The sequence below is a fragment of the Sebastes umbrosus genome, chromosome 22 (assembly GCF_015220745.1).
Source record: "Sebastes umbrosus isolate fSebUmb1 chromosome 22, fSebUmb1.pri, whole genome shotgun sequence".
In the NCBI taxonomy this organism is placed as follows: domain Eukaryota; kingdom Metazoa; phylum Chordata; class Actinopteri; order Perciformes; family Sebastidae; genus Sebastes; species Sebastes umbrosus.
Genome location: NC_051290.1, coordinates 16,445,712 through 16,506,659, shown reverse-complemented (window position 1 = coordinate 16,506,659; position 60,948 = coordinate 16,445,712). Strand labels below are relative to the sequence as shown.

Here is a 60,948-nt window from a genome sequence, read left to right as displayed (position 1 = left end):
GAATGCACCAGGAAACAAAAAAGAAGAGGAAGTATAGACAAAAGAAAGGAGTATTACCACTATACTGAGCCAACAAACTGTTGCCAACAAAGTATAAAAACAATAAAAATGTGATACATGTGATTGATGCGCTTTTTGTATCGTGTCACTGTTAAATCAAAAGTCTCCATCCCACCATCAACAGTTGGATGGCAGTAGTGGATGTTTTTTTTCTATTCAAAGAAACATTTAAAGGGACTGTTTGTAAGAATCAGAAATTGCTTGTTAACATCGACACCTGTGGCCGTTAAGTCAACGAAAGTCAGCGTCCTGTTGCTCGGGCTCCCACTTGTGCTCGCTCTAAATAGACATGAACGAGCCTCGCTCAAAACAGTGAGGCACCACACGTCAGCTAAAACCACAAAATCACTCTATATTTCAGCTGCTTGGCAGTAATGTTAGCTGACCAGACATAGATCTCTCCATGAATCACTGCTGATCCTAGTGTTGGCTTTTCCTGCCTCAGTCTCCAACTGGATTACTATGAGGTGTACACATACTGTATTATATATCAAATCCTCTCCCTTTGGATGTTTTGTATCCTTTGAGATATAAAGACTAAACATACTGCTATAGTGAATACTGTCATTTGCAGATTGGATACTGTGTGCTACTTAAAAAATAATAATTCTAGTCATTAGTAACTGCAGTGCAAAATGTTTTGACATGCTGTTTCTGTGAGTAAGTGTCTGTATTGTTTGAATTTCTAGAATCAAAGGAAAAGCAGGATGGGTGTCGGACGGATCATATCAATTTTCCTGATTATAATAGGTAAGCTGGTAAGTGATGTTAAACCAATTGGCTTTGAAAGTTCTTGATAGAAAATAACGGAAAAGGTGGAGGGCAAAACACAACATGAAGTGCTCCACAGGCAGACTCAGGAAATCCTTTATCCCTCGAGGAGGGGGTTGGGGGGGGGACAAAGGAGGACGGTATGCAGGACAGATAATAATAAACTATACTCACTTTTAACAGTCTCTTCTGCACTATATTCAATTTTTTAATAGTCGTGTATCACAGCTGTTACTCTGCACTATATTCAGTATCAACAGTTTTCTTCTTCAACTTGTATTTTTATATCTGGTATATTTTTTTGTTCTTTGTACTTGCAATACTAACTTTTTTCTTGTCTGCACCTCATAATATATTTCTTATAAAGACACATCAGAGTCAAGTATCATCTTCAGATAACAATTAGTTAATGAAGGCAAAATGAAGGCAAAAAGTAACCTGTGTTTTGTTAATCCTTTCGTTTGTTACATTTTAGCTACAGCAACAACACCAACAACATCAACAACAACAATAGCAACTGCGGCTCCCACAACTGCAGCCCCAACAACTGCCGCTCCCACCACTGCCGCTCCCACAACTGCAGCTCCCACCACTGGCGCTCCCACCACTGGCGCTCCCACCACTGCAGCCGCAACAACTGCGGCCCCCACAACTGCAGCCCCAACAACTGCAGCCCCCACAACTGCAGCCCCAACAACTGCGGCACCAACAACTGCAGCTCCCACAACTGCCCCTCCCACCACTGCCGCTCCCACAACTGCAGCCCCAACAACTGCCGCTCCCACCACTGCCACTCCCACAACTGCAGCTCCCACCACTGCAGCCCCAACAACTGCGGCCCCAACAACTGCAGCCCCAACAACTGCAGCACCCACAACTGCAGCCCCAACAACTGCGGCACCGACAACTGCAGCTCCCACAACTGCCGCTCCCACCACTGCCGCTCCCACAACTACAGCTCCCTCCACTGCAGCCCCAACAACTGCAGCCCCAACAACTGCGGCACCAACAACTGCAGCTCCCACAACTACCCCTCCCACCACTGCCGCTCCCACAACTGCAGCCCCAATAACTGCCGCTCCCACCACTGCCATTCCCACAACTGCAGCTCCCACCCCTGCAGCCCCAACAACTGCGGCCCCCACAACTGCAGCCCCAACAACTGCAGACCCCACAACTGCAGCCCCAACAACTGCGGCACCAACAACTGGAGCTCCCACAACTGCCGCTCCCACCACTGCCACTCCCACAACTGCAGCTCCCACAACTGCAGCCCAAACAACTGCGGCCCCAACAACTGCAGCCCCAACAACTGCCGCTCCCACTACTGCCATTCCCACAACTGCAGCTATCACAACTGCAGCCCTAACAACTGCAGCCCCAATAAATGCAGCTCCCACAACTGCAGCCCCAACAACTGCCGCTCCCACCACTGCCGCTCCCACAACTGCAGCTCCCACCACTGCAGCCCCAACAACTGCGGCCCCCACAACTGCAGCCCCCACAACTGCAGCCCCCACAACTGCAGCCCCAACAACTGCGGCACCGACAACTGCAGCTCCCACAACTCCCGCTCCCACCACTGCCGCTCCCACAACTACAGCTCCCTCCACTGCAGCCCCAACAACTGCAGCCCCAACAACTGCGGCACCAACAACTGCAGCTCCCACTACTACCTCTCCCACCACTGCCGCTCCCACAACTGCAGCCCCAATAACTGCCGCTCCCACCACTGCCATTCCCACAACTGCAGCTCCCACCACTGCAGCCCCAACAACTGCGGCCCCCACAACTGCAGCCCCAACAACTGCAGACCCCACAACTGCAGCCCCAACAACTGCGGCACCAACAACTGGAGCTCCCACAACTGCCGCTCCCACCACTGCCACTCCCACAACTGCAGCTCCCACAACTGCAGCCCAAACAACTGCGGCCCCAACAACTGCAGCCCCAACAACTGCCGCTCCCACTACTGCCATTCCCACAACTGCAGCTATCACAACTGCAGCCCTAACAACTGCAGCCCCAATAAATGCAGCTCCCACAACTGCAGCCCCAACAACTGCCGCTCCCACCACTGCCGCTCCCACAACTGCAGCTCCCACCACTGCAGCCTCAACAACTGTGGCCCCCACAACTGCAGCCCCAACAACTGCAGCCCCAATAACTGCAGCTATCACAACTGCAGCCCCAACAACTGCGGCCCCAACAACTGCAGCTCCCATAACTGCAGCCCCAACAACTGCCGCTCCCACCACTGCCGCTCCCACAACTGCAGCTCCCACCACTGCAGCCCCAACAACTGTGGCCCCCACAACTGCAGCCCCAACAACTGCAGCTCCCACAACTGAAGCCCCAACAACTGCAGCCCTCACAAATGCGGCCCCCACAACTGCAGCTCTAACAACTGCACCCCCAACAACTGCAGCCCCCACAACTGCAGCCCCAACAACTGCAGCTCCCACAACTGCAGCCCCCAACAACTGCGATCCCCACAACTGCAGCCCCAACGACTGTAGCTCCCACAACTGCAGCCCCAACAACTGTAGCTCCCACAACTGCAGCCCCAACAACTGGAGCTCCAACAACTGCAGCCCCCACAAATGCAGCTCCCACAACTGCAGCCCCAACAACTGCAGCCCCAACAACTGCGGCCCCAACAACTGCGGCTCCCACAACTGCGGCTCCCACAACTGCAGCCCCCACAACTGCAGCTCCCACCACTGCAGCCCCAACAACTGCAGCTCCCACAACTGCAGCCCCCACAACTGCAGCTCCCACAACTGCAGCCCCGACAACTGCAGCCCCAACAACTGCCGCTCCCACAATTGTAGCTCCCACCACTGCAGCCCCAACAACTGTGGCCCCCACAACTGCAGCCCCAACAACAGCAACTCCAACAACTGCGGCTCCAACAACTGCAGCCCCAACAACTGCCTCTCCCACAACTGCTAATCCCACCACTGCAGCCCCCACAACTGCAGCCCCCACAACTGCAGCTCCCACAACTGCAGCCCCAACAACTGTGGCCCCCACAACTGCAGCCCCAACAACTGCTGCTCCCACAACTGCAGCTCCCACAACTGCAGCCCCAACAACTGCCGCTCCCATAACTGCAGCTCCCACCACTGCAGCCCCAACAACTGCAGCTCCCACAACTGCAGCCCCCACAACTGCAGCTCCCACAACTGCAGCCCCGACAACTGCAGCTCCCACAACTGCAGCCCCAACAACTGCGATCCCCACAACTGCAGCCCCAACAACTGTAGCTCCCACAACTGCAGCCCCAACAACTGCAGCCCCCACAACTGCAGCCCCAACAACTGCAGCCCCAACAACTGCAGCTCCAACAACTGCCTCTCCCACCACTGCAGCCCCAATAACTGCCGTTACCACCACTGCCGCTCCCACAACTGCAGCTCCCACAACTGCAGCCCCAACAACTGTGGCCCCCACAACTGCAGCCCCCACAACTGCCGCTCCCACAACTGCAGCTCCCACAACTGCAGCCCCAACAACTGCCGCTCCCACAACTGCAGCTCCCACCACTGCAGCCCCAACAACTGCAGCTCCCACAACTGCAGCCCCAACAACTGCAGCTCCCACAACTGCAGCCCCGACAACTGCAGCTCCCACAACTGCAGCCCCAACAACTGCGATCCCCACAACTGCAGCCCCAACAACTGCCGCTCCCACAACTGTAGCTCCCACCACTGCAGCCCCAACAACTGCAACTCCAACAACTGCGGCTCCCACAACTGCAGCCCCAACAACTGCCTCTCCCACAACTGCTAATCCCACCACTGCAGCCCCCACAACTGCAGCCCCCACAACTGCAGCTCCCACAACTGCAGCCCCAACAACTGTGGCCCCCACAACTGCAGCCCCAACAACTGCCGCTCCCACAACTGCAGCTCCCACAACTGCAGCCCCAACAACTGCCGCTCCCACAACTGCAGCTCCCACCACGGCAGCCCCAACAACTGCAGCTCCCACAACTGCAGCCCCCACAACTGCAGCTCCCACAACTGCAGCCCCGACAACTGCAGCCCCAACAACTGCGATCCCCACAACTGCAGCCCCAACAACTGCCGCTCCCACAACTGTAGCTCCCACCACTGCAGCCCCAACGACTGTGGCCCCCACAACTGCAGCCCCAACAACTGCAACTCCAACAACTGCTGCTCCCACAACTGCAGCCCCAACAACTGCCTCTCCCACAACTGCTAATCCCACCACTGCAGCCCCCACAACTGCAGCTCCCACAACTGCAGCCCCAACAACTGCCGCTCCCACAACTGCAGCTACCACCACTGTAGCCCCAACAACTGCGGCCCCCACAACTGCAGCCCCAACAACTGCAGCTCCCACAACTGCAGCCCCAACAACTGCGATCCCCACAACTGCAGCCCCAACAACTGTAGCTCCCACAACTGCAGCCCCAACAACTGTAGCTCCCACAACTGCAGCCCCAACAACTGCAGCCCCCACAAATGCAGCTCCCACAACTGCAGCCCCAACAACTGCGGCCCCAACAACTGCGGCCCCCACAACTGCGGCTCCCACAACTGCGGCTCCCACAACTGCAGCCCCCACAACTGCAGCTCCAACAACTGCAGCCCCCACAACTGCAGCCCCAACAACTGCGGCCCCAATAACTGCAGCTCCCACAACTGCAGCTCCCACAACGGCAGCCCCAACAACTGCGGCCCCAACAACTGCGGCCCCCACAACTGCAGCCCCAACAACTGCAGCCCCAACAACTGAAGCCTCCACAACTGCAGCTCTAACAACTACAGCCCCCACAACTGCAGCTCCAACAACTGCACCCCCAACAACTGCAGCTCCCACAACTGCAGCCCCAACAACTGCAGCCCCAACAACTGCAGCCCCAACAACTGCGGCCCCCACAACTGCGGCTCCCACAACTGCGGATGCCACAACTGCAGCCCCCACAACTGCAGCTCCAACAACTGCAGCCCCCACAACTGAAGCCCCAACAACTGCAGCCCCAACAACTGCGGCCCCCACAACTGCAGCTCCAACAACTGCACCCCCAACAACTGCAGCCCCCACAACTGCAGCCCCAACAACTGCCGCTCCCACCACTGCCACTCCCACAACTGCGGCCCCCACAACTGCAGCCCCAACAACTGCAGACCCCACAACTGCAGCCCCAACAACTGCGGCACCAACAACTGGAGCTCCCACAACTGCCGCTCCCACCACTGCCGCTCCCACAACTGCAGCCCCAACAACTGCCGCTCCCACCACTGCCATTCCCACAACTGCAGCTCCCACCACTGCAGCCCCAACAACTGCGGCCCCCACAACTGCAGCCCCAACAACTGCAGCCCCCACAACTGCAGCCCCAACCACTGCGGCACCGACAACTGCAGCTCCCACAACTCCCGCTCCCACCACTGCCGCTCCCACAACTACAGCTCCCTCCACTGCAGCCCCAACAACTGCAGCCCCAACAACTGCGGCACCAACAACTGCAGCTCCCACAACTACCCCTCCCACCACTGCCGCTCCCACAACTGCAGCCCCAATAACTGCCGCTCCCACCACTGCCATTCCCACAACCGCAGCTCCCACCCCTGCAGCCCCAACAACTGCGGCCCCCACAACTGCAGCCCCAACAACTGCAGACCCCACAACTGCAGCCCCAACAACTGCGGCACCAACAACTGGAGCTCCCACAACTGCCGCTCCCACCACTGCCACTCCCACAACTGCAGCTCCCACAACTGCAGCCCAAACAACTGCGGCCCCAACAACTGCAGCCCCAACAACTGCCGCTCCCACTACTGCCATTCCCACAACTGCAGCTATCACAACTGCAGCCCTAACAACTGCAGCCCCAATAAATGCAGCTCCCACAACTGCAGCCCCAACAACTGCCGCTCCCACCACTGCCGCTCCCACAACTGCAGCTCCCACCACTGCAGCCCCAACAACTGCGGCCCCCACAACTGCAGCCCCAACAACTGCAGCCCCCACAACTGCAGCCCCAACAACTGCGGCACCGACAACTGCAGCTCCCACAACTCCCGCTCCCACCACTGCCGCTCCCACAACTACAGCTCCCTCCACTGCAGCCCCAACAACTGCAGCCTCAACAACTGCGGCACCAACAACTGCAGCTCCCACAACTACCCCTCCCACCACTGCCGCTCCCACAACTGCAGCCCCAATAACTGCCGCTCCCACCACTGCCATTCCCACAACTGCAGCTCCCACCCCTGCAGCCCCAACAACTGCGGCCCCCACAACTGCAGCCCCAACAACTGCAGACCCCACAACTGCAGCCCCAACAACTGCGGCACCAACAACTGGAGCTCCCACAACTGCCGCTCCCACCACTGCCACTCCCACAACTGCAGCTCCCACAACTGCAGCCCAAACAACTGCGGCCCCAACAACTGCAGCCCCAACAACTGCCGCTCCCACTACTGCCATTCCCACAACTGCAGCTATCACAACTGCAGCCCTAACAACTGCAGCCCCAATAAATGCAGCTCCCACAACTGCAGCCCCAACAACTGCCGCTCCCACCACTGCCGCTCCCACAACTGCAGCTCCCACCACTGCAGCCTCAACAACTGTGGCCCCCACAACTGCAGCCCCAACAACTGCAGCCCCAATAACTGCAGCTATCACAACTGCAGCCCCAACAACTGCGGCCCCAACAACTGCAGCTCCCATAACTGCAGCCCCAACAACTGCCGCTCCCACCACTGCCGCTCCCACAACTGCAGCTCCCACCACTGCAGCCCCAACAACTGTGGCCCCCACAACTGCAGCCCCAACAACTGCAGCTCCCACCACTGCCGCTCCCACAGCTGCAGCTCCCACCACTGCAGCCCCAACAACTGTGGCCCCCACAACTGCAGCCCCCACAACTGCGGCCCCAACAACTGCGGCCCCAACAACTGCGGCTCCCACAACTGCGGCTCCCACAACTGCAGCCCCCACAACTGCAGCTCCAACAACTGCAGCCCCCACAACTGAAGCCCCAACAACTGCAGCCCTCACAAATGCGGCCCCCACAACTGCAGCTCTAACAACTGCACCCCCAACAACTGCAGCCCCCACAACTGCAGCCCCAACAACTGCAGCTCCCACAACTGCAGCCCCAACAACTGCGATCCCCACAACTGCAGCCCCAACGACTGTAGCTCCCACAACTGCAGCCCCAACAACTGTAGCTCCCACAACTGCAGCCCCAACAACTGGAGCTCCAACAACTGCAGCCCCCACAAATGCAGCTCCCACAACTGCAGCCCCAACAACTGCAGCCCCAACAACTGCGGCCCCAACAACTGCGGCTCCCACAACTGCGGCTCCCACAACTGCAGCCCCCACAACTGCAGCTCCCACCACTGCAGCCCCAACAACTGCAGCTCCCACAACTGCAGCCCCCACAACTGCAGCTCCCACAACTGCAGCCCCTACAACTGCAGCCCCAACAACTGCCGCTCCCACAATTGTAGCTCCCACCACTGCAGCCCCAACAACTGTGGCCCCCACAACTGCAGCCCCAACAACAGCAACTCCAACAACTGCGGCTCCAACAACTGCAGCCCCAACAACTGCCTCTCCCACAACTGCTAATCCCACCACTGCAGCCCCCACAACTGCAGCCCCCACAACTGCAGCTCCCACAACTGCAGCCCCAACAACTGTGGCCCCCACAACTGCAGCCCCAACAACTGCCGCTCCCACAACTGCAGCTCCCACAACTGCAGCCCCAACAACTGCCGCTCCCATAACTGCAGCTCCCACCACTGCAGCCCCAACAACTGCAGCTCCCACAACTGCAGCCCCCACAACTGCAGCTCCCACAACTGCAGCCCCGACAACTGCAGCTCCCACAACTGCAGCCCCAACAACTGCGATCCCCACAACTGCAGCCCCAACAACTGTAGCTCCCACAACTGCAGCCCCAACAACTGCAGCCCCCACAACTGCAGCCCCAACAACTGCAGCCCCAACAACTGCAGCTCCAACAACTGCCTCTCCCACCACTGCAGCCCCAATAACTGCCGTTACCACCACTGCCGCTCCCACAACTGCAGCTCCCACAACTGCAGCCCCAACAACTGTGGCCCCCACAACTGCAGCCCCAACAACTGCCGCTCCCACAACTGCAGCTCCCACAACTGCAGCCCCAACAACTGCCGCTCCCACAACTGCAGCTCCCACCACTGCAGCCCCAACAACTGCAGCTCCCACAACTGCAGCCCCCACAACTGCAGCTCCCACAACTGCAGCCCCCACAACTGCAGCTCCCACAACTGCAGCCCCAACAACTGCGATCCCCACAACTGCAGCCCCAACAACTGCTGCTCCCACAACTGTAGCTCCCACCACTGCAGCCCCAACAACTGCAACTCCAACAACTGCGGCTCCCACAACTGCAGCCCCAACAACTGCCTCTCCCACAACTGCTAATCCCACCACTGCAGCCCCCACAACTGCAGCCCCCACAACTGCAGCTCCCACAACTGCAGCCCCAACAACTGTGGCCCCCACAACTGCAGCCCCAACAACTGCCGCTCCCACAACTGCAGCTCCCACAACTGCAGCCCCAACAACTGCGGCTCCCACAACTGCAGCTCCCACCACTGCAGCCCCAACAACTGCAGCTCCCACAACTGCAGCCCCCACAACTGCAGCTCCCACAACTGCAGCCCCGACAACTGCAGCCCCAACAACTGCGATCCCCACAACTGCAGCCCCAACAACTGCCGCTCCCACAACTGTAGCTCCCACCACTGCAGCCCCAACGACTGTGGCCCCCACAACTGCAGCCCCAACAACTGCAACTCCAACAACTGCTGCTCCCACAACTGCAGCCCCAACAACTGCCTCTCCCACAACTGCTAATCCCACCACTGCAGCCCCCACAACTGCAGCTCCCACAACTGCAGCCCCAACAACTGCCGCTCCCACAACTGCAGCTACCACCACTGTAGCCCCAACAACTGCGGCCCCCACAACTGCAGCCCCAACAACTGCAGCTCCCACAACTGCAGCCCCAACAACTGCGATCCCCACAACTGCAGCCCCAACAACTGTAGCTCCCACAACTGCAGCCCCAACAACTGTAGCTCCCACAACTGCAGCCCCAACAACTGCAGCCCCCACAACTGCAGCTCCCACAACTGCAGCCCCAACAACTGCGGCCCCAACAACTGCGGCCCCAACAACTGCGGCTCCCACAACTGCGGCTCCCACAACTGCAGCCCCCACAACTGCAGCTCCAACAACTGCAGCCCCCACAACTGCAGCCCCAACAACTGCGGCCCCAATAACTGCAGCTCCCACAACTGCAGCTCCCACAACGGCAGCCCCAACAACTGCGGCCCCAACAACTGCGGCCCCCACAACTGCAGCCCCAACAACTGAAGCCTCCACAACTGCAGCTCTAACAACTACAGCCCCCACAACTGCAGCTCCAACAACTGCACCCCCAACAACTGCAGCTCCCACAACTGCAGCCCCAACAACTGCAGCCCCAACAACTGCAGCCCCAACAACTGCGGCCCCCACAACTGCGGCTCCCACAACTGCGGATGCCACAACTGCAGCCCCCACAACTGCAGCTCCAACAACTGCAGCCCCCACAACTGAAGCCCCAACAACTGCAGCCCCAACAACTGCGGCCCCCACAACTGCAGCTCCAACAACTGCACCCCCAACAACTGCAGCCCCCACAACTGCAGCCCCAACAACTGCCGCTCCCACCACTGCTGCTCCCACAACTGCAGCTCCCACCACTGCAGCCCCAACAACTGCAGCCCCCACAACTGCAGCTCCCACAACTGCAGCCCCAACAACTGCAGCTCCCACAACTGCAGCCCCAACAACTGCCGCTCCCACCACTGCCGCTCCCACAACTGCCGCTCCCACAACTGCAGCTCCCACCACTGCAGCCCCAACAACTGTGGCCCCCACAACTGCAGCCCCAACAACTGCCGCTCCCACAACTGCAGCTCCCACCACTGCAGCCCCAACAACTGCGGCCCCCACAACTGCAGCCCCAACAACTGCAGCTCCAACAACTGCGGCTCCCACAACTGCAGCCCCAACAACTGCCTCTCCCACAACTGCTAATCCCACCACTGCAGCCCCCACAACTGCAGCCCCAACAAACGTAGCTCCCACCACTGCCCCTCCCACAACTGCAGCTCCCACCACTGCAGCCCCAACAACTGTGGCCCCCACAACTGCAGCCCCAACAACTGCAGCCCCAACAACTGCAGCCCCAACAACTGCAGCTCCCACAACTGCAGCCCCAACAACTGCAGCCCCCACAACTGCAGCTCCCACAACTGCAGCCCCAACAACTGCGGCCCCCACCACTGCGATCCCAACAAATGGTGCGTCAACTACAACTGAAGGTTCAACAACAACTACTGTCACTACTACTACTGCAGCTCCCCCACCAGTTGTGGTTCTCCGAGCAACCTTGGTACAACCATTTGTAGAAGAACTCGCTGATAAAAACAGTAGAGAATTCAAGACTCTTGAAGCACAAGTTGTAGCAGTGGTTAGTACTCATTCTCATTATTTTTCTGTGTACAGAGTGAGTTTGCATTTTCTCATATCATTTGGAGAATACTGTATCTTTATTTCATTTATATATATATTTTTTTTGCTTCATTCCCACAGTATGATGTCATCTACAGGACCCAATTTGGTTTTCTTTTCATCCGCACTTTTGTTATAGAGTTCAGGTAATATTTAAAATTTTGAGAGTCCAACTGACTTTGTTTTACTTTCTGGGTTCTGGACATCAATATTATAATTTTGAAACCTAATAAGGACAAAATAATATTAATAATTATACATATGCATAAGTTGTCATGGTTAATATAATTTGATCAAGATGTGTGCTTTTATGATGCAGACGAGCTGTGGCCAGAACACGAATAGAAAATACTCTAGCAGAGGTCGGGATTGAGTTCAATCAAACGGCTTCACCTGAAGAAATCCCACAGGCCAATGTTGTTGCAGAAACCTTAGTCAACGCTGTGTCTAACCCCAACAATACCTTTAACCTCACAATTGATACCAACACCATTGAAGCAATTCGTAAGTAAACACTAGCCCTACATTTCACTCCAGTGGTTGCTAGAGCAGGAAAATATACCCAGTGTTATTTGTAATTGATCTATCACGGTCTGTGAGTGCGTGTGTATTCATTTTTATTTTTGGTGAACCACAGTAAACTACTAAACTACTGCATGAATTCTGATATACTCCAGAATTTCATCTGAAAATAACCATCCTAATTTCATGTTCTACTCCAATTAAGGATGGGGTTTAAATCATCCTCTTTCACTGCCATTTCCATGACTGACCTTACTATCAAAATTTATCATGGATTTCTTTCCTGGTCCATTTTAGACAAATTGCTGGGTCGACAAAGAGCATACACAATCACAATTACCATGAAGTCCACTGTGACAAACATTAGCATGTCTACTTAAGCTGTGACTTGCCATATATAGACTTATGTTGTGATGTGTATGTTTGTTCAAAAGAAGGTCCTTTGACTACCATAATTATTTTTCCCATATTTCTTCATATTGTTCCATATCTGTTTTTTACAGAAAGAAACGTCACAACTGTAGCACCCTCTTTAAATACTACAACTACTACAATCTCACCTGCTGCAAATACAACTACCAGTGCTGCAACTACAGCTACAACTGCTGCAACTACAGCTACCAGTGCTGCAAATACAGCTACCAGTGCTGCAACTACAGCTACCAGTGCTGCAAATACAACTACAACTGCTGCAACTACAACTACAACCACAACAACTACTACAACCACCACATCAGTAACGACAACTGCTGAGGCAGTCACAACAAGGCGATTGATTTTCAGATCTGCTGGAGAGACATTTACAAGTGACTTGCAGAATCCATCATCTGCAGCGTTTATAAGTCGAGCCTCAATAATAAAGTCGACGGTAAGTCACTATCTTAGAGTGAAGCCTAACAAAATCTATGCATTTTAATTAATTGGAAACATTTGACTTAATATCTATAATTTCACAGTATTTCTGCAATATGCCATCTTATCTTTTCATATGTGCATTCATCATTCTTCTTTGTAAACACTTTTTTATGATTTTCACCTAAAATACTCACATATTAAATTTCCCAACAGAGTTTGGTGGAGCTAGATTGTATAAATAAAATCCCTCAAAGTATTTTTTGTATTTTGTCTAATAGACGCTAGATTGTTTCTCGTTTCACAGTGAATGGAAACTGGAGGATGGCATTTCATTCCTGGTGTTGAGTTTTCAAAGAAAAAAATGATGTAACTCATCCTTCCATATACAGTAAATAGGACACGGATAAATTATTTTGCAGTCACTGAAGAAATTGGAATAGTGTCATTAGTTATTGTAAATTAAATACCACAATGAAAAAGACAATGCACAAGTGAAGAAGCACAAGCCAATAAAATAAATGTACTACAAATGATTTGCTTGTATTTCTGCAGCTTGAACCTTTCTACCAAGAAGCATTTACTTCATTCCGCACATTGACGGTGATTTCTTTCAGGTAATTTGATAATGTTATAATGATAGAATCTTAAAGGGACTATTTGTAACTTTCAGAAATGCTTCTTAACAGCAACACCTGTGGCCGTGAAATCAACGAAAGTCAGCGTCGGGCTCGCGCTTGCTCGCTCTCAATATACCTGAACGAGCATCACTCAAAACAGTGAGGCGACACAAGTCAGCTAAAACCACAATATCACTCTATATTTCAGCTGCTTGGCAGTAATGTTAGCTGACCAGACGAAGGTCTCTCCATGAACATGATTTAGATCTGATCCTAGTGTTGGCTTTTCCTGCCTAAGTGCAGGCTGAAGCAGCGGGGCTCTGCAGCGTGTCTCCCTGCTCTCTCCTCCCGCAGCCGGAGAGAGCAGAGGAGACACCGGCACCAGGTCGGTAACGAAAGGGTAACGTTACTAGCTAAGGAGCTCCGTCACTTCACAAGACACGGGAAACCTCTGTTGGTCTGGAGGAGCTGCAGCATTTTTTTTCTGCACAAACGTCCACTGTGCATTCACTAGATATTCTCAGAGCTAAACTAACTCTTCTGCAGTGAGGAGTGAGCGCGCGTTCACGTCTAGAGGTGGAGCAAGCTGAGGACGCGCGCGCTCTCTGAGCAAAGGCAGGCAGGCAGAGTTGGAGAGGCAGCGGCCACACGCGAACGCGCATATGTGAGCGCGCATGTGTGACGACCCGCTACATTTATGCGCGTACAAAGTTACAAATAGTCCCTTTAAGAGTATTGGTCATAAATTCATACGAGTAAAACAATATTTTTTGGTAATTCCTCTTGCAGTAATGGCTCAATCATCAACAATGTGGACCTTGGATTTTCATCCACATCTGTTCCTAATGGCACTCAGATCGGAGATGTTTTGGTTGGAGCAGCTTCGAACATCACAGCCTTCAACATTGACACCACCTCCATTTCTGTGGATGGCACACGTAAGCAATATTGAATACTACCTCATCAAAAATTTTAAATATTACAGATTTGTTTTTTATTTGTTAAAGCAATGTCTGGTTTCCTTTTCTCAACAATTACAGAAGTTTCAAGTGGAGTGAGCCACAAGATCAGTCTCATCACGGCATCCTTCCTTGTGCTGCTGTCATGGCTACTGTCAAGCCAGCAATAGTGCAGGGGTTATGTCCATGTGAAATAAGACTTATATTACTGATATGAAAAAGAACTTTGTTCTCATTAAGTATCCAAGAGAACTATGACATGTCTCGGAAAGAACTTCCAGATATTAAAGGGGACATATCATGCTCATTTTCAGGTTCATACTTGTATTTTAGATTTCTACTAGAACATATTTATATGCTTAAATGTTCGAAAAACACATTATTTTTCTCAAACTGTCTGTCTGAATATACCTGTATTCACCCTCTGTCTGAAACACTCTATTTTAGCACCTGTCTCTTTAAGCCCCACTCCAGAAAAAGCCCTGTCTGCTCTGATTGGCTTGCGAAAAATATATGGCGTACCTTTGCAAAGGTACTTCTCAAGCCATGGGTAGAGATACTCAGATGGGGGTGGTATACTGTAAGCTAATGAGCCAAATGTGAATGGCTTTTTGAATCACTTTTGCCCACAAAAAACTGACTGGGTTGTCTTATTTCACAGTTTGTGGGTGGGTAGGCACTCCAGGTAGCCAAAAGTATCTGGTCTATAGCACAAGCACTGAAAAAGTAACTTTTTCATGATATGTTCCCTTTAAATTCAAAGTTGCGATGACCACACACATTGATAATGTGTGTCGATTGCAAAGTCACGTCTATTCTATTCTTTTCTATTCTTGATAGCACAGACCTTTACTAGAACTTTTCCTTATTTCCCTGTTTGACGTCCCAGAAAGCCCATCCATGAGACAACTTTAAGCATCTGGACCACTGAAACAAAACAAGTTATCAATGTAATTAATGGCGTAAAAAATGAGAGTAATGACAATTGAAACCTTGTATATCAGACACACCACGCATAAAACTTTCTCCATGTTCAAACACAATGTTAACTTATTGTGCTATAATAACATAGTTTAGAACCAATAACATTTACATTGAACATAATGCCCTGTATGATTATCCAGTCACTTTTCTTATTTATATGTATTTATATTATCATACATATGTATATTCTGTGAGCTGACCTGTATGTTTGTACAACTTGAGTAAAAAAGACTAGGTCTTATTGATGATCAGAATACAAGAAATGTCAATAAAATATTATTATAAGTTTTGAACATCTAAAGCGGATAAAAAAGTGTATCACATTATATTGAAGATGCATCCATTAAAGGCACTGAAGATATGATCAAACCCCGTCTTATTATTTCCTAAAACTTACTTTTACTACTATTACTACTTTCATTTATTCTCAAAAGTTATTCAGGTTTGTTCAGGAAGAAAATAGCAGCACATACTGTAGTTTCCCAATGGCCCTGGATCTTGAGCATAGACTAAAATGTAAACCCATTGGTTTGTGGACTACGGTTTTGAGGCTTCGAGTGCGGAATTTTGGCCGTCGCCATCTTGGTTTTTGTCCACTACCATCTTGTTTTTTTGGAACCAGAGTGACAGGAGAGGGTGGAGCTATTGGTGCCTTCAAGTGAAACTCCTGAGCTCAGATTTACAACGGCAATATTAACGTTAATGTTGGCATCCAGGAGCAACAGAGGCTAACATTTTATCAAGCTAGCAAGCAGGTAACATAATGCAGGAAATGCAAAGGCATAATGACAGAGGAAAAAGATTAGGCAGTTGGAATATCAACATTTTCCTCAGACATTATAAAATTGCGAAGAAAAATAATACACAAATAAAATTACAATATATTCACTTATTATGCACCAAAACATTGGACTCCGCCATTTCTGACAACGTCAAACAAACACGTCACAAGTCTTGAACTCTGAGCTTTTAGAAACTTTCCACTTATGAGGTCGTGAATACCACAAGAGGGGGGCGTTCATATGGACTCTTCTCATGAACACAATAAACATGGCCCCATTTGAAGGCACCATAAGTACAGCCGAACGCTGAACAAGACATTTTTAGGCGACCAAAATGTTACAATTTACTTTCCTGAACTGAAAACATACTGAGAATGGGTTAAAGTTCTAAGACGTAAAAACGCACAATACCCGAACTGGACAACGCTGTGGTTATGACCTGTCAATCACAAGGTAGCCACGCCCTGAAGCATAGAATATCCAATATTTCAATTTACAAGAGTGAGGTTATACAGGTAAATACAGGTTTTTCCATTCAAATATCACAAGATATAGGACAGGACAGAATGCAGCGTGAGCTGCAGGTCCCACTCTCTACCTGATCCATACCATCAAAAAACATCCCACTGCTCAATTTTCTCCTAAATTACAAGACGAGGAAGTAAAGAAACCATCTGCCCATATACACATAGATCGGACATGTGATAGTCATGAAAGAAATTGGAAAATAATGGTATTATGTTATTAAATTGTGCATATTACATTTTATTAAAACAGCCACTGCTGAAGTGAGCAAGTGAGCAAAGCACACACACACTATTCAAAATATAGCCAACATAAATGTACTTACAATTTGCTTGCTTGTATTTCTGCAGCTTGAACCTCTCTCCCAAAAAGCATTCTCTTCATTCAGATCCTTGACAGGGATTTCAGTCAGGTAATTTGTTTATGTTATGTTGATATAATCTAAAGATACTGTAATGCCAATTCTATTGGATAGGATAGGATAGCACTTTATTTATCCCCGTGGGGAAATTGCAGTTGCACAGCAGCACGGATTCTAACAGAAGAAGTAAGTACATAAAATAAGACACAGCATACAATAGATAAGAGTAAAAAATACCCAAGCGACAAGAACACTAGTAAAAGTTATATGTTCTAAAAAGTAAATAAATATGTGCATTATAAGTTATGTGCACTGGTGTGCATTAGCATATTACAAAAACTGAATGAACAGTAGCAGTAGTGCAAACAGTATATCCACATGAACAAGTTTAACAAAAACAGTGCAAAAACAGACAATGTCAGAGACCAACGAGTTGGAGCGCCCCTTAGAACACCTTGGAAGGATGAGACGGTGGCTGAAGGAACTTCTTAACCCATTAATCTCCTCATAGAGGGGATGAGATGGGTTCTCCAGTATGTTCTATATTAGTTAAAATTGTAATAAATATAATAATTAGTTCAAATCTATTTAACCTTGACAGCACACAACTTTGCCCGATGCAGCCAGCGACGTCCATTCATGACGTAGCCAACTTCAGGTTATTATTGTAATTAATAGCATAAAAATTTGATTGTAGACTGTTATATTGATGGGTCCATACATAATATTTTCAGTACATGTTTAAATGGAAATTATTGAGTAACATGTTTTATAATCATATTTAGAACCCATATCTTTTAAAATCCTACTGTAGTACTGTAGTAGTCTGTGTTGGTAAAAAAATATCAAAAGATGTTGTCGATTTCGGGAGAGGGATAGAGTGGGTCTGCCGACGAATCAGCTTCCAGGATTTCCATTTTCTCTCGACAAATCATGTGGCGGCTTTCCATTTTCACTGCCGACGTCATCCGTTTTCACCGTGGATACAGCCAATCGGAGCTCTGGATTCCATTTTCAGGTAACGAATCGTGTGGCTGATCTCCGCCACGTCATCCATTTTTGAATAGCCAATCACAGCCGTCCCAGCGGACGCGATGCGGAGGAGGGACTTTTGAACTATTCACCACCGTCGTCGCAGAAACGGCTATTCAGTTAAAGACAGGTAAATGTCATTATTAACATTACGTAACAGTGATATTGGGTTCTCTTAGACAATACGGATTAAACGTGTTTTAGCTTTCTGGCGTTTTTTAATGTGGGCTGATTAAGAGTCGCTGTGAAATCAATGAATAGGTTTGTAATGTTACTCTGTCTAAGCCAGCCTGGCTTTAATTATGTTAGCTAGACTTGGTGAATAAGTTACCAATCACTTTATCATCTGTTCAGAGCTCTAATTAGAGCTCTGATTATTATGCTGAGGCTACGTTACAGTTACAGTTACAGTTACATAGAGGTAACGTTACTCCTACTGTATGAGCTCCTCAGCGTTGTTAAACTAAGACTACCACAGTCCCTTCTTTTAGCTCAGACAGGTGAGATAACTGTGGTGTTATATTAATGATTATATGATCATAAACGTTATGTTAATACTAAAGCTATATATACATATACAGTATGACTGCTACTGTGTTAGCTTCTTAACGTTGTGAAACAAAGTTTACTATCACAATCACTGTTTTTAGCTCAGACAGGTAACTGTCAGATAACTGCTGTGTTATATTAATGTTCATGATTAATGATTATATGATCATAAACGTTATATTAAATGTTCATACTAAAGTTATATAAACATGACTGTAGTTTGCAAGGTTTTTCAAGGTAAAAGAAACATAATTATCATATGTGTGAAATTGTTTCTACATATAAGTTTTATTTCAATGTCTGTTTTGACTTCTCCAGGCTGTCAGTCATCCTGCATCCTCTGCCCCAGAAGCTCAGCCTGCAGTCCAGTCTGAATCCTCACCTGGTGTCTCAGGTGGCAGAAATACAGTTGGTAAGTAATGTTTACATAAACCTCACAATAAAGCAATAGTAACAGTTGGGTCGAATCTATTTAACATACAACAGACAGCATACGGACATTAAGACATTATATGTTACATGTAGTGTAATTTCACAGCAGTTTATCCTGTTTATTTGCTTACTGATGACAAATTGTATGTTTAGGGGACGGGCATGGTATGCCAGGTATGGATCGGGTTGACAGCCTTGCAGAGCACCTGGTAGAACTGAGGACATAGACCTCCATGACTCTCAGCAACCAGCAGGTTAGTAATATCTGTAATTTGGAATACCATGCTTAGTCCAAAAAGAATAAGACAATGTTGTTGTTTTCATTTCATTAATTACTCACATAAGCCTGTTGTGTGAATAAATATTCAGTCTCTGTTGTTCTTTTCATGTTTCTTTATAAGGGAAGCACAATTGTGGCCCTGTAGCAAAACCTGCTGGACGTTGACAGAGGGCCCAGCAATCTACAGTGGGCTGGTCACTGCCGGAGGCCCCGCTGGAGTCTGAGCTGAAGGAGTTTCTGGTGAATCTGTGTGCTGTAAATCATTCTGTCTGATGTTGCAGGGAATCAGACCCAATGACAAACATTAAGAATAGTATTATCTTCTTCAAATTATTTGTTCTTGTTGTTTCACGTGTTCCAGGCCCAAAGACAATAAAGTTAAAGCTTTAATATCATTACTGTCTCAATTCATGTGTATTCCTATGGTTATTTTTTTAATTAATTACACACAGCAAGTCCATCCCAATATTGCTCAACTATTCTCCAGTACATTATAATTTATTCTACTAACATTTTGACCTATCTTGCCTAACAGTTCATTAATCAGTCATAAGGAGGATGTATGCAATAATAATAATGCAAAACATCATCATGGATGATGATAATGTTTTGTATATTTGTTATCTGTAGTAATCCACCAGTTATATGACTGTATAAGGAAACCTGAACGATTTTCAATATTAATGTATTAGTTGCAGTGCACAAGTCTTGCATTAAAATTATATCTTGAGTCAATTCAAGTTTACACGAGCAACACAAACTATTTTTTACTGCATATTATAAACTTCGACCCTGCCGGAGACGAGATTCGAACTGCCTCTCAAGTGGACATGTATTGTTCCCCCCGAAAAGCACAAAAAATAATGTTTTTATTCTTTAACAAAAATACTATGGTGTATAAAGACTTCAAAACACCATGTGGGTGAAAATAAGAGCTACAGAATTGTGTTTTCTTCTCTCTTTCTCTTTCTTTTCCTCCTCTTTTCCTCTCCCCCCTTTCTCCCCCTTTTTCCACCTTCTTCCCCCACCCATCCAGACTATCGTTCCCCAGCTTTTGCGGAGTCGGTAGAGCGAGCGCCCATGTATGGCCAAGGCTCAGTCCTAGCAGCAGTGGACCTGGGTTCGAATCCGGCCTGTGGTCCTTTCCGCATGTCATTTCTCTCTCTCCCCCTTTCCAACACTCTATCCATGACAAAAAGATCTGTCTGTGCTATAACATTCATATCATTATCTATGATACTTTATTGTTATCTTAAGTGGGTGATAAATCACAGCATATTGGAGATCAGGTATGTAGATGAAAACTGCTTCCATTAAAGGCATTAAAGATATGTACAAACTATCAAACCCTGCCTCGTCATTTGCTATAATTTAATTTTACACTAGCATCATATAGTAACATTCTCAACTGGAGTCAGTTAATTGATTAGATGATCTAATGATTGAATTAACCCAACAATTTTGATAATCAGTAAATAGTTTAAGTCATTTTTTTAAGCAAATGCCCAAACATTATGTAGTTCCAGCTTCCCAAATGTGTATATTTGCTGGATTTCTCTGTTTTCTAACTGAATATCATTGGGTTTGGACTGTAGGTCAAATAAAACAGGCATCTTGAAGACGTCACTTTGGGCTTTAGGAACTTGTTATGGACATTTTGCACTGTTTACTGTCATTTTATAGATTTTAAAAGAATCCATTAATGGACAAAAGTAAAGGCAGATCAGTTAATAACAATTAATAATGGGATTAATTTGAAAGATGCAGCCCTATTGAACATTATTCTGAGTGCGTAATCATTACCACCTCTATGAAACTCAAAGGAAAGTAAGCATCTTATCTGGGAGACACTGTTAGACCTTACCTGAGACTCTAGAGCTCCGACTGCTTTTCCTCCAGTCTGCTGTCCTGATGAACTATTTGATGATGTTTCCTGTAGGTAATACAAAGATAAGCAGGTGTAAGATGGAGACACAGTGAGCCTCCCTAATGAACTTACACTTTTATGGTATTTACTATAAAAAGAACAGACAGTATAATCTACTAAAAAAAGATCAGTTAACAGAATCATGGCTATGTGCAACAACATTAATCTACCATTAAACACCTTCACCTTGTGAAGTTAAAGCCAGCTGTTTCACTGTGACATTAGAGCTCACCTGAGAGCCAACAGCTCCACCTGCCTGTGTTGGCATCAATAGCTGCTGCTAACAGGACATTATTTTCTCATAATTTGGTTCCTCTTAAAAATGTGTCTATGTTGTGGGCAACTTTGTCTACAATAGATAAAATGTTGTGTTGCAGCAAAAAAAAGGCCTACATTTTATTATCAGATTGTACTCCCTAAACAAAATACCTAATGCCTCAGGTATATCTTGTCTTGAGTACAATTTATGTGAATATAATAAGTAATGTAAGGTTCAAATTTGCTGCATCAGTGCCGTGGTTATATTTATGAGTCATATGATTACTGCCTTAAACCAACATTAGTAGTAATAGAATGGTACGTTTGCGCGTGCATGTGAAATGCGCGTGCACGTGCGTGCATGTGCGTGCGTGTGTGTGTGCGTGCGTGTAATTTGGCTGTGTGTGTGTGTGTGTGTGTGTGGGGAAGCACGTGCACACTGGTGACCCTGGTGATCTTGTTGGTAACCCTAGGGCTGTTGTTAATTATTGGTAACTGACCAAGGGTGTCTGATGTAGGTGTTATCAGTTGCTCCAAAACAAAAGAAGACCCCATCCTGTGGATCCAGATTCAGTTAAAAAATACAGTTGTATCCCAATATGTGTCTTTATGACAGTACCATTTAAAAGTTCAAACAAACCCCTGGCTCCTGTGACCAAATGTTTTTTGCCTGTTTGCTTTTGCCTCAGAAGACCCATACTGATGATCCTGATTCAGATAAAAAAAGTCAGTTGGATCCCTAAGGTGTTATCAGTTGCTCCATAACAAAAGAAGACCCCCTCCTGTGGAGCCTGATTCAGTTAAAAAAAAAAAAAGTCAGTTGTATCTAAGAGGTGCCTTTTATTACAGTACCCATAACAGATCAAACAAACCCTAGGCTGCTGTGGTCAAAAATGTTTATGTCTTTTGATGATGTGGTGGTTGCTACTGTTTGCAGGCTATATCAACATGGAGCCTGTAACCATATGTTTGGGATGTCATTAACTCCACCTTCATAGTAGGTGTGTTTTACCTACTCTTACTGTATATATAGTCACCATTCAGCTGAGGTAGGGTTTACCAAACTTCATCACCTTTTTGAAGAGGACGCTTTCTCCTAACGCATTTCTTGCATTTTCACATCTCGGGGTAATTTCTACCAATGGCGTCTTTCCCCTGTAAGTATACCCATTTTTTTATCTACCACAGTTATTTTTTCTTCCAATAATACCTGTTTGTTTTTTATAGTAAAAATGTTGTTCTTAACAGTTTTATTTGTTAGGTTACATGGCCAGTGGTAGCAACCGCCACGACAGAGGTATTGAAAACTTTCAACCTGGTGATAATGAAGGTATTTAATTCATTATACTTGTTTTGTATTTTCTTCATTATATAGAACTATTTTTTTTTATTTTGTTTTAGACTAAGTGTATGTTGTTTTTATTTATTTTTGTTCTGTTGTTTTTTTTTTTTTTTACATCTAGTGCCTTCAACCAGCTACTGGGGAACACCTTTTCAGCGGAGGGGGATCTTACAACCCCTAAACCAACTTTCAAAAGGTATGTACATGATAAAATGTAGATGTTAAAATAATACTTTGATGATTAATACATATGATTATTATACCTAAATACTAAAGTGTTTGTGTGTGTGTGTCTAGAAGAAGATTCGGACTTTGAGGAACCAAAGAGCAGGCTTAAAAGACCAAATAGACTTCAATCGGGCCCTGTAAAAAAGAGGCAAAAGGAAGAGAAGGGGCGCCATAGGGTTCAAGTGCATACAAGGTATGTATAAGATTACGGTATTCTATCTGTATCTACGATTATTTATTTTTTTATGTATGTACTAAGTTTTTTTTTTTTTTCTCCTAATGTCATGCATCAGACCGGTAATTAATGAGGGCAACATTGACTCAACATTGGATGCAGTTGTGTTGGCTTCGGTTACCGAGACGATTCGACGTGAAGAGGCAGAGGACGTGTGTGCTGTCGTGGATCAATTGAAGTCGTTATTAGCAGCGCAGAGACAGCCGACCGCAAAGCTTGTGACAGATATTTCTCAAGAAGAAGAGGACATTCAGCAGGGTGAGCGGGAACCATACAGTGAATGGGGGGAGAATTTGAGTGTACCATGTGGTTATCCTAAGCTGGATTGTTTTGATTCACTTGTTGATTTTGAGGAGAAAACCTCTGACACACTCCCTGCAACACAAACGTGTGTGGGGGAGGATAATGAACAGCCTGGTTCTTCAGAACAATTAGAATTACTCGTCTGGAGCGACCTCGAGGATATGTTGCTATCCTCACAACGACAGGCAATTCATCCTGATCAATTACGTACACAAAGTGTGGTTGACTGTTGTGTCACTGAGGATTTGTCATTAGGGGGTGGGGTTGATATTGGCAACCGATTTGATAAATTCGAATGCATGGTGAACAGTAAATTAGCAGAAATACAGAGGGATAACAAAGAACAATATGAGTCTTTGAATAGTAAAATAGCCGAATTAGAAAAACAAAACAACAACTTATTAAATACTGTTCTGGCTGAGTGTAAATCAGATCTATTATATAGAGGTATTCTGACTTCTGACATCTGTGCCCTGCATGCAGCCAGTGGAGAACTGGTTAGAATCCAGAATAATATGGTTACGGGTCTATCACATATATCAAACATCCTAAAAAGCAGGTCTTCATCATAGTGCTCAAATATTAGCTGATAACATGTCACCTCCTAGAAAAATTTTCAAATATAGTGATGACGCTGGTCGTAACGCTGCTAATGATGATGATGTTAATGAAGTTGATAGTGATGAAATCTCTCATGTCCCTCATACTGTCGAAGAATATATTACCCATAGTGACCAAAATGCAATGGGCCATGGGCTACCACAATTACCCTGTGTAAAATACAATACTGAAACTATCAGAAAGTGGGGTGTATTCACCAATGCTAGGCTTGATTCTATTTTAGCTGATTTGTCTACTATTATTCCCTCTGTAAATATTCCGCTTTCTGATGCTGCTGCTGCTGCTGCTGTTGCTGTTGCTTCTACTTCTGCTTCTGCTGCAGAGACATTTGACATTGTGTCTGTCTGCCATGATTATAATAATGCTTTGATCACAGTTAATGATAGTGTTGATAATCATGATGACGATGGTCGTAACGCAACCAATGATGATAATGTCAATGAAGTAGACAGTGATGATGAAATCTCTCATATTACGCACACTGTCGAACAATATAATGCCGTTAGTGACCAATATGCAATGATACATGGTTTACCACAATTATCCGGTGTAAAATACAATACCAAAACTATCAGAAAGTGGGGTGAATTTACCAATGCGAGGCTTGATTCTATTTTAAGTGATTTGTCTACTGTTGTTCCTACTATAAATGCTCTGGTTTCTGGTGCTGATACTGCTGTTGCTGCGGCTACAGAGACATTTGACACTGTGTCTGCCTGCAATGACGATAATAATGCTTTGATCAGTGCTAATGTTGATAATCATGATGTGAGCAGTGCTACTGCTTTGAATAACGAACACCATGGCTTTGTGGGCTGTAATGGCGAAGCTTCTCAACGTGTAGACAGTCTTAGCAGATGCGTACAGGATGGGGCGGGTAGAGTTGTAGAAAACACCCGTGCCCCTGTTAGAGATATACAAATTAGAAACATATCCGAATTTAATGCCTCTGAATTGCGTCAGCGTGTTGATTTTAGGGATATTAATCTTGATAATCCCGAGCAGGTACCTAATTAGATTAGTTAGAGAGAGACTGTCTGGTGTGATTGAGAGAGCCTTAGAGGATTCCCCACCCCCCAGTGTTTTAAATGTCATTTTGAGGGGCCCATCACTGGCTAGCGATGTACAAGCCGTCTTAAACGCAGATAATGAATACAATGTGGATTTGTTCATGGAGGAAATATCACAGGTCTTACAAAACAATGATGATTCTATGACGGATGATGAATTGGAGTTTATTGTTACAGTTGCTAGGGATAGTCGTGGTGGTTCACATCGTCTGAGATTGGGTCAAGTTTCCTATGAGGAAATTTTGGCCAAAAAAGGTCGACATCTGTACAATCCTGACAACATGGGGGACAACAATCTATGTTTTTCTATCTGTCTTGCACATTTTGTTAACAATGCTATGGCTGGAGATGAAAAATTGGAATATGCAAAACAGCTGTACACTGCAGTCGGTTTTGATCACATGCACAAAGTGTCGTTCTCCGATGTCACCAAATTTGAGAAACACCTAGACATGAAAATAATAGTCTTCCATCATGGCTCTGCGCGTAAACGCTTGCAGTGTTTCCAAACATGCGACGCACCACACAAGCGTACAGTCTGGTTATACTTACACAATGACCACTACTATCTGATTGAAAACCAGACAGGGTTTTTCGGGGCTTCATATGTGTGTGAGTATTGCTATGATACGTATGAAAGGCCTCTGTACCACAACTGTAAGCATAGCTGCAATGTTTGTTTTACACAGGAGTGTCATACGTACCAAGGTCGCACGTTAAAGTGCCCTGACTGTAAACGCATATGTAAATCACAATTCTGTTTCAAGCAACACAAAGTACCTGAAGTAAAACACAAAGTTATACCATGTACAGCATTAAAATACTGTGAGGCATGTGGAAAAACATACAAGCTTGGTAAAAAAAAAAATGCACAAATGTGCACCCCTTGTCTGTTCACACTGTGGTGAACAAAGATTGGAAAGCAGTGTGCCACACGAGTGCTTTATCCAACCAATCGAGAAGGGTGATCCACAGAGAAAGTACATCTTGTTTGATTTTGAGACACGTTTTCACGATGGCAAACACGAGGCAAATTTTGTGTGTTCAATGGATATTGATGGAAACAAGTTTTGTTTCAACACATTAAAATGCGTGGATGCATTTGTGAAACGGTACAGACAGCCCAAATACAAGGGGTATACGTTCATTGCGTATAACGCATCAGGCTTTGACAACTACATTCTGCTTGAGTACTTTGTCAAACAAAGGATTACGCCTATGGTGACGATGAGAGGTAGCAGGGTCATTCTGATGTACGACCATACATACCAACAGAGGTGGATTGATTCGTTCAGTTTCTTACCCATGAGACTGGCCAAAACACCTGCTGCTTTGGGGTTTGAGGATTTGGAGAAAGGCTATTTTCCCCACAAATTTAACACTAGAGAAAATGAGCACTACAAAGGCTCATACCCCGACCCATCTCAATATGGGTACGAAACCATGTGTGAAAATGAGAAAACCTCGTTCATGCAATGGTATGACACAGTCCGAAATGAAACTTTTGATTTTCAAGCTGAGATTCGTCGCTACTGTGTTAATGATGTGGAGGTGTTGCGCCGGGCATGCACCATTTATCGTGAAACATTTCTCGAATGTACACAGCTTGACCCGTTTTCGTTTACCACTCTACCCTCCAGTTGTATGGGTGTATTCAAAACACTGTTCCTCCCCAGAGACACTGTAGCCCTCACATATGAAGGTGCATACACCAAACAGAATAAGACATATTTAGATGTGTCTATGCAGTAGCTTGAATATGTGGCCCATACAGAAAACATTGAGATGCAACATGCACTCAATCGTGGTGAACAGCAATTTGGCCCATACTTTGTGGATGGGTACAATCCTGCTACAAACACCTGCTATGAGTTTGCAGGATGTTTTTTTCACGGCTGTGTCAAATGCCATGTACCGGGAGATTTAAATCCGGTCACTCAAGTCTCCTATGGTGAGCTATACCGGGCTTTCAATGAAAAAATAAACAAGTTGGAAACACTACATGGCCTTCGCTCTGTAGTGATGTGGGAGTGTGAATGGGGGTTGTTGGCAAAATCAAACTCTGTAGTACAAACATTTCTGACCACATACAAAAAACCGGAACGACTCGATCCCAGGCAGGCTCTCTTTGGTGGGCGTACAAATGCCATGAAACTGTACCACATTGTGGAAAATGATGAAAAGATCAGGTACTACGATTTCACAAGTCTGTATCCCACAGTTCAGGCAAAGAAACTGTACCCGGTTGGACATCCCCAGGTTATCCATAGGGACTTTGATTCCATCGATAATTATTTTGGGTTTGTAAAGTGTACGGTGCTCCCGCCAAGAGGTTTGTTCCACCCAGTCTTGCCCTATAGGTGTCAAAACAAGCTCATGTTCCCGCTGTGCAGCAAGTGTGCTGAAAGTTTGAACCAAACATCTGATTGTGCGCATAGTGACAGTGACAGACAGCTGTCAGGTGTGTGGGTCTCGTTTGAGCTTCAGAAAGCGGTAGAAAAGGGTTACCAGATTGTCAGCATTGATGAAGTGTGGCATTTTCCCAACAATACAGACACATTGTTTAAGGGGTATGTGAAAACGTTTCTGAAATGTAAACAAGAGGCTTCTGGCTACCCAGGGCATGTCAAAACACCTGATGAACAAAAGAAGTACATTGATGACTATTTTGAAAAAGAGGGCATTAAACTGGATGCTAACAAAATCCGTGTCAACAAAGCTGTCAGGAGTTGTAATAAGTTACTCCTAAACTCTTTGTGGGGCAGATTTAGCATGAGGAACAACATGCCATCATGCGAATTGATCACTGACCCATCCAGGTTTACACAACTGATGTTCAGTGACCATTACGATGTGAAGCAATTCTGCTTCATATCAGATGACGTGGCTATGGTACAGTGGCGCCATGCGGACAGTAGGGGTTCCCGAATAAAAGACGTCAATGTCTTTGTTGGTGCTATGACGACTGCTCACGCTAGGCTTATGTTGTATGACCTCCTTGACAAACTGCAGCAGCGCGTGTTGTATTGTGACACTGATAGTGTTGTTTTTACATCGCAGCCAGGTGACTGGGTCCCTCCCCTAGGTCCCTATCTGGGGGACTTGACAGATGAGATAAACGATGGTAATGTGTGTGGAACCCCCGAGGAAGACTTCATCACAGATTTTGTGTCGGGGGGTCCAAAGTGCTACTCATATCGCACGAGACACGGCAAGACGACGGTAAAATGCAAAGGCATAACATTAAACGCAAACAATGCCAATGTGGTTACACACACGTCATTATCCGGTCTAGTACACGCATTTGTGGCCAATCAGAACACGGGGACAAGTGTGATGACTGTATCTGAAACCATCAAACGCGATAAAAAGAACTTTCATCTGAAAAACGAGACAGTTTTTAAGAAGGTTCAGGTGGTGTACAATAAGCGTAGAGTGTTTCAGGATTACACCACTCTGCCTTATGGATACTAGATTGGACCAGGGTTTTGATGGCAGACTACAGCATCCGTTTAGCCTTGTGGTGAGCGGTCCTTCAAATTGTGGAAAGACATTTTTTGTCAAGAATGTTATTGAAAACGCTTCAAAAGCTATTTCACATAGTGTTGATAATATTGTTTACATTTCAGAAACGTTTTCACATACCCCTTAAACAATGTGTCTGTATTGTTGGGAAAATGCCACACTTCATCAATGCTGACAATCTGGTAACCCTTTTCTACCGCTTTCTGAAGCTCAAACGAGACCCACACACCTGACAGCTGTCTGTCACTGTCACTATGCGCACAATCAGATGTTTGGTTCAAACTTTCAGCACACTTGCTGCACAGCGGGAACATGAGCTTGTTTTGACACCTATAGGGCAAGACTGGGTGGAACAAACCTCTTGGCGGGAGCACCGTACACTTTACAAACCCAAAATAATTATCGATGGAATCAAAGTCCCTATGGATAACCTGGGGATGTCCAACCGGGTACAGTTTCTTTGCCTGAACTGTGGGATACAGACTTGTGAAATCGTAGTACCTGATCTTTTCATCATTTTCCACAATGTGGTACAGTTTCATGGCATTTGTACGCCCACCAAAGAGAGCCTGCCTGGGATCGAGTCGTTCCGGTTTTTTGTATGTGGTCAGAAATGTTTGTACTACAGAGTTTGATTTTGCCAACAACCCCCATTCACACTCCCACATCACTACAGAGCGAAGGCCATGTAGTGTTTCCAACTTGTTTATTTTTTCATTGAAAGCCCGGTATAGCTCACCATAGGAGACTTGAGTGACCGGATTTAAATCTCCCGGTACATGGCATTTGACACAGCCGTGAAAAAAACATCCTGCAAACTCATAGCAGGTGTTTGTAGCAGGATTGTACCCATCCACAAAGTATGGGCCAAATTGCTGTTCACCACGATTGAGTGCATGTTGCATCTCAATGTTTTCTGTATGGGCCACATATTCAAGCCACTGCATAGACACATCTAAATATGTCTTATTCTGTTTGGTGTATGCACCTTCATATGTGAGGGCTACAGTGTCTCTGGGGAGGAACAGTGTTTTGAATACACCCATACAACTGGAGGGTAGAGTGGTAAACGAAAACGGGTCAAGCTGTGTACATTCGAGAAATGTTTCACGATAAATGGTGCATGCCCGGCGCAACACCTCCACATCATTAACACAGTAGCGACGAATCTCAGCTTGAAAATCAAAAGTTTCATTTCGGACTGTGTCATACCATTGCATGAACGAGGTTTTCTCATTTTCACACATGGTTTCGTACCCATATTGAGATGGGTCGGGGTATGAGCCTTTGTAGTGCTCATTTTCTCTAGTGTTAAATTTGTGGGGAAAATAGCCTTTCTCCAAATCCTCAAACCCCAAAGCAGCAGGTGTTTTGGCCAGTCTCATGGGTAAGAAACTGAACGAATCAATCCACCTCTGTTGGTATGTATGGTCGTACATCAGAATGACCCTGCTACCTCTCATCGTCACCATAGGCGTAATCCTTTGTTTGACAAAGTACTCAAGCAGAATGTAGTTGTCAAAGCCTGATGCGTTATACGCAATGAACGTATACCCCTTGTATTTGGGCTGTCTGTACCGTTTCACAAATGCATCCACGCATTTTAATGTGTTGAAACAAAACTTGTTTCCATCAATATCCATTGAACACACAAAATTTGCCTCGTGTTTGCCATCGTGAAAACGTGTCTCAAAATCAAACAAGATGTACTTTCTCTGTGGATCACCCTTCTCGATTGGTTGGATAAAGCACTCGTGTGGCACACTGCTTTCCAATCTTTGTTCACCACAGTGTGAACAGACAAGGGGTGCACATTTGTGCATTTTTTTTTTTACCAAGCTTGTATGTTTTTCCACATGCCTCACAGTATTTTAATGCTGTACATGGTATAACTTTGTGTTTTACTTCAGGTACTTTGTGTTGCTTGAAACAGAATTGTGATTTACATATGCGTTTACAGTCAGGGCACTTTAACGTGCGACCTTGGTACGTATGACACTCCTGTGTAAAACAAACATTGCAGCTATGCTTACAGTTGTGGTACAGAGGCCTTTCATACGTATCATAGCAATACTCACACACATATGAAGCCCCGAAAAACCCTGTCTGGTTTTCAATCAGATAGTAGTGGTCATTGTGTAAGTATAACCAGACTGTACGCTTGTGTGGTGCGTCGCATGTTTGGAAACACTGCAAGCGTTTACGCGCAGAGCCATGATGGAAGACTATTATTTTCATGTCTAGGTGTTTCTCAAATTTGGTGACATCGGAGAACGACACTTTGTGCATGTGATCAAAACCGACTGCAGTGTACAGCTGTTTTGCATATTCCAATTTTTCATCTCCAGCCATAGCATTGTTAACAAAATGTGCAAGACAGATAGAAAAACATAGATTGTTGTCCCCCATGTTGTCAGGATTGTACAGATGTCGACCTTTTTTGGCCAAAATTTCCTCATAGGAAACTTGACCCAATCTCAGACGATGTGATCCACCACGACTATCCCTAGCAACTGTAACAATAAACTCCAGTTCATCATCCGTCATAGAATCATCATTGCTTTGTAAGACCTGTGATATTTCCTCCATGAACAAATCCACATTGTATTCATTATCTGCGTTTAAGACGGCTTGTACATCGCTAGCCAGTGATGGGCCCCTCAGATGACATTTAAAACACTGGGGGGTGGGGAATCCTCTAAGGCTCTCTCAATCACACCAGACAGTCTCTCTCTAACTCGATTAGGTACCTGCTCGGGATTATCAAGATTAATATCCCTAAAATCAACACGCTGACGCAATTCAGAGGCATTAAATTCGGGTATGTTTCTAATTTGTATATCTCTAACAGGGGCACGGGTGTTTTCTACAACTCTACCCGCCCCATCCTGTACGCATCTGCTAAGACTGTCTACACGTTGAGAAGCTTCGCCATTACAGCCCACAAAGCCATGGTGTTCGTTATTCAAAGCAGTAGCACTGCTCACATCATGATTATCAACATTAGCACTGATCAAAGCATTATTATCGTCATTGCAGGCAGACACAGTGTCAAATGTCTCTGTAGCCGCAGCAACAGCAGTATCAGCACCAGAAACCAGAGCATTTACAGTAGGAACAACAGTAGACAAATCACTTAAAATAGAATCAAGCCTCGCATTGGTAAATTCACCCCACTTTCTGATAGTTTTGGTATTGTATTTTACACCGGATAATTGTGGTAAACCATGTATCATTGCATATTGGTCACTAACGGCATTATATTGTTCGACAGTGTGCGTGATATGAGAGATTTCATCATCACTGTCTACTTCATTGACATTATCATCATTGGTTGCGTTACGACCATCGTCATCATGATTATCAACACTATCATTAACTGTGATCAAAGCATTATTATAATCATGGCAGACAGACACAATGTCAAATGTCTCTGCAGCAGAAGCAGAAGTAGAAGCAACAGCAACAGCAGCAGCAGCAGCAGCATCAGAAAGCGGAATATTTACAGAGGGAATAATAGTAGACAAATCAGCTAAAATAGAATCAAGCCTAGCATTGGTGAATACACCCCACTTTCTGATAGTTTCAGTATTGTATTTTACACAGGGTAATTGTGGTAGCCCATGGCCCATTGCATTTTGGTCACTATGGGTAATATATTCTTCGACAGTATGAGGGACATGAGAGATTTCATCACTATCAACTTCATTAACATCATCATCATTAGCAGCGTTACGACCAGCGTCATCACTATATTTGAAAATTTTTCTAGGAGGTGACATGTTATCAGCTAATATTTGAGCACTATGATGAAGACCTGCTTTTTAGGATGTTTGATATATGTGATAGACCCGTAACCATATTATTCTGGATTCTAACCAGTTCTCCACTGGCTGCATGCAGGGCACAGATGTCAGAAGTCAGAATACCTCTATATAATAGATCTGATTTACACTCAGCCAGAACAGTATTTAATAAGTTGTTGTTTTGTTTTTCTAATTCGGCTATTTTACTATTCAAAGACTCATATTGTTCTTTGTTATCCCTCTGTATTTCTGCTAATTTACTGTTCACCATGCATTCGAATTTATCAAATCGGTTGCCAATATCAACCCCACCCCCTAATGACAAATCCTCAGTGACACAACAGTCAACCACACTTTGTGTACGTAATTGATCAGGATGAATTGCCTGTCGTTGTGAGGATAGCAACATATCCTCGAGGTCGCTCCAGACGAGTAATTCTAATTGTTCTGAAGAACCAGGCTGTTCATTATCCTCCCCCACACACGTTTGTGTTGCAGGGAGTGTGTCAGAGGTTTTCTCCTCAAAATCAACAAGTGAATCAAAACAATCCAGCTTAGGATAACCACATGGTACACTCAAATTCTCCCCCCATTCACTGTATGGTTCCCGCTCACCCTGCTGAATGTCCTCTTCTTCTTGAGAAATATCTGTCACAAGCTTTGCGGTCGGCTGTCTCTGCGCTGCTAATAACGACTTCAATTGATCCACGACAGCACACACGTCCTCTGCCTCTTCACGTCGAATCGTCTCGGTAACCGAAGCCAACACAACTGCATCCAATGTTGAGTCAATGTTGCCCTCATTAATTACCGGTCTGATGCATGACATTAGGAGAAAAAAAAAAAAAACTTAGTACATACATAAAAAAATAAATAATCGTAGATACAGATAGAATACCGTAATCTTATACATACCTTGTATGCACTTGAACCCTATGGCGCCCCTTCTCTTCCTTTTGCCTCTTTTTTACAGGGCCCGATTGAAGTCTATTTGGTCTTTTAAGCCTGCTCTTTGGTTCCTCAAAGTCCGAATCTTCTTCTAGACACACACACACAAACACTTTAGTATTTAGGTATAATAATCATATGTATTAATCATCAAAGTATTATTTTAACATCTACATTTTATCATGTACATACCTTTTGAAAGTTGGTTTAGGGGTTGTAAGATCCCCCTCCGCTGAAAAGGTGTTCCCCAGTAGCTGGTTGAAGGCACTAGATGTAAAAAAAAAAAAAAACAACAGAACAAAAATAAATAAAAACAACATACACTTAGTCTAAAACAAAATAAAAAAAAATAGTTCTATATAATGAAGAAAATACAAAACAAGTATAATGAATTAAATACCTTCATTATCACCAGGTTGAAAGTTTTCAATACCTCTGTCGTGGCGGTTGCTACCACTGGCCATGTAACCTAACAAATAAAACTGTTAAGAACAACATTTTACTATAAAAAACAAACAGGTATTATTGGAAGAAAAAATAACTGTGGTAGATAAAAAAATGGGTATACTTACAGGGAAAAGACACCATTGGTAGAAATTACCCCGAGATGTGAAAATGCAAGAAATGCGTTAGGAGAAAGCGTCCTCTTCAAAAAGGTGATGAAGTTTGGTAAACCCTACCTCAGCTGAATGGTGACTATATATACAGTAAGAGTAGGTAAAACACACCTACTATGAAGGTGAAGTTAATGACATCCCAAACATATGGTTACAGGCTCCATGTTGATATAGCCTGCAAACAGTAGCAACCACCACATCATCAAAAGACATAAACATTTTTGACCACAGCAGCCTAGGGTTTGTTTGATCTGTTATGGGTACTGTAATAAAAGGCACCTCTTAGATACAACTGACTTTTTTTTTTTTTAACTGAATCAGGCTCCACAGGAGGGGGTCTTCTTTTGTTATGGAGCAACTGATAACACCTTAGGGATCCAACTGACTTTTTTTATCTGAATCAGGATCATCAGTATGGGTCTTCTGAGGCAAAAGCAAACAGGCAAAAAACATTTGGTCACAGGAGCCAGGGGTTTGTTTGAACTTTTAAATGGTACTGTCATAAAGACACATATTGGGATACAACTGTATTTTTTAACTGAATCTGGATCCACAGGATGGGGTCTTCTTTTGTTTTGGAGCAACTGATAACACCTACATCAGACACCCTTGGTCAGTTACCAATAATTAACAACAGCCCTAGGGTTACCAACAAGATCACCAGGGTCACCAGTGTGCACGTGCTTCCCCACACACACACACACACACACACACACACACACACACACAGCCAAATTACACGCACGCACACACACACGCACGCACATGCACGCACATGCACGCGCATTTCACATGCACGCGCAAACGTACCATTCTATTACTACTAACATTATATACAGGTTTTTAGCTGAGCTCATCATCTCAAGTTGGGTGTTTCTTTGGTCAGCAGAATTTTCTTTGTGCAGGTTTGAAAATACAACACAAAACCAATCTGCCATGAATCAATACGAACGTCATAGGATCAACAACACTTTTGATTGACAGATGATCACGAGGAAGTGCAATGCAAAAACAACAAATCACTGTCACTGAAAATAAAAGCTATGTATCCTAATAATAAACTTTAAAGTAGAACCAGACAAACCTGATCTTAAAGTTTCGCTTGCTCCACTGCCAGTGTATAAAGGATATTCAAATGAATTTGCATGACAGGAGCTGTGAAAAAGGCCAATTAAAACACACTAAAATAGTTTAAAACATCGAAAGCAGATAGAAGGAAATTCTCATAATTAACATATGAATTCTTGAGTTATGGCCAAAAATGTGTTTTGTGAGGTCACAGTGACTTTGACCTTTGACCACCAAAATCTAATCAGTTTATCCTTGAGTCCAGGTGGATGTTTGTACCAACTTTGAAGAAATTCCCTCCAGAATGGAAACGAACGGACAACCTGAAAACATAATGCCTCTGACTCTGAGGCATAAAAAATGATGTGGGGCTTAAAGGAAAGTTCATTGTCGATCCAAAGTCCAAGATATTTGAATGAATCCATTTATACAAATATGCAAATCAAAGGGATATGAACAACTGCGTTGTGTACCAAACACTATGCTGCAGGATTTAATCTTATTCTGTAAAAATGTGTTCAATTTAACCAGTTTTGGACCAACTTAAAATTGAATTCTGGATTTGTATTATATCAGAGTTTCATGACAGAACATATTTGAGGTAAGTCGTTAATCAAAATGGAAAAAAATAAGTGGTCCAAAGGTGGAGCCTTGTGGAACACCATTTTCAACAATTAAATAAACAGAGAACTTTGAAAGACCACATTATGGAGATAGGCATTAAACCGGAGGAGAGCATTTTGAGTTAAACCAGTAGAATAGAGCTTATTAAGGAGGAGGTAGTGATCCACTATATCAAAAACCTTGAAACATTGATTAAAAAAATGCACCCGTGAGTTTTATTATTTATGGAGATAAAATACTGAACACATCGATGTACTGTGATAATTGATTAAAAATAAGTTGTTAGCATCAGTACAAACAATAGAGATTAGTCAATAATTATTAACAAATGCAGGCTGTCAAGTTGAGTCCTAATACAATTTGAATAAAATCCCCCTTTGTTTAAAAGTATATAAGTGGGATTAGCATTCAATAACCTTGCAAATTTCCCCGCTGTGGGACTAATAAAGGATAAACTGATCTTATCTTAACATGATTCAAATTGAAATGTGTTTCTGTTTATCACCATGTCTGAAGTATTTAGGTTGAAAAGTTTTAGAATACAAATAATTCCAATGGCATCTAAGATTTCAAATGGTAGTAAGCATTTGGCTTAATCTGTGTTTTCTCCCCTGTAAGGGGTCCCTGGCCCAAAAAAGGAGCAGCTGATTAGACTGTTGTCAGGCTATTGAATAGGTCACTATAAGCCCCGTAGATGTTGGTCAATAGGGGCCTACTACACACACTAATAGGTTTTATCATCTATTCACATAATAGATCAATGAAAGAAGGTATAAAAGAACACGACAGCGACCTCTAGCCACCATAGTAATTATGACAGGAGCAGAAGCAGAAGTCAGGCGCTTTAGTATAGACAGAGTGAATCTACATAAGGGGTGGAGCTCAGGGATGACGTACTTATTTTGAGTTCAAAACGTAACCTTTCATGCAGTTTTACAACATGTTAGAACGTGTTGCTTTTAAATTTCACTTTCACAACGTAGTAGGCCCCTACTGACCCACATCTATGGTGTTTATAGCGACTGATAATGCCCATTTAATGGCCTGATAACGGTCGAATCGGGTGTGAGGAGGAACGATGAAGCCAGCTACTATTGAAGTCACCCAAGATTATCATTTCATTATGCCTCTCGAGAATTAATAGTTGACAAAATACACTTTGTGTAGTCAAATTGTATCCGACTAGAGGCTCAGAAACAAGATTTACAGAAACGTATGTTGCCAGCCCACCTCTTCTAGTAGCCCTATCAGCTCTATACTGAACAGAATTGTCAATTTTAAATTCATCATCTGGGATTTTAGTCATTTTTCAGATATTGTGATAATATTGGGTCTGTAAAGAGTGGCCTAAGCTCTGAGGAGATCATTTTTGAAACAAGGCCCCTAATATTAAGATGAATAACCTTTAAACCTTTAGCTGATTCAATTGTGCCTATAGAAAAAAAATAAAAAGCAGGTCAGAAAACTGGGCTGCACGATGGTGCAGTGTTTAGCACTGTCGCCTCCCTTCTGTGTGGTTTGCATGTTCTCCCCGTGTTAGCGTGGGTCTTCTCCTTGTTCTCTAGCTTCCTCCCACATTTCAAAGACATGCGGGTTGTTGTTGACTCTAAATTGCTCGTAGGTGTGAATGTGAGTGTGAATGCAGCAACTTGTTTCTCATGACAAAAGAAGGGAGTATGCCATGATACTGAACCAAGAAACTGACAGATTGACAGCTGAAATTCTGTATCCTGTGACTGGTTTTTGTTCCATGTTAAGGTGTACCAACATTTCTGAAAAAGTTATCATCTATGAGTCACGTCATTAGCCTACATTCACATCAAGACCTTAATAGATGTGAACTGTCACATAAGGTGAAAGGTTTGGACTGAATAGGCCTTTTCACAGAAGCCATGTTGACATGTCATTGCAGGGTAAACACAGGTGACACAGCGACAATACAACACAGTGAGCATGCACAATAACAGGGCCATAATTGATGTAATTAATTACCTCCGTCAAGGCCGAAGACCTGGGAAGGAGGTTGTGTTTTCACCAGCGTTGGTTTGTTGGTTTGTTGGTTGGTTTGTTTGTTGGTTTGTCCGTTTGGAGGATAACTTCAAAAATCTGCGATGGATCTGAATGAAATTTTTTGGAGGGGTGGGGTGTGGCACAATGAACAATCCATTTGATTCTGGTGGCGACGTACATGAAACCTGCCTTGGCGGTGGTCTTCTAGTTACACCCGTGTTCACCTTGCAATGACATGTCAAAATGGTTGCTGTGAAAAGGGCCGATTAAAAGACACTGATATAGTTTAAAACACTGAAAGCAGACATAAAGGGGGAATTTCTAACTTTTCATCTTATATCTTTTTATTTTGGGTAAGCACATTTTTAGGTGTATTAATAATGCTGTCAGGAGATGTCACACTTATAAAAGTGAGATTGTTGCCACAGTGGATTGTGCTTTAACAAAACCATTTAATCCTTTTTTTGGAGTTTCAGTCAGCACCATCAGACCAGGAGCAAACACTGTTGCTACTACTGTAGCTAGGAAGCTCACTCATAATGGGCAAGCGTCAATTTAAGCAAAAGCTTCAATAAACTTATCATTTTACATTAGTTAATCCATCAATCCATTTCTTGAAATGGGGGTGTTAATTTAATTAATATATCATTAAGAATTATTGTTATATACTACTGGGTAGTACTGAGAAAGTGTGATATAATAAAACATAATTCAAGGCTGTATCCTCCCTATTCATTTTCCATCATACATTCATACTTCTGCCAGTATAATACTGAAACATATATTAAAGTACATTTTGTAGTATTAAATATGTCTAAAAATAGTCCTTAATTTAACATGGTGAGCCCAGAAATCCTGTGCAGGCAGCTGCAGTTTACTTGTCTTTATTAAAACAATATGCTGCAATTGTCCATTTAAAAATTCTGTTGTTTTTTTACACTGAGGTTGGAAGGAGAATACATATTCACAATTATCAAAAATAGTGATTTCATACTGAAACATATCACAAATTGACACTTGTTTAGAATAATATGAGGAAATGAAGCTGAGATGCTTTTCTTTTGATGTGTCAATATAAACAGTATTGTTTTGTACTTTAATTGTATTGTATCATCTATTTACATATTTACTCTGATAAATCCAAATATCATATACAATATTTATTCAGTATGTTTCAATATACAATTTTTTTTTCTTTTCTTGTGTTTCTTCCCCACTACCACGTCACTAAAAATCTACATTTATTTGTTTGTCCTAACTTACTGTCACATTGGTGGAACTTCTTTCAACACTCACATAGGCCTTTTCAGACCTGGTATTAACATTTGTCCTCAGTCATTGGATCACAAGTGGACAGCTCTAAAAGTACAGGTGTGAATACAATCAAGACGCATTGAGGACATATTGAGAACCGATCTTTCAGACCACATTTAGAGGTGGTCTGTGCCACATATGGCTACATTCTTTTAGCAGTGTGTACGTGAATGTGTTCTGGGCCACATTAAGGACCGCCTACTCAACTGATGTCCCACTGGGATCAGCGGGATCACTGCGCTCCTCAGGTGAATAAACAGGCAGACACAAGCACTTGTCGGCATGGAAACGGCCTCTGTGCTCTACTGTATCCTGTCGGTACAACTGTATTTTATTGTAATATATCTTTTTTTGTAGGCTACATATCTACAGACTATCAGACTAGTCATGCAAAGTGCATTATTATCATATTGTCGGAGATGTGTCTGTGTTTTTGTTCCGTTGCTTTGCACGGAGCTGACACCCGATAGTCCGTCTGTCCATCCGTCCGCCCGCCCATCCGCCTGTTCTCTCTCCTCCCCGGCTGTCTGGAGCTATGTGCCCCGCTGTTGTCTGGCAAAAGCAGCAGTGCAAATACAATGTACCAGAATTCACAAATATGTAGGATATTAATACGGACATTCATGTAATATCACGTCACAACGGCTGCTATATTGACCGTGTGTTTACTATGTGTTTATTTGCATGTAGAGCGGGGGAATGAGATTGGATCACAAGCAGCCACTCATGACGCATGTGGAGACGCATTCTAATGTCAGGTGTGAACAAACGTACTTAAAGCTGTCCACCTGGTCTGAACAGGGCCTTAAGTGGAATGTACCTGCAACTTGTTTCCCATGACAAGAGAAGGGAGTATGCCATGATACTAAGCCATGAAACTGACAGATTGACACATGAAATTCTTCATCCTTTCATTGTTTATTGTTCCTCACGAAGGTGTGACACATGTGTAAGTCACGTAATTAGCCTTCATTCCATTCCAATATAAAGGACTTAATTGATGTGTACCGTCACATAAGGTGAAATGTTTGCAATATTACAGATGTGATCCAGACTAAATTAAAAGACACTGAAATAGTTAAAAACATCGAAAGCAGATAGAAAGGGGGAATTTAAACTTTAGATCTTAAATCTTTTTATTTTGGGTAAGTGCATTTTTAAAGTTGACATGAAGCAGTCAACCAAATTAAGCTGATTTACTAAACATGACAAATGTCAGCATTTAAAACAAAAAAAAGCTCCGTTTTATCTTTCGCGGCAGGAGCTCCACCATGTTGCAGTACTCTAGCCTGTTACGTCACGAGGTTGGTTGGCTCGGCTGAGTTCTACAGATACAACAGTAGAGACAGTGAAAAATGGAGACTGAGGAGGCACAGCACAGAAGAAAACAAAAGGGGGGACACTATTGTATTGTTTCTAGATGTAAAGATGAGTTTTGCCATATTATAGCCAAGAACAAAACATTCCATTTTCATAAACTGCCATTGAAAATGTGTCTATCTTGTGGGCATCTTTGTCTACGATAGTTTAATGAAGGTTGATGTTAAAATGTTATGTTTGAACAATTACCACAGACTAGCAAACACATTAGCCTTGTCTGTCTCAATGTGTCAGCCCTGTGATAGTCTGGCGACCTGTCCAGAGTGTACACCGCCTTCGCCCAATGTCAGCTGGCATCAGCTCCATCCCCCCCACGACCCTGAATGGGATAAGCGGTTACGGATAATGACTAATCATATAGCAGGTATTAAAGGTACAGTGTGCAGGATTCCGCTCACTCCTCCCTTTCAAGACTGCGGTAACGTGAGCCACTGAGAGCAAAACCATGGTAAGGCGTTTGCCTCGCTCAGAGGCCGTCCTTACCATAATAACACAATTTTAGGAGCAACGGAAGTCAGATGGCTATCAGTACCACTGTTTTGCACTTTACGGCTCACGTTACTGCAGTTTCACAAGCATGTCAGAGATCTACAGTGGCCTTCAGGTAAAGTAAAAATGTGAAAGGCTCTCACTAGAGCTAGTGTTTTTGGTTTGTCTGTTCTGGGCTACAGTAGAAACATGGCAGAGCCATGATATGAAGGGCTCATTCTAATCTAACGCAAACAACGATTCTTAGTTTCAGGTATAAACTAATGAAAACATATTTTTGAATATTATATTCCATTTCTGCTCATAGATCCCCTGACATGTTACACACTGTTCCTTTAAAGTACATTACACATTAAAATGTCTTTAAAAGTCTTACATTTAACATGGTGAACCCTACAGAAACCCGGTATAAGCAGCTGCCGTTTCTATTGACATTAACGTTGGAAAAGAATAACAACTACATATTCACAAGTTATTTAATATAGTGATTTCATACTGGAACATATTACAAATTGACACTTCAGAAGAATATGAGAAAATACAACTGAGATGCTTTTCTTTTGATGTGTCAATATAAATAGTATTGTTTTGTTCTTTAGCTGTATTGTATCATCTATTTACATATTTAGTCTGATAATTACAAATATCATATACAATATTTATTCAGTATGTTTCAATATGCAATTATTATTCTTTTCTTTTCTTGTAATTCTTCCCACTCTATTACCACGTCACTAGAAATCTACATTTATTTGTTTGTCCTAACATACTGTCACATTGGTTGAACTTCCTTCAACACTCACATCGGTGGAATGAACCAGCAACTTATTTCTAAAGAAGGGAGTATGCCATGATACTGAGCCAAGAAACTGACAGCAGATATTCTGCATCCTGTGAATGATTTTTGTTCCATGTCAAGGTGTACCAACATTTCTGAAAAAGTCACCTATGAGTCATGTCATTAGCCTTCATTCTGTTGCTGTATAAAGGCCTTAATAGATGCAGACTGTCACATATGGTGACAGGTTTGCAACATCACAGATGTGAACTGGACTGGATAAAAAGATACTGAAATAGTTTAAAACATTGAAAGCAGATATAAAAGAGGAATTCATAATTTTGGGTCATTTTGGGTAAGTACAATTTAAGTATATATATAATGCTGTCAGGAGATATCACAGACTTATGAACTAAAAGTGGGATTGTTGCGAAAGTGGATTGTGTGCTCAGGAGGCAGGTTAAACGTTTTTTTTAGGAGTTTCAGTCAGCACCATCAGACATGTCAATTTAAGCAAAAACTTCTATAAATGTAAGTAAATTCAGCATTTTACGTTGGTTAATTCATCAATCCATTTTATGCTGCTTATCCAGGTCCAGGTCGCTTTGATTTAATTAATTATATCATTAATAATTATTCTTATATACTGCTGGGAAGTACTGAAAAAATGTGATGATACATAATTTTAGGCTATATCCTCCCTATTGGTTTCCCATATTAATACCATACTTGGCCAGTATAATCATGAAACAGGTAGGCTATTAAAGTACATTATGTGGTATTAAAAGGTCTTAAAAAGTCTTATATTTAATGTGGTGAACCCTGCAGAAACCCAGTATAAGCAGCTGAAGTTTACTTGTCTTTATTACAGCAATGTGCTGCAAATAGTCATTATAAAAATCGTTTTTTTCTATTGACATTGAGGTTGGAAGAAAAGTACATGTAGATATTCACAATTTATTAAAAAATAGTGAATTCATGCTGGAATATTTTGATGTCACAAATTGACACTTACTCAGAAGAATATTAGGAAATAAAGCTAAGATGCTTTTCTTTTTATGTGTCCATATGAATATTACTGTTTTGTTTAAATGTATTATATCATCCATTTTTATATTTACTATGATAACTCCAAATATCATATACAATAGTTTAATGAGTTTGAATATATATATGTATATATGGTATATATACATATATATATACACACATACATATATACATTTTTTCTTGTATTTTTCCACGCTCCATTACAATGTTACAAGAAATCTATATTTATTTGTTTGTCCTAACTTAGCTTGGTGTCACACAATGTCCTTTCAACATTCAGAAGGAATGCACCAGGAAACAAAAAAGAAGAGGAAGTATAGACAAAAGAAAGGAGTATTACCACTATACTGAGCCAACAAACTGTTGCCAACAAACCCATTAACCTCTGTTCTAACTTCAAGAAATGTTCATGCATGTCTGTTTCATTCTAAATTTCACATATTATCACATATTTAGGCTGCACAGTGGTGCAGTGGTTAGCACTGGCGCCTCACAGCTAGAGGGTCGCAGGTTCAAATCCGGCTTGCGGCCCTTCTGTGTGGAGTTTGCATGTTCTCCCCGTGTTAGCGTGGGTTTTCTCCGGGTACTCCGGTTTCCTCCCACAGTCCAAAGACATGCAGGTTAGGTTAATTGTTGACTCTAAATTGCCCGTAGGTGTGAATGTGAGGGTGAATGGTTGTCTGTCTCTATGTGTCAGCCCTGCGATGGACTGGCGACCTGTCCAGGGTGTACCCCGCCTTCGCCCAATGTCGGCTGGGATCGGCTCCAGCCCCCCGCGACCCCCAACGGGATAAGCGGTTGCAGATGGATGGATCACATATTTAAAGTGATAATAAGTGATTGTCAAATTAAGATTATTTTCTTCATATGTTGTGAAATCCTGTTGTAAGTTTTTCTTTATCTGTTATTCTAGTTTTCCCCCAATCGGAAGAACTATATATTTATTTTTTTCCATCTCCATTTACACGGCACATGTAGCCTGCCCTATCTTTCCGCAGCATGGTAAAATTTTGCACTGTTTTAGAAACAAATACACTAGCATCCTATTATTAAAACTCAGGTTTTAGAAATAGGTATAAAATAAGTATAAGTATAAAAACAATAAAAATGTGATATATGTGATTGATGCGCTTTTTTGTATCGTGTCACTGTTAAATCACAAGTCTCCACCCCACCATCAACAGTTAGATGGCAGTAGTGGATGATTTCTTTCTATTCAAAGAAACATTTAAAGGGACTGTTTATAAGAATCAGAAATTGCTTGTTAACAGCGACACCTGTGGCTGTTAAGTCAACGAAAGTCAGCGTCCTGTTGCTCGGGCTCCCACTTGTGCTCGCTCTAAATAGACATGAACAAGCCTCGCTCAAAACAGTGAGGCACCACACGTCAGCTAAAACCACAAAATCACTCTATATTTCAGCTGCTTGGCAGTAATGTTAGCTGACCAGACATAGATCTCTCCATGAATCACTGCTTATCCTAGTGTTGGCTTTTCCTGCCTTAGTCTCCAACTGGATTACTATGAGGTGTACACATACTGTATTATATATCAAATCCTCTCCCTTTGGATGTTTTGTATTCTTTGAGATATAAAGACTAAACATACTACTATAGTGAATACTGTCATTTGCAGATTGGATACTGTGTGCTACTTAAAAAGTAATAATTCTAGTCATTAGTAACTGCAGTGCAAAATGTTTTGACATGCTGTTTCTGTGAGTAAGTGTCTGTATTGTTTGAATTTCTAAAATCAAAGGAAAACCAGGATGGGTGTCGGACGGATCATATCAATTTTCCTGATTATAATAGGTAAGCTGGTAAGTGATGTTAAACCAATTGGCTTTGAAGGTTCTTGATAGAAATTGATCTAAAAGGTGGAGGGTAAAACACAACATTAAGTTAAGTTGGAATTCTTGTCTGCACCTCATCCTATATTTCTTATAAAGACACATAAGAGTAAAGTATCATCTTTAGATAACGATTGGTTAATGAAGGTAAAAAGTAACCTGTGTTTTGTTAAACCTTTCTTTTTTTACTTTTTAGCTACAGCTCCCAAAACTGCAACACCAACAACTGCAGCTCCCACAACTGCAGCTCCAACAACTGCAGCCCCAATAACTGCAGCTATCACAACTGCAGCCCCCACAACTGCAGCCCCAACAACTGCGGCCCCAACAACTGCAGCTCCCACTACTGCAGCCCCAACAACTGCAGCTCCAACAACTGCAGCCCCAACAACTGCAGCCCCAACAACTACCGCTCCCACAACTGCAGCTACCACCACTGCGGCCCCGACAACTGAGGCCCCCACAACTGCAGCCCCCACAACTGCAGCTCAAACAACTGCGGCTCCCACAACTGCAGCCCCAACAACTGCCTCTCCCACAACTGCTAATCCCACCACTGCAGCCCCCACAACTGCAGCCCCCACAACTGCAGCTCCCACAACTGCAGCCCCAACAACTGCCGCTCCCACAACTGCAGCTCCCACCACTGTAGCCCCAACAACTGCGGCCCCCACAACTGCAGCCCCAACAACTGCAGCTCCCACAACTGCAGCCCCAACAACTGCGATCCCCACAACTGCAGCCCCAACAACTGTAGCTCCCACAACTGCAGCCCCAACAACTGCAGCCCCAACAACTGCAGCCCCCACAACTGCAGCCCCAACAACTGCAGCTCCCACAACTACAGCCCCAACAACTGCAGCCCCAACAACTGCAGCCCCCACAACTGCAGCCCCAACAACTGCAGCCCCAATAACTGCAGCCCCCACAACTGCAGCCTCAACAACTGCAGCTCCAACAACTGCCTCTCCCACCACTGCAGCCCCCACAACTGCAGCTCCCACAACTGCAGCCCCGACAACTGCAGCTCCCACAACTGCAGCCCCCACAACTGCAGCCCCAACAACTGCAGCTCCCACAACTGCAGTCCCGACAACTGCAGCTCCCACAACTGCAGCCCCAACAACTGCAGCTCCCACCACTGCAGCCCCAACAACTGTGGCCCCCACAACTGCAGCCCCAACAACTGCCGCTCCTACAACTGCAGCTCCCACAACTGCAGCCCCAACAACTGCAGCCCCAACAACTGCAGCCCCAACAACTGCAGCTCCCACAATTGCAGCCCCAACAACTGCAGCCCCAACAACTGCAGCCCCCACAACTGCAGCCCCAACAACTGCAGCTCCAACAACTGCCTCTCCCACCACTGCAGCCCCCACAACTGCGGCTCCCACAACTGCAGAACCAACAACTGCAGCTCCCACAACTGCAGCCCCAACAACTGCCGCTCCCACCACTGCCGCTCCCACAACTGCAGCTCCCACCACTGCAGCCCCAACAACTGTGGCCCCCACAACTGCAGCCCCAACAACTGCGGCCCCCACAACTGCAGCTCCAACAACTGCACCCCCAACAACTGTAGCCCCCACAACTGCAGCCCCAACAACTGCAGCTCCCACAACTGCAGCCCCAACAACTGCAGCCCCCACAACTGCAGCCCCCACAACTGCAGCTCCCACAACTGCAGCCCCCACAACTGTAGCCCCCACAACTGCAGCTCCCACAACTGCAGCCCCAACAACTGCCGCTCCCACAACTGCAGCTCCCACCACTGCAGCCCCAACAACTGCGGCCCCCACAACTGCAGCCCCAACAACTGTAGCTCCCACAACTGCAGCTCCAACAACTGCAGCCCCAACAACGGCGGCCCCAACAACTGCGGCTCCCACAACTGCGGCTCCCACAACTGCAGCCCCCACAACTGCAGCTCCAACAACTGCAGCCCCCACAACTGAAGCCCCAACAACAGCAGCCCCAACAACTGCGGCCCCCACAACTGCAGCTCCAACAACTGCACCCCCAACAACTGCAGCCCCCACAACTGCAGCCCCAACAACTGCAGCCCCCACAACTGCAGCCCCCACAACTGCAGCACCAATAACTGCAGCCCCCACAACTGCAGCCTCAACAACTGCAGCTCCAACAACTGCCTCTCCCACAACTGCAGCCCCAACAACTGCGATCCCCACAACTGCAGCCCCAACAACTGTAGCTCCCACAACTGCAGCCCCAACAACTGCAGCCCCAACAACTGCAGCCCCCACAACTGCAGCTCCGACAACTGCAGCTCCCACAACTGCAGCCCCAACAACTGCAGCTCCCACAACTGCAGCCCCAACAACTGCCGCTCCCACCACTGCCGCTCCCACAACTGCAGCTCCCACCACTGCAGCCCCAACAACTGTGGCCCCCACAACTGCAGCCCCAACAACTGCCGCTCCCACAACTGCAGCTCCCACAACTGCAGCCCCAACAACTGAAGCCCCCACAACTGCAGCCCCAACAACTGCAGCTCCCACAACTGCAGCCCCAACAACTGCAGCCACAACAACTGCAGCCCCCACAACTGCAGCCCCAACAACTGCAGCTCCAACAACTGCCTCTCCCACCACTGCAGCCCCCACAACTGCGGCTCCCACAACTGCAGCCCCAACAACTGCAGCTCCCACAACTGCAGCCCCAACAACTGCCGCTCCCACCACTGCCGCTCCCACAACTGCAGCTCCCACCACTGCAGCCCCAACAACTGTGGTCCCCACAACTGCAGCCCATACAACTGCGGCCCCCACAACTGCAGCTCCAACAACTGCACCCCCAACAACTGTAGCCCCCACAACTGCAGCCCCAACAACTGCAGCTCCCACAACTGCAGCCCCCACAACTGCAGCCCCCACAACTGCAACACCCACAACTGCAGCTCCCACAACTGCAGCCCCCACAACTGTAGCCCCCACAACTGCAGCCCCCACAACTGCAGCTCCCACAACTGCAGCCCTAACAACTGCCGCTCCCACAACTGCAGCTCCCACCACTGCAGCCCCAACAACTGCGGCCCCCACAACTGCAGCCCCAACAACTGTAGCTCCCACAACTGCAGCCCCAACAACTGCAGCCCCAACAACTGCGGCCCCAACAACTGCGGCTCCCACAACTGCAGCCCCCACAACTGCAGCTCCAACAACTGCAGCCCCAACAACTGCAGCCCCAACAACTGCGGCCCCAACAAATGCGGCTCCCACAACTGCGGCTCCCACAACTGCAGCCCCCACAACTGCAGCTCCAACAACTGCAGCCCCCACAACTGCAGCCCCAACAACTGCGGCCCCAATAACTACAGCTCCAACAAGTGCAGCTCCCACAACGGCAGCCCTAACAACTGCGGCCCCAACAACTGCGGCCCCCACAACTGCAGCCCCAACAACTGCAGCCCCAACAACTGAAGCCTCCACAACTGCAGCTCCAACAACTGCAGCCCCCACAACTGCAGCTCCAACAACTACGGCCCCAACAACTACGGCCCCAACAACTGCAGCCCCCACAACTGCGGCCCCAACAACTGCGGCTCCCACAACTGCGGCTCCCACAACTGCAGCCCCCACAACTGCAGCTCCAACAACTGCAGCCCCCACAACTGCGGCACCCACAACTGCAGCTCTAACAACTGCACCCCCAACAACTGCAGCCCCCACAACTGAAGCCCCAACAACTGCAGCTCCCACAACTGCAGCCCCAACAACTGCGATCCCCACAACTGCAGCCCCAACGACTGTAGCTCCCACCACTGCAGCCCCAACAACTATAGCTCCCACAACTGCAGCCACAACAACTGCAGCTCCAACAACTGCAGCCCCCACAAATGCAGCTCCCACAACTGCATCCCCAACAACTGCAGCCCCAACAACTGCGGCCCCAACAACTGCGGCTCCCACAACTGCGGCTCCCACAACTGCAGCCCCCACAACTGCAGCTCCAACAACTGCAGCCCCCACAACTGCAGCCCCAACAACTGCGGCCCCAATAACTACAGCTCCCACAACTGCAGCTCCCACAACGGCAGCCCCAACAACTGCGGCCCCAACAACTGCGGCCCCCACAACTGCAGCCCCAACAACTGCAGCCCCAACAACTGAAGCCTCCACAACTGCAGCTCCAACAACTGCAGCCCCCACAACTGCAGCTCCAACAACTGCACCCTCAACAACTGCAGCCCCCACAACTGCAGCCCCGACAACTGCAGCCCCAACAACTGCAGCTCCAACAACTGCCTCTCACACCACTGCAGCCCCCACAACTGCAGCCCCCACAACTGCAGCTCCCACAACTGCAGCCCCAACAACTGCCGCTCCCACAACTGCAGCTCCCACCACTGCAGCCCCAACAACTGCGGCCCCCACAACTGCAGCCCCAACAACTGCAGCTCCCACAACTGCAGCCCCAACAACTGTTTTCCCCACAACTGCAGCCCCAACGACTGTAGCTCCCACAACTGCAGCCCCCACAACTGTAGCTCCCACAACTGCAGCCCCAACAACTGCAGCTACAACAACTGCAGCCCCCACAAATGCAGCTTCCACAACTGCAGCCCCAACAACTGCAGCCCCAACAAATGCGGCTCCCACAACTGCGGCTCCCACAACTGCAGCCCCCACAACTGCAGCTCCAACAACTGCAGCCCCCACAACTGCAGCCCCAACAACAGCGGCCCCAATAACTACAGCTCCAACAACTGCAGCTCCCACAACGGCAGCCCCAACAACTGCGGCCCCAACAACTGCGGCCCCCACAACTGCAGCCCCAACAACTGCAGCCCCAACAACTGAAGCCTCCACAACTGCAGCTCCAACAACTGCAGCCCCCACAACTGCAGCTCCAACAATTGCACCCCCAACAACTACGGCCTCAACAACTGCAGCCCCAACAACTGCGGCCCCAACAACTGCGGCTCCCACAACTGCGGCTCCCACAACTGCAGCCCCCACAACTGCAGCTCCAACAACTGCAGCCCCCACAACTGCGGCCCCCACAACTGCAGCTCTAACAACTGCACCCCCAACAACTGCAGCCCCCACAACTGAAGCCCCAACAACTGCAGCTCCCACAACTTCAGCCCCAACAACTGCGATCCCCACAACTGCAGCCCCAACGACTGTAGCTCCCACAACTGCAGCCCCAACAACTGTAGCTCCCACAACTGGCGCTCCCACCACTGCAGCTCAAACAACTGCAGCCCCCACAAATGCAGTTCCCATAACTGCATCCCCAACAACTGCAGCCCCAACAACTGCGGCCCCAACAACTGCGGCTCCCACAACTGCGGCTCCCACAACTGCAGCCCCCACAACTGCAGCTCCAACAACTGCAGCCCCCACAACTGCAGCCCCAACAACTGCGGCCCCAATAACTACAGCTCCCACAACTGCAGCTCCCACAACGGCAGCCCCAACAACTGCGGCCCCAACAACTGCGGCCCCCACAACTGCAGCCCCAACAACTGCAGCCCCAACAACTGAAACCTCCACAACTGCAGCTCAAACAACTGCAGCCCCCACAATTGCAGCTCCAACAACTGCACCCCCAACAACTGCAGCTCCCACAACTGCAGCCCCAACAACTGCGGCCCCAACAACTGTAGCTCCCACAACTGCAGCCCCAACAACTGCAGCCCCCACAACTGCAGCCCCAACAACTGCGGCCCCAATAACTGCAGCTCCCACAACTGCAGCTCCCACAACGGCAGCCCCAACAACTGCGGCCCCAACAACTGCGGCCCCCACAACTGCAGCCCCAACAACTGCAGCCCCAACAACTGAAGCCTCCACAACTGCAGCTCTAACAACTACAGCCCCCACAACTGCAGCTCCAACAACTGCACCCCCAACAACTGCAGCTCCCACAACTGCAGCCCCAACAACTGCAGCCCCAACAACTGCGGCTCCCACAACTGCGGATGCCACAACTGCAGCCCCCACAACTGCCTCTCCAACAACTGTAGCCCCCACAACTGAAGCCCCAACAACTGCAGCCCCAACAACTGAAGCCTCCACAACTGCAGCTCTAACAACTACAGCCCCCACAACTGCAGCTCCAACAACTGCACCCCCAACAACTGCAGCTCCCACAACTGCAGCCCCAACAACTGCGGATGCCACAACTGCAGCCCCCACAACTGCAGCTCCAACAACTGCAGCCCCCACAACTGAAGCCCCAACAACTGCAGCCCCCACAACTGCAGCTCCCACAACTGCAGCCCCAACAACTGCCGCTCCCACAACTGCAGCTACCACCACTGTAGCCCCAACAACTGCGGCCCCCACAACTGCAGCCCCAACAACTGCAGCTCCCACAACTGCAGCCCCAACAACTGCGATCCCCACAACTGCAGCCCCAACAACTGTAGCTCCCACAACTGCAGCCCCAACAACTGTAGCTCCCACAACTGCAGCCCCAACAACTGCAGCCCCCACAAATGCAGCTCCCACAACTGCAGCCCCAACAACTGCAGCCCCAACAACTGCGGCCCCAACAACTGCGGCTCCCACAACTGTGGCTCCCACAACTGCAGCCCCCACAACTGCAGCTCCAACAACTGCAGCCCCCACAACTGCAGCCCCAACAACTGCGGCCCCAATAACTGCAGCTCCCACAACTGCAGCTCCCACAACGGCAGCCCCAACAACTGCGGCCCCAACAACTGCGGCCCCCACAACTGCAGCCCCAACAACTGCAGCCCCAACAACTGAAGCCTCCACAACTGCAGCTCTAACAACTACAGCCCCCACAACTGCAGCTCCAACAACTGCACCCCCAACAACTGCAGCTCCCACAACTGCAGCCCCAACAACTGCAGCCCCAACAACTGCAGCCCCAACAACTGCAGCCCCAACAACTGCGGCTCCCACAACTGCGGATGCCACAACTGCAGCCCCCACAACTGCAGCTCCAACAACTGTAGCCCCCACAACTGAAGCCCCAACAACTGCAGCCCCAACAACTGAAGCCTCCACAACTGCAGCTCTAACAACTACAGCCCCCACAACTGCAGCTCCAACAACTGCACCCCCAACAACTGCAGCTCCCACAACTGCAGCCCCAACAACTGCAGCCCCAACAACTGCGGCCCCCACAACTGCGGATGCCACAACTGCAGCCCCCACAACTGCAGCTCCAACAACTGCAGCCCCCACAACTGAAGCCCCAACAACTGCAGCCCCAACAACTGCTGCCCCCACAACTGCAGCTCCAACAACTGCACCCCCAACAACTGCAGCCCCCACAACTGCAGCCCCAACAACTGCCGCTCCCACCACTGCTGCTCCCACAACTGCAGCTCCCACCACTCCAGCCCCAACAACTGCAGCCCCCACAACTGCAGCTCCCACAACTGCAGCCCCAACAACTGCAGCCCCCACCACTGCAGCCCCAACAACTGCAGCTCCCACAACTGCAGCCCCCACAACTGCAGCTCCCACAACTGCAGCCCCGACAACTGCAGCTCCCACAACTGCAGCCCCAACAACTGCGATCCCCACAACTGCAGCCCCAACAACTGCCGCTCCCACAACTGTAGCTCCCACCACTGCAGCCCCAACAACTGTGGCCCCCGCAACTGCAGCCCCAACAACTGCAACTCCAACAACTGCGGCTCCCACAACTGCAGCCCCAACAACTGCCTCTCCCACAACTGCTAATCCCACCACTGCAGCCCCCACAACTGCAGCCCCCACAACTGCAGCTCCCACAACTGCAGCCCCAACAACTGCCGCTCCCACAACTGCAGCTACCACTACTGTAGCCCCAACAACTGCGGCCCCCACAACTGCAGCCCCAACAACTGCAGCTCCCACAACTGCAGCCCCAACAACTGCGATCCCCACAACTGCAGCCCCAACAACTGTAGCTCCCACAACTGCAGCCCCAACAACTGTAGCTCCCACAACTGCAGCCCCAACAACTGCAGCCCCCACAACTGCAGCCCCAACAACTGCGGCCCCAATAACTGCAGCTCCCACAACTGCAGCTCCCACAACTGCAGCCCCAACAACTGCGGCCCCAACAACTGCGGCCCCCACAACTGCAGCCCCAACAACTGCAGCCCCAACAACTGAAGCCTCCACAACTGCAGCTCTAACAACTACAGCCCCCACAACTGCAGCTCCAACAACTGCACCCCCAACAACTGCAGCTCCCACAACTGCAGCCCCAACAACTGCAGCCCCAACAACTGCGGCTCCCACAACTGCGGATGCCACAACTGCAGCCCCCACAACTGCCTCTCCAACAACTGTAGCCCCCACAACTGAAGCCCCAACAACTGCAGCCCCAACAACTGAAGCCTCCACAACTGCAGCTCTAACAACTACAGCCCCCACAACTGCAGCTCCAACAACTGCACCCCCAACAACTGCAGCTCCCACAACTGCAGCCCCAACAACTGCAGCCCCAACAACTGCGGCCCCCACAACTGCGGATGCCACAACTGCAGCCCCCACAACTGCAGCTCCAACAACTGCAGCCCCCACAACTGAAGCCCCAACAACTGCAGCCCCAACAACTGCAGCCCCCACAACTGCAGCTCCAACAACTGCACCCCCAACAACTGCAGCTCCCACAACTGCAGCCCCAACAACTGCCGCTCCCACCACTGCTGCTCCCACAACTGCAGCTCCCACCACTCCAGCCCCAACAACTGCAGCCCCCACAACTGCAGCTCCCACAACTGCAGCCCCAACAACTGCAGCTCCCACAACTGCAGCCCCAACAACTGCCGCTCCCACCACTGCCGCTCCCACAACTGCAGCTCCCACCACTGCAGCCCCAACAACTGTGGCCCCCACAACTGCAGCCCCAACAACTGCCGCTCCCACAACTGCAGCTCCCACCACTGCAGCCCCAACAACTGTGGCCCCCACAACTGCAGCCCCAACAACTGCAGCTCCAACAACTGCGGCTCCCACAACTGCAGCCCCAACAACTGCCTCTCCCACAACTGCTAATCCCACCACTGCAGCCCCCACAACTGCAGCCCCAACAAACGTAGCTCCCACCACTGCCCCTCCCACAACTGCAGCACCCACCACTGCAGCCCCAACAACTGTGGCCCCCACAACTGCAGCCCCAACAACTGCAGCCCCAGCAACTGCAGCCCCAACAACTGCAGCTCCCACAACTGCAGCCCCAACAACTGCAGCCCCCACAAATGCAGCTCCCACAACTGCAGCCCCATCAACTGCGGCCCCCACCACTGCGATCCCAACAAATGGTGCGTCAACTACAACTGAAGGTTCAACAACAACTACTGTCACTACTACTACTGCAGCTCCCCCACCAGTTGTGGTTCTCCGAGCAACCTTGGTACAACCATTTGTAGAAGAACTCGCTGATAAAAACAGTAGAGAATTCAAGACTCTTGAAGCACAAGTTGTAGCAGTGGTTAGTACTCATTCTCATTATTTTTCTGTGTACAGAGTGAGTTTGCATTTTCTCATATCATTTGGAGAATACTGTATCTTTATTTCATTTATATATATATTTTTTTTGCTTCATTCCCACAGTGTGATGTCATCTACAGCACCCAATTTGGTTTTCTTTTCATCCGCACTTTTGTTATAGAGTTCAGGTAAAATTTAAAATTTTGAGAGTCCAACTGACTTTGTTTTACTTTCTGGGTTCTGGACATCAATATTATAATTTTGAAACCTAATAAGGACAAAATAATATTAATAATTATACATATGCATAAGTTGTCATGGTTAATATAATTTGATCAAGATGTGTGCTTTTATGATGCAGACGAGCTGTGGCCAGAACACGAATAGAAAATACTCTAGCAGAGGTCGGGATTGAGTTCAATCAAACGGCTTCACCTGAAGAAATCCCACAGGCCAATGTTGTTGCAGAAACCTTAGTCAACGCTGTGTCTAACCCCAACAATACCTTTAACCTCACAATTGATACCAACACCATTGAAGCAATTCGTAAGTAAACACTAGCCCTACATTTCACTCCAGTGGTTGCTAGAGCAGGAAAATATACCCAGTGTTATTTGTAATTGATCTATCACGGTCTGTGAGTGCGTGTGTATTCATTTTTATTTTTGGTGAACCACAGTAAACTACTAAACTACTGCATGAATTCTGATATACTCCAGAATTTCATCTGAAAATAACCATCCTAATTTCATGTTCTACTCCAATTAAGGATGGGGTTTAAATCATCCTCTTTCACTGCCATTTCCATGACTGACCTTACTATCAAAATTTATCATGGATTTCTTTCCTGATCCATTTTAGACAAATTGCTGGGTCGACAAAGAGCATACACAATCACAATTACCATGAAGTCCACTGTGACAAACATTAGCATGTCTACTTAAGCTGTGACTTGCCATATATAGACTTATGTTGTGATGTGTATGTTTGTTCAAAAGAAGGTCCTTTGACTACCATAATTATTTTTCCCATATTTCTTCATATTGTTCCATATCTGTTTTTTACAGAAAGAAACGTCACAACTGTAGCACCCTCTTTAAATACTACAACTACTACAATCTCACCTGCTGCAAATACAACTACCAGTGCTGCAACTACAGCTACAACTACTGCAACTACAGCTACCAGTGCTGCAAATACAGCTACAACTGCTGCAACTACAACTACAACCACAACAACTACTACAACCACCACATCAGTAACGACAACTGCTGAGGCAATCACAACAAGGCGATTGATTTTCAGATCTGCTGGAGAGACATTTACAAGTGACTTGCAGAATCCATCATCTGCAGCGTTTATAAGTCGAGCCTCAATAATAAAGTCGACGGTAAGTCACTATCTTAGAGTGAAGTCTAACAAAATCTATGCATTTTAATTAATTGGAAACATTTTACTTAATATCTATAATTTCACAGTATGTCTGCAATATGCCATCTTATCTTTTCATATGTGCATTCATCATTCTTCTTTGTAAACACTTTATTATGATTTTCACCCAAAATACTCACATATTAAATTTCCCATCAGAGTTTGGTGGAGCTAGATTGTATAAATAAAATCCCTCAAAGTATTTTTTGTATTTTGTCTAATAGACGCTAGATTGTTTCTCGTTTCACAGTGAATGGAAACTGGAGGATGGCATTTCATTCCTGGTGTTGAGTTTTCAAAGAAAAAAACGATGTAACTCATCCTTCCATATACAGTAAATAGGACACAGATAAATTATTTTGCAGTCACTGAAGAAATTGGAATAGTGTCATTAGTTATTGTAAATTAAATACCACAATGAAAAAGACAATGCACAAGTGAAGAAGCACAAGCCAATAAAATAAATGTACTACAAATGATTTGCTTGTATTTCTGCAGCTTGAACCTTTCTACCAAGAAGCATTTCCTTCATTCCGCACATTGATGGTGCTTTTTTTCAGGTAATTTGTTAATGTTATAATGATAGAATCTTAAGAATATTATATATCATATATTCATACGAATAATACAATATTTTTTGGTAATTCCATTTGCAGTAATGGCTCAATCATCAACAACGTGGACCTTCGATTTTCATCCACATCTGTTCCTAATGGCACTCAGATTGGAGATGTTTTGGTTGGAGCAGCTTCGAACATCACAGCCTTCAACATTGATACCACCTCCATTTCTGTGGATGGCACACGTAAGCAATATTGAATACTACCTCATCAAAAATTTTAAATATTACAGATTTGTTTTTTATTTGTTAAAGCAATGTCTGGTTTCCTTTTCTCAACATCTACAGAAGTTTCAAGTGGAGTAAGCCACAAGATCAGTCTCATCACGGCATCCTTCCTTGTGCTGCTGTCATGGCTACTGTCAAGCCAGCAATAGTGCAGGGGTTATGTCCATGTGAAATAAGACTTATATTACTGATATGAAAAAGAACTTTGTTCTCATTAAGTATCCAAGAGAACTATGACATGTCTCGGAAAGAACTTCCAGATATTAAAGGGGACATATCATGCTCATTTTCAGGTTCATACTTGTATTTTAGATTTCTACTAGAACATATTTATATGCTTAAATGTTCGAAAAACACATTATTTTTCTCAAACTGTCTGTCTGAATATACCTGTATTCACCCTCTGTCTGAAACACTCCATTTTAGCACCTGTCTCTTTAAGCCCCACTCCAGAAAAAGCCCTGTCTGCTCTGATTGGCTTGCGAAAAATATATGGCGTACCTTTGCAAAGGTACTTCTCAAGCCATGGGTAGAGATACTCAGATGGGGGTGGTATACTGTAAGCTAATGAGCCAAATGTGAATGGCTTTTTGAATCACTTTTGCCCACAAAAAACTGACTGGGTTGTCTTATTTCACAGTTTGTGGGTGGGTAGGCACTCCAGGTAGCCAAAAGTATCTGGTCTATAGCACAAGCACTGAAAAAGTAACTTTTTCATGATATGTTCCCTTTAAATTCAAAGTTGCGATGACCACACACATTGATAATGTGTGTCGATTGCAAAGTCACGTCTATTCTATTCTTTTCTATTCTTGATAGCACAGACCTTTACTAGAACTTTTCCTTATTTCCCTGTTTGACGTCCCAGAAAGCCCATCCATGAGACAACTTTAAGCATCTGGACCACTGAAACAAAACAAGTTATCAATGTAATTAATGGCGTAAAAAATGAGAGTAATGACAATTGAAACCTTGTTTATCAGACACACCACACATAAAGCTTTCTCCATGTTCAAACACAATTTTAACTTATTGTACTATAATAACATAGTTTAGAAACAATAACATTTATATTGAACATAATGCCCTGCATGATTATCCAGTCACTTTTCTTATTTATATGTATTTATATTATCATACATATGTGTATTCTGTGAGCTGACCTGTATGTTTGTACAACTTGAGTAAAAAAGACTAGGTCTTATTGATGATCAGAATACAAGAAATGTCTATACTATATTGTTATACGTTTTTACCATCTAAAGCAGACAAAAAAGTGTATCACATTATATTGAAGATGCATCCATTAAAGGTACTGAAGATATGATCAAACCCTGTCTTATTATTTCCTAAAACTTACTTTTACTACTATTACTACTTTCATCTATTCTCAAAAGTTATTCAGGTTTGTTCAGGAAGAAAATAGCAGCACATACTGTAGTTTCCCAATGGCCCTGGATCTTGAGCATAGACTAAAACGTAAACATAGTCACATGATGTCACCCATTGGTTTGTGGACTACGGTTTTGAGGCTTCGAGTGCGGAATTTTGGCCGTCGCCATCTTGGTTTTTTGTCCACTACCATCTTGTTTTTTTGGAACCAGAGTGACAGGAGAGGCTGGAGCTATTGGTACCTTGAAGTGAAATTCGTGAGCTCAGATTTACAACGGCAATATTAACGTTAATGTCGGCATCCAGAAGCAACAGAGGCTAACATTTTAGCAAGCTAGCAAGCAGGTAACATAATGCAGGAAATGCAAAGGCATAATGACAGAGGAAAAAGATTAGGCAGTTGGGAATATCAACATTTTCCTCAGACATATTATAAAATTACGAAGAAAAACAATACACAACTAAAATTACAATATATTCACTTATTATGCACCAAAAAATTAACTTCCGTGGCCTCCGCCATTTCTGACAACGTCTAAAAAACACGTCACAATTCGTAATTTCTGAGCTTTCAGAAACTTTCCACTTACGAGGTCGTGAATACCACAAGAGGGGGGCGTTCATATGGACTCTTCTCGTGAACACGGTAAACACGACCCCATTTGAAGGCACCATAAGTACAACCGAACGCTGAACAAGACATTTTTAGGCGACCGAAATATTACAATTAACTTTCATGAACTTAAAACAAACTGTGAAAGGGTTAAAGTTCTAAGACGAAAACATGGACAATACCCGAACTGGACAACGCTGTGGTTAGAACCTGTCAATCACAAGGTATCCTCGCCCTAAAGCATACCCTGCTTTATAGGCCCTTTTCACAGCAGCCATTTTGACATGTCATTGCAGGGTAAACGCAGGTGTTATTGACAAAATGAATTATTGTCCCATTCTATTTAGTGTGTCACAGCAATTCCAGTGACAATACCAGGGCCCTAGCCCACCTAAATGGAACGGGGCCACTGAACAACAAATAAATCTGTGCAATATTAATACACTGAATGTGACACATTTACAGTATCTGTGCAATATATCCTTGACGCAAAATACACCTCAAGTGCAACTTGTTTAAATTTTATTAATTACATCTACCCTACCTATTTTAGAAGTGCAATTACCTCTGTTTACATTACATCTATTTTTTATTAAATATTTTATACTTCTGGTGTAACACTTCTGCTTATATTTATTTATTACATCTACTTTACCTATTTTATTCACTTTATAACTATGTGTGTTTTACCTGTTATATGTTTTATCTGCCTCGTCTTGTCAAGTAGTTGTTTTTAAAGCACTGACCAGAAGTGGTAACTTTGAATCTCGTTGTATTTAATACAATGACAATAAAGCTTTCTTTTCTATTCTATTCTATTCATAATTATAATTAAAATGAATTACACCTGTGTTTACCCTGCACTAACGTGTCAAAATGGCTGCTGTGAAAAGAGCCTATTGTCTATTGTACTCTAAATGGGACCATAATTGACTAAATGAACATCATGCTGTATTGAATAAGACTTGAATTTAGCGATTAAGACCATAAACTCATGTTTACAATGTTTACTGAGGTAATAAATCAAGTGAGAAGTAGGCTCATTTTTCATAGACTTCTATATTTACAGACTTTTTTTTGCAATCAGAGGAGTCGCCCCCTTCTGGCTATTAGAAAGAATGCAAGTTTAAGGCACTTCAGCATTGGCTTCACTTCTCAGACACAGAGGTTGCCACCTGGTCTTGACGAACAGTTCCCATTAAGACTACTTTATACCAAAGAAATAGTCCCGGTTGTCAGCTTGTTCTGTGGATGACAGTAATAATCCTTTTCGAAAGACATGTTGATTCTTTAATTGCAACATTTCAATGCTGTTAGCACCACAAGCTAAATTTTGTTAATCTACGTACAATATAATGGCGTAAAGGCAGAAATCTCAAATAAGTCAGTAACTATTGTTCAGTCAGCCAACTCACAAAGATTGAAGGTACAATATGTACAACGCTGATATTTGCTCAGCTCAGCAGGGAGTGACAATGACAACTCCCCCCTAAAATGTAGACTCAGAGCCATCAGGTGGATGCGGAGGAGGGAATTTATTTTTTCCAAAATGCCTGTAGTATTCCGAGACAAATAACAGAGCTAACTCAGGTATAACATCACAACCAATGTTAATATTTTATTTGTCTCATGATTCACCATCTAGTTAAAATAATGTATCTGTTAACTGTGGGTTTTCTTTTCATTCTGTCATTTCCCCTTTTACCTGTATCATAGATAATAATATTTAGGATGTAGAGTGTCTTTCAACAATAAACACACTTAAATGATCTATTATCACTTTTACTATATATCTATATAAATATTATCTACTGTCAGCAGAGCGGCACATTTTACAAAGGAAGCGCAAACTATAATATTAGACAAATAGAAGTTAAACACATAGTCCAGAATAAAATTAACACAACTGAAGCTGCCAAATGCAGGAGGTACAGCTGGCAAAAGATTAAATTGACGATGTGTGAATGCGTAAATTAACATTCTTATTGATTTAACGGAACACTCAAAAGTCAGATATAGTCATCTAGATGGGGCAATGATATTATAAACAGCTTTCAGAATTTAAAAGATGATTAGATTACACTTCATTATGGCCTTTGACAAGGACGTGGCGTATGTGACTATTTCAGCCTTCTTTCAGCTGCGTCCCCGTCTCCAGCGGTGTGAAACGGATTTGAGAGCAAGTAAAAAAAAATATATAAAAAAAAATTATTCAAAGCAGTAAGCACCAACAGCATACATTCAGCTTTCCTTCCTGCATTTGTCAGTTTAAACTGCGTTGCTTTTAGCCTGGATTATGACTTTAACTTCCTTGTATTTTTGTAATATCATATCATACGATCTGCGCACTGAGCTCCGATTGATCAGTAGGCGGTGCTTTTATATCAGTTGCTCTCTTATCTGGAACATAACCTGCTCCGGAGTGGGTTAGGTGAGAAACATATGTTACCATGGTAATCTACCCC

At 45.5% G+C, this 60,948-nt stretch overlaps 3 protein-coding genes and 1 long non-coding RNA gene across 5 annotated transcripts; 3 read left to right on the top strand and 1 right to left on the bottom strand.

The window, feature by feature from the left end:
- Positions 1 to 1,251: 1,251 nt before the first annotated feature.
- LOC119482173 (integumentary mucin C.1-like) lies at positions 1,252 to 14,793 on the top strand. The gene is made up of 8 exons (XM_037759595.1): positions 1,252 to 1,264; positions 11,076 to 11,392; positions 11,515 to 11,579; positions 11,753 to 11,937; positions 12,459 to 12,823; positions 13,363 to 13,424; positions 14,217 to 14,365; positions 14,468 to 14,793. Exons 1-8 carry the CDS (start codon positions 1,252 to 1,254, stop codon positions 14,554 to 14,556), a joined length of 1,245 nt encoding a protein of 414 aa, XP_037615523.1. The 3' UTR covers positions 14,557 to 14,793.
- Positions 14,794 to 18,487: 3,694 nt separating this feature from the next.
- Positions 18,488 to 19,726, top strand: LOC119481714. The gene is made up of 3 exons (XR_005205249.1): positions 18,488 to 19,031; positions 19,205 to 19,305; positions 19,453 to 19,726. It is a non-coding gene; the product is annotated as an uncharacterized LOC119481714 (long non-coding RNA).
- A 2,099-nt stretch (positions 19,727 to 21,825) lies between these two features.
- Positions 21,826 to 24,706, top strand: LOC119481683. Of its 2 annotated transcripts, XM_037758820.1 has the most exons (4): positions 21,826 to 22,846; positions 22,980 to 23,054; positions 23,156 to 23,279; positions 23,380 to 24,706. In XM_037758820.1, exons 1-4 carry the CDS (start codon positions 22,783 to 22,785, stop codon positions 24,194 to 24,196), a joined length of 1,080 nt encoding a protein of 359 aa, XP_037614748.1. In that variant the 5' UTR covers positions 21,826 to 22,782; the 3' UTR covers positions 24,197 to 24,706. The 2 variants fall into 2 exon arrangements, 1 of the variants encoding a protein (XP_037614748.1); XR_005205245.1 differs by having other exon boundaries at positions 22,980 to 23,058; positions 23,156 to 24,706.
- A 7,914-nt stretch (positions 24,707 to 32,620) lies between these two features.
- Positions 32,621 to 34,095, bottom strand: LOC119481684. The gene is made up of 4 exons (XM_037758821.1): positions 33,995 to 34,095; positions 33,787 to 33,861; positions 33,562 to 33,685; positions 32,621 to 33,461 (listed from the first exon to the last, which is right to left on the bottom strand). Exons 1-4 carry the CDS (start codon positions 34,056 to 34,058, stop codon positions 32,645 to 32,647), a joined length of 1,080 nt encoding a protein of 359 aa, XP_037614749.1. The 5' UTR covers positions 34,059 to 34,095; the 3' UTR covers positions 32,621 to 32,644.
- Positions 34,096 to 60,948: the final 26,853 nt, after the last annotated feature.

Excerpts from the sequence above, each read along its gene's own strand:
- LOC119481683 (XM_037758820.1), top strand. The coding sequence starts at position 22,783 with ATGGCCAGTGGTAGCAACCGCCACGACAGAGGTATTGAAAACTTTCAA. Across the intron at positions 22,847-22,979 it reads TCAACCTGGTGATAATGAAG|TGCCTTCAACCAGCTACTGG; the intron begins GTATTTAATTCA and ends TTTTACATCTAG. Across the intron at positions 23,280-23,379 it reads AGGGTTCAAGTGCATACAAG|ACCGGTAATTAATGAGGGCA; the intron begins GTATGTATAAGA and ends GTCATGCATCAG.
- LOC119482173 (XM_037759595.1), top strand. Across the intron at positions 11,393-11,514 it reads AAGCACAAGTTGTAGCAGTG|TATGATGTCATCTACAGGAC; the intron begins GTTAGTACTCAT and ends TCATTCCCACAG. Across the intron at positions 13,425-14,216 it reads TTGACGGTGATTTCTTTCAG|TAATGGCTCAATCATCAACA; the intron begins GTAATTTGATAA and ends TTCCTCTTGCAG.
- LOC119481684 (XM_037758821.1), bottom strand. The coding sequence starts at position 34,058 with ATGGCCAGTGGTAGCAACCGCCACGACAGAGGTATTGAAAACTTTCAA. Across the intron at positions 33,862-33,994 it reads TCAACCTGGTGATAATGAAG|TGCCTTCAACCAGCTACTGG; the intron begins GTATTTAATTCA and ends TTTTACATCTAG. Across the intron at positions 33,686-33,786 it reads CCTAAACCAACTTTCAAAAG|AAGAAGATTCGGACTTTGAG; the intron begins GTATGTACATGA and ends GTGTGTGTCTAG.